Source organism: Pangasianodon hypophthalmus, chromosome 29 (assembly GCF_027358585.1).
Source record: "Pangasianodon hypophthalmus isolate fPanHyp1 chromosome 29, fPanHyp1.pri, whole genome shotgun sequence".
NCBI lineage: Eukaryota > Metazoa > Chordata > Actinopteri > Siluriformes > Pangasiidae > Pangasianodon > Pangasianodon hypophthalmus.
Window position 1 is genome coordinate 4,909,407 of NC_069738.1, and position 72,089 is coordinate 4,981,495.

General features: G+C 38.3%; 5 protein-coding genes and 1 long non-coding RNA gene across 7 annotated transcripts in view; 2 read left to right on the forward strand and 4 right to left on the reverse strand.

Annotated features, from left to right (window-relative positions):
* The first annotated feature begins 2,112 nt into the window (after window positions 1-2,112).
* Window positions 2,113-13,742, forward strand: lrp12 (low density lipoprotein receptor-related protein 12). The gene is made up of 7 exons (XM_026942410.3): window positions 2,113-3,106; window positions 6,652-6,708; window positions 6,844-6,979; window positions 9,037-9,239; window positions 10,426-11,548; window positions 11,696-11,828; window positions 12,055-13,742. Exons 1-7 carry the CDS (start codon window positions 3,031-3,033, stop codon window positions 12,778-12,780), a joined length of 2,454 nt encoding a protein of 817 aa, XP_026798211.1. The 5' UTR covers window positions 2,113-3,030; the 3' UTR covers window positions 12,781-13,742.
* Window positions 13,743-14,625: 883 nt separating this feature from the next.
* On the reverse strand, window positions 14,626-17,334 carry gh1 (growth hormone 1). Its single transcript, XM_026942413.3, has 5 exons — window positions 17,267-17,334; window positions 16,952-17,091; window positions 16,724-16,840; window positions 15,874-16,005; window positions 14,626-15,443 (listed from the first exon to the last, which is right to left on the reverse strand). The coding sequence occupies exons 1-5, from the start codon at window positions 17,274-17,276 to the stop codon at window positions 15,240-15,242; spliced, it is 603 nt and encodes a 200-aa protein (XP_026798214.1). The 5' UTR covers window positions 17,277-17,334; the 3' UTR covers window positions 14,626-15,239.
* A 5,817-nt stretch (window positions 17,335-23,151) lies between these two features.
* On the reverse strand, window positions 23,152-28,928 carry LOC113543882 (immunoglobulin lambda-1 light chain-like). 2 transcript variants are annotated; one of them, XM_026942411.3, is made up of 6 exons: window positions 26,940-28,928; window positions 26,231-26,542; window positions 25,505-25,810; window positions 24,670-24,771; window positions 24,380-24,429; window positions 23,152-24,268 (listed from the first exon to the last, which is right to left on the reverse strand). In XM_026942411.3, exons 1-6 carry the CDS (start codon window positions 27,016-27,018, stop codon window positions 24,212-24,214), a joined length of 906 nt encoding a protein of 301 aa, XP_026798212.3. In that variant the 5' UTR covers window positions 27,019-28,928; the 3' UTR covers window positions 23,152-24,211. The 2 variants fall into 2 exon arrangements, with proteins under 2 accessions (XP_026798212.3, XP_034157611.2); XM_034301720.2 differs by having other exon boundaries at window positions 24,670-24,774.
* On the forward strand, window positions 23,417-29,314 carry LOC128317723 (uncharacterized). The gene is made up of 3 exons (XR_008301278.1): window positions 23,417-23,522; window positions 25,518-25,771; window positions 28,937-29,314. It is a non-coding gene; the product is annotated as an uncharacterized LOC128317723 (long non-coding RNA).
* A 649-nt stretch (window positions 29,315-29,963) lies between these two features.
* thbs3b (thrombospondin 3b) lies at window positions 29,964-51,818 on the reverse strand. The gene is made up of 27 exons (XM_053231586.1): window positions 51,459-51,818; window positions 49,150-49,356; window positions 48,353-48,606; window positions 45,335-45,437; window positions 44,355-44,381; window positions 43,697-43,779; window positions 43,438-43,489; window positions 43,120-43,268; window positions 42,766-42,903; window positions 42,075-42,149; window positions 41,743-41,895; window positions 40,846-40,956; window positions 40,630-40,737; window positions 40,285-40,444; window positions 39,902-40,020; window positions 38,987-39,039; window positions 38,605-38,798; window positions 37,634-37,812; window positions 37,420-37,468; window positions 36,984-37,180; window positions 36,630-36,802; window positions 35,110-35,249; window positions 32,110-34,394; window positions 31,153-31,355; window positions 30,641-30,900; window positions 30,320-30,407; window positions 29,964-30,076 (listed from the first exon to the last, which is right to left on the reverse strand). The coding sequence occupies exons 1-23, from the start codon at window positions 51,544-51,546 to the stop codon at window positions 34,333-34,335; spliced, it is 2,874 nt and encodes a 957-aa protein (XP_053087561.1). The 5' UTR covers window positions 51,547-51,818; the 3' UTR covers window positions 29,964-30,076; window positions 30,320-30,407; window positions 30,641-30,900; window positions 31,153-31,355; window positions 32,110-34,332.
* A 9,970-nt stretch (window positions 51,819-61,788) lies between these two features.
* mtx1b (metaxin 1b) overlaps window positions 61,789-72,089 on the reverse strand; it is an 18,130-nt gene continuing 7,829 nt past the window's right edge. Inside the window, exons 3-8 of the mRNA XM_026942301.3 lie at window positions 68,951-69,030; window positions 67,892-67,984; window positions 65,590-65,772; window positions 63,361-63,437; window positions 63,121-63,278; window positions 61,789-62,201 (exon numbers count right to left, since the gene is read on the reverse strand). Of these exons, the coding sequence (XP_026798102.3) occupies window positions 61,981-62,201; window positions 63,121-63,278; window positions 63,361-63,437; window positions 65,590-65,772; window positions 67,892-67,984; window positions 68,951-69,030 (812 nt within the window). The 3' untranslated portion in view covers window positions 61,789-61,980. The remainder of the gene's footprint in view (window positions 62,202-63,120; window positions 63,279-63,360; window positions 63,438-65,589; window positions 65,773-67,891; window positions 67,985-68,950; window positions 69,031-72,089) is intronic.

The window sequence follows — 72,089 nt, forward strand, 5'->3', positions numbered from 1 at the left end:
GGACTAGAAAGAAATCAGCCCCAGCGTCACTTCTTCATACCATTCTGTATATTTTTCTCACAGACACTGGTGATTATTATGCACTTGATTCCAAAAAAAATCCACTTTAAAATATTTGTTAACAGCAAATAATCTGATATGGATAGCAAAAATTAAATTTAATATTGACTTCTTTTTATCTTATTAGGGTTTGGCCCTGCTAGAACATTTATACCTATGGACACTTGTTTCCGCTACATATAAGTAAATATTACGCAGATTTATCAGGCAATTGCGACTTTTTTAATCTCACAGCTGTGATTTAATAACACACAGTTGTGACTTTTCTTTTTATCTCATAATTGCGAGTTTTTATCTCACAAGTGTGAGTTACTGCGACTTTGTGCTTTTGTTTATTAGTCTATCCCCTTTCCTTCATCAGTTCACACCCACACCGCAGACACGCTGTCCTGTTCAGCCTGAGACATTCTCCCAGAGTTCCCACTCTAAAGAGTACTTTAGGTAGGTCCTGTTGCTTGTTTACACACTGCTGGGTTTTGTTGTGGGTGGATTACTGGAAACAAAATATAGCTAATTGTGTTATTGCGAGATAAAAGAGAGATAAAATCGCAAGATCACAGTTGTGTAATATTTTTTTTAAAAAGTCACAGTCGAATGAAAATACCACGCAATTATGAGAGTAAAAAGACGCACTTGAGTGATGTTAAGTGATAACAATATGTGTAATAATAATAACATTGAGTGAAAGTAATATGTCTCAACTGCAAGATAAAAAAAATTACAATGATGTGATATAGACTTTTCTCAAAACTAGTGTATTGTCATATACGGTAATGAATATTAGCATTCCAGTTGCCACACTGAACACTATTAAAGTACTGAATGCATGAGTGACAGCCAATCCGAACCACCTATGAACGGTATATTCTGAATTAGTTGTGTTACATACTCATGTACTCGAACTCATACGCAAGCCAATATGTGCAACAACGCAGAGAGATCCACAAGGAGCTTTCCCAACCTACACATATAGAAATAGTGTCCATACAAAAATTGTAATGCGACGTATTGTTTCCACACATTGCTGATTGAGATGATATACACAAACATTACCCCAGGCACATCATAATCCAAGTAGAATGCAATTCCCGGAAATAGCAGCCATTTTAAATCTCTGTTCCACTGTCTTTTTCTGGTAGGGTGTAGCTAGCTACATTTTTTCACACAGCTAGCTAGCTAGCTAGAGTGAAAGCTCTAGGGATATTCGCTTGAATTATTTGTGCATTTAGGGACGCTGAAGTGATCGCAAGCTGGATTCGCTGCCATTGTTCATTATCGCACCGGAAGTTGTGCTTCCAACTGGGTAAACAAAGGAGTGTGAAAAAGGTCCATTAATTTGCAATTGCCAGATAAAAAGTCACAACCGTGAGATAAATCTGCTTAATATTTAGGGGAAATGAGCCTCCACTGTATGCATACACTATATGGACAAAAGTTTGTGCCCCCCTGACCATCACACCCATACGTGCTTGTTGAACATCTCATTCCAGATTTATTCCCCCTGTGTTTGCTGTTATAATGAGCTCCACTCTTCTGGGAAGGCTTTCCACTAGATGTTGGAGCGTGGCTGTGGGGATTTGTGTTCATTCAGCTACAAGAGCATTAGTGAGATCAGGCGCTGATGTTGGTGAGGAGGTCTGGGGTTCAGTCGGTGTTCCAGTTCATCCCAAAGGTGTTCAGTGGGGTTGAGGTCAGGGCTCTGTGCAGGACACTCGAGTTCTTCCACTCCAACCTTCACACACCATGTCTTCATGGAGCTCGCTTTGTGCACAGGGGCATCGTCATGCTGGAACAGGTTTGAGCCTCTTTTGTAATGTTACAGCACACAAAGACATTCTAGACAATTGTGCAGAACCACATATAGGTGTGATGGTCAGGTGTCCACAAACTTTTGGCCATAAAAAGTATTAAATACTGACAATTTCATATCGACTTTTCCCTCAGAAACACTCATGAACATGAAGCATTTTGAGTTTTGCTCTCCTAAAAGAAATTTCTGTAATGGCGGCCATGATGTTAGGCGCCATAGTTGCGACAAGAACACGACAGAGTAGGAGTGAACGGATTGGGACGCGTCCAGGGTGAAGTACCCGGATGTAACAACACGCACTGGGGTTTAGCTCGGGCTCGACAATGTCACCGGCTCTTTGTTTGGATCAGAACCACGGATAACGGACTGTCTGGTTTTTTTTTTTTGTTGCTGTTGTTGTTGTTGAATTTTTGTAAAACAGAACGGATTTAATTCTTCTGCTTTAAACAGTTCAGTGTTTTATCCCTGCGCTACTTCTGCTAGCAGCTGAAAGAAAAGGAAACGGGCTAGTTAACGCTAGCTAGTTAGCTAACACCGCCTAAATATAGAATTAAATAACTAGGTTATAATTGTGTTAATATTATTTTTTAAATTTAGAGATATTTCTGGGGTTTTTTTACACGGCTGCGTGGTTTCATTTCTTTTGTTTGTTTTGTATGTAGCTCGGTGGCTAACATAGTTCAAGCTAGCAGCGTTAGCTTATTGCTAAGACAACCAGGATTTTTCACTTCCTGTTTTTGTTTCTTTCTTTAACATTTAAACTGAATTCAGCTTTAATTCATTCATCTAACTCACATCATTTCTGCCTGAAATGTCACGCTAGCCATTTTACTAGTCATTTAGGATAGTTAGAGTTAGCTTTAGGTTACACTATTTATTTATTTATGTATTTATTTATTTATTATTATTGATATTATTAGTATTAATATTATTGTTATTTATTTGTGAGCTTGTGAGCATGCAGCTGTGGTAGTGTACAGCTCTGTCTAACCTCCCAGCAGTTTAAAGTTATTTGATTTAGCAGCATGTCGACTTAAACAGCTTGCTTTAGTGTTGTTACATTTCTGAACCCATCCCTCAAATCAAGGTGTGTTAGATTTCATATGAAATAAACATTAAAAAGCTCAGACAGGTATAAAGGAGAGGGGAAGAGTGATATTATGGCCTGCGCTTGGGGCATGAAGAAGATTTCATCATGGACACAGTCACTCTTCATCCTCAGCGTGGTCTTCCTCAGTGAGTACTGAAGCTTTAAATTATGATCAAGAAGGGTTTCAGTGAGTTTTATTCCTGGACAGATGGTCCTGTGTGTGTGTGTGTGTGTGTGTGTGTGAGAGAGAGAGAGAGAGAGAGAGAGAGAGAGAGTGTTAACACACAGCTGGATGGATTGAAGCTGAAGTCACAGGAACAAAGAGCCTCTATTGTTCACACACACACACACACACACACACACACACACACACTTATTATCTCTACTTTATTTAAACATATAGATTAGATCTCTAAAGATCAACTAGATCATCTGCGTCTTTAACCCTTTCATATGCACGAATGATTTAAATCATATTATTTTTTTAAAATATATTTTTATATACTTTTTTTAATTATCACTTATATTCAAGATCTCCTCGGTGTAAGAATAACATGAGTAAAAAAAAAAGGATTATAAAAAAAACATTATACGAATTTTAAAAAATGTCTCTTGCTTTGTTTAGAAATCAACATTTTTAACATTCAGAACTAAAAAATATTTTATGTTCATAACCAAAATGATCAATATTCTTGTCATGTAGCGCTGAGCAACATTTCAGTAAAATATATCAGGATACTTAAAGACATTTCTCCGATACAAGATACATATCATGACGTTTAGGTTTGTTGCATTAAAAAAAAAAAACTATGAAAAACTTTTATGTTTGCCAAAATAATTTAGTTTAAACTGAAAAGGATAAAAAAAAATAACATGTAATAGATGTGTGTGTTTTTTTTTTTTTAAAACAATATTTTGCAATAATAATTAAAAATGATACAAGATATGTATCACGACGTTGAGGTTTGTTGCATTATCTACCAAAATAATTCATTTAAACTTTTCATTAAACTGAAAAGGATAAAAAAAAATAACTTTTAATGAATGTTTATTTTTTCAAATAATATTTTGCAATAATAATTTTTTTAAAAAAAAGTGCATTCTACAATTTTAAAGGTTAAGTTACAGAATTTTTAACAGCACATCAGCCCATTGCTGTCATTTCATAAATTTGTTTGTGAACGCTGTTTAAATAGAAACGTGAAAGAAAAGCGTGTTGTGACGTCACGTCACTGATGACGTGTACAGAATATACGCCGTTTAGGACGGTCTCGAGATGCAGCTGATTTCAGAAGTAAAAAAAAAAAAAGGTTTTTAAAAGAACTGAGGCTTTCACTGGAGTCTGGCACAAAAATCTTTGTAATTTAATTTTGAAAGTTTGTAAAGATGTTACCAGAGACATGCGGCTCTAGAGAGCAACAGGAATCAGGAGAATGACTGAAGTTTAAGGTTAAAGTGACTCAGAGATGATTATATTTTTCTTTATAAGGCTGTTTGTTTTTTTTTAAACACTTTCCCAGAGTGTGGAAACTGAGCATGAAAGAGTTACATTTTACCCGCAGACGTTATTAATAGATATAGATTTTGTTTTTAGATCCAGATCGTGGTGTCCAACTCCATCTCCATCACGGCCCACATGAGGATTATTCTGTTCCCTGGAAAGATCATAAACCGTCATCGCATTAGTGTTTTAAGTGGAAATGATCTGTAGATCAATAGTCCAGGCTTTTAAAAAATGAACGTAGGAAGAATGTTTTTATGAAAATGAAAAGGGTCAACAAATATTACCTGTGTGTTATTAAGTGATTTAAAAAAAAATTAGAGCAACAAAGTCAACATCTAAGGTTTAGTTTTACAGGAGATGCCTGAAAGCTGCGGTTTTCTTCTTTAGCTAAAACAACGGTAGGAGAAATGCAAAAAAAAACAAAAAAACAATCCACTAAGCTGAAAAGCCAGCTCACCGAAGGGGAAAGGACGAGAAGACATGAAAATAAGCATTTGCTCCTGTTAATGGTTACTTCCACTTTGTGTTGATTTTAGCCGTATTCAGACAGGATTAAATGTCCACGAGGTCCTGGGGTAGTTTCCTGTTTTACAGGCTGTAATTTCCTGCGTGACTTTATTTCTGTCCGGATCGGCCGTGTCAGTGTTCTTCTCCGTCCTCCTCTGAGTAAATTACAGGCCTACTGTTTCTCGCCGCACTCTGATCATTTTATTCCGGATAAACGCGGCCGTGATTATACCCAGATGTCGCCTCACGCTGAGGAGAAATAGATAACTGTTTAAATGCTGCTGCTTGTCGTATTCAGTCTTGTGGCGCGTGTATCGGTGCCCTTCCCCGGATATAAAACACTTCCTGAATCACAGATGCTTCTTGATACTTTGAGATTATGAATTATGTTTTTAAATTGATGCTGGAGCCTTGGTTCTCCCCAAACTGAAATAAGAGCCAGCGTCTCTTCTGTACTTCACAGCAATGCTGTGAATGAAGCGTGATCACATGACCACGTGACGCAAAAATCCGGAAAATACAAAAATACACACTAGAAACTCGCTGCTCCAGTGGTCATTTTATTGCTGTGCGTGTAAAACAGGAGACGTGTAAAACAGACGTCCTGCTGATAAACTAATCCCATCGGAATAGGGCTTTAATCTCGGTGAAATTTGACCTGTGAGTTTGCAATCCTCCGTCTTTGTCAGCCAATAGAAATCTGGATGATGTGACTGTAGTCTCCATGTTCAGTAAAAAAAAAAAAAAAAAGAGAGAGAGAGAGATAGAAGAAGATGCAGGTTATTAAGTCGTGTCACACCGGACTTGTGCCTCACTATTATTTATTTTTGTTTTTATTGATTTGCTTGATGCACATCAGGATTGTTGCTTGATGCACATCAGAAAAAAAGAAGAAAAAAGTCTCATCCCCTGACACACACTTCGGATTTAGTTGCCGTCGGATTTATTTTTTTTTTCCCTGCAAGGATTTTCTCGTCAGTGATGTTAGTATCAAAACTGACCTTTTTTAATCTTGTCAGCTCGTGCCTTTGATCAGATTGTGCACGATTCTTCTGTATAAATCTCGTCAAATGAAACCATTTCTTCAGTGGTTTGTAATCTTTTAAAAATGTACGGTAAAGCCACTTGACGTGATTAAATCTGTACTGAAGGGGTGTGTGAAATGTTTGTAATAGTTTCGCTGCGTTCATGACCAGGTGGGAGTTCGGATGTTTCCGACTTCCCAGTAGGAAAGATCCGTTTGATCGTCTCTTCGACTCATAATTCCTGTTCGGAAAGGCGGAGATTTTCTAGCGCTCCGAGCTGCGATTCTGTAAGTCCACATTCATAAGAGTGAAAATTAAGAAGAAGAAAAACGGCGTGATTTAAGGTTTTTAAGCTGTCAGCGGAATACTGGCGATAGAAGACTGTTATTGAGTATTTGTTTTATTTCCGACTTCAGATGGCTAAGCGCATGTGAACGCCCAAAAAGTGGGAAGTTGTTGGAAATTTCCAAGATCCCCGTTGTTGTGAACGGGTCAAAATTTCCCCATGTGAAAGATTTTATTTTGCCACCACACAAATGTGTTGTTTCAATCTGTAGCGTCTCAGACCTTCACCAGAGCAGCTTTTCTGACTTTCCAGTTCCTGATGTATAATTTTCTCTGATGAAGACTGTTTTTTTTTTATTCTGTTTACCAGATAAAGCAGTCTGCTCACAGCATGGTGATAATGTCTACGTGTCAGGGATCTCTAATGGTGAGTTCTGTAATCTTACTAAGAACGACAAAACCCCAAAAACTAGAATCATTATTTGTGATAAATTGGGAAGTGTTAATAATCTGTGTGTGTGTGTGTGTGTGTGTGTGTGTGTGTGTGTGTGTGTGTGTGTAGCCTGTGGAGATGTGGTGGAGCAGATCAGGGCCTCCAGCGGTGTGATCACCAGTCCTGGGTGGCCTTTTGAATATCCGTCTCGCATCAACTGCAGCTGGAACATCCGAGCAAATCCTGGAGAAATCATCACCATCAGGTACCAAGACACACACACACACACACACACACACACACACTCACACACACACACACACACACTCACACACTCTCTCACTCACACACACTCAAACTCCGTCTCTCTCTTTCTTTATAAAAGCATTAACACTTGTAGTATGTTTCCAAACAGAAATCATCACCCTGAGGTAACACACACACGCACACACACACACACACACACACACACACACACACACACACACACACACACACACACGGAGTAACATCTTACCAAACTCATTAACACACTTGTTGTATGTCACCCTGGTTTATAGACACACCAGACCACACTTTAACACACACACACACACACACACACACACACACACACACACACTCAAACAACTATTTCTTTCTAAAGGCACTAACACAATTGCTTTAAAAACAGAAATCCTCACCCTGAGGTAGAGGCACACCCAAACAGACAGTAACACACACACACACACACACACACACTAACATCTTACCAAAGGCATTAACACACTTGTAGTATGTCACACTGGGTTATAGACACACCAGAATACACTTTAACACACACACACACACACACACACACACACACACACACACACACACACACACACACACAGACTGTCGCATCTTACCATCTGTGTTTCAAACTGAAATTGTCACCCTGAGGTACACACACCTAAAACTAAACACACTTTATACACACACACACACTTCTGTAATACAGTATAGCAGCATCAACACCATATCTATCACAATATGCATCATAACTCATTTCTTTTAACGCATATTTTATCAGTAGTAATTCTCTGTAATATCACACATTAGTATAAAATCATTCAGACATAAAGAGCTTTATGAGTATTATGAGAATCCTAATGATGATGATGATGATGATGACGATAATAACGCCGGGTTTGACATTTCCCGTAATAGTACCTTGTGCCGGTGTTCGCACAGAACACGCTTAATTATTTAGGTTTATAATATAATCAGCGTCTATAACTCTTCTTCCTCCAAACCGTAAAGCACGTGTGTAAAAATAAGCGTCACACGAGTACAGTACATCAGGATACTGACCACATGAAATATTTCATACATTACACAGTGTTGTTTTTGTGTTCGGTCACTTTGAGGCCATCCACATCAGCAGTAGAGATGTTCTGTTGGTATCCATGGTAACCAGCACAGAAATACACACACTCTTCTTTCCCCACAGGGTGTGATTTTGCGGTGCACAGACTATGAACAACTTCAAGAGCCCACGAGCAGAAAAACATTTTTAGTATAGTCTGTTTAGACTGTGAGCAACCGTCAGTATAAAACTAAACGTATATATGTAAGTAACGTGTTTAGATTAGATACATTCACGCCACTGAAGGGGTTGATTAATTTTCCATAACAGCAGCTCTGACAGTAGTGCATTTCCAAATCGCAGGTTCTAATACGTTATTGTTTCTATAGTAACAGCTCGTTCACAGGGACCTGTACAGCAGACGAGCCACATTAACAGATTAAAAACCGTGTCTGTGAGGAGACATTTATTTAGCATTTATGGAAGGAGTCTCCAGTGTCAGTGCTTTGTAACAGTCAGAAAGTCTTCAGGATGAACAACCTTGAGCTTTGCAGTTTCTCTGTAACATAAGCTGTTTTTTTTTTTTTTCCCTTCTTATCAAGTTCAAGAGTGAGAAAAAAAGAGAGGCTGGTGAGGAATGACTGTTTATAGCTGCTATAACATAAGCGAGAACAGGAACATTAAACGTAACTGTAAATGGATAAAAAGTATGATGTATTTATTTAATAAATAAAAATGGTAATCGGTGGCGAGTTGCTGCGGTGTAAGAGGAATAAAACATTTCATGATGCGCTGTTATTGGAAAATAATCAACTTCAGGGTGGTAACAGTAACCCCGCTTCATCACACCACTCTTCCACTATTGTTGATTATTTTCCTATAACAGCACAACACTGAGTGTTTAATTCCTTATGACCAAGTGAGATCCACTGCAGCGGATGTCGACTCGTCAGTTCATCTGATTTCATTTTTATCTTGTTTTTAATGTCCAGTTTTCAGGACTTTGAGATCCAGAGCTCACACCGCTGCGGATTGGACTGGATCTCCATCGGCACTTACAAGAACCTGGACGGATACCGAGCGTGCGGTTCGTCCATCCCGGCTCCGTACATCTCCTCTCAGGACCACGTGTGGATTAAATTCCACTCGGACGACACGCTCACTGGCAAGGGCTTCAGGCTCTCTTACATCACAGGTAGTGCGGAAAATAAACCCTGCTATTTATAACACGCGGATAAAGGAGGCACACGGCAGGCTGTGTTGCGTAATCGTATTGCAAATCCCCGTTACAAATCACCTCTGTTCTGGGTTTAGTCTCTCTCTCTGTCTGTGTTTGCTTTCTCTAAATTACTTTTTTTCCCCCCTTTATGTTGTTAATGTTTTCTTTCTAACAATTTTGGCTACGGTTTACAATTAACATTACATTTTGCTCTGTAGATTATTGTCCAAAACTATTACTTTACCAAAAAAAAAAGTGTTTTGGTTGATAGCTCCCAGTCTGAAAGCACATGTAATGATTTATTCTATTATTAGTGGCAGAGTCAGAGCTTATTAAGTTCATATGGCATTGATTTGTGTGAGTGCTTGGTGGTTTTAAAAGATTTTTCTTCTCAGTGGATGAGCAGGCTTGGATGGTTCTTGGCTCTCAACAGCGGTCGTTCAAATCACTGACTATTCTTCAGGCTATATTTTAATAAACGCACTCAATGCTCTTGAACCGATTAGTCAGATCCAGCTGTCTACTAACAAGGACTCAGCTGATCTTTATTGAAAACTCCTTTATTTCAAGCTAAATCTTTAAAGCTAAATTCAAAGATAAATCCACTTTGGTTGTCTCGATGCTGTGTATTCAGTTGTTCTTTTGACTTTATTCAACAATCACACGGCAACAAAATAATCCTTACAATAAGATAAAATGTTTATACAAATATATGATAAATCATAACACAAAACAAAACTGAGATAAAACAAAAGCACTCTATAACTCTATATTTGAAATTCTTATAATATATGTAGAATTAGTGATTTTTTTTTTTTTTTTTTCTGTATTTCGCAGTGCTTGTTTTGGACGTCTGTAACTGAATACACTTCCTGGTTTGTCAGAATGATGTCTCTAAAAAGGGAAACTTTCTGCACCAATCCGAATTGGTCCTCATTTGCATGTTTCAAACACCGTGCTCATAATACAGTGTTAAGCTGACCTCTGGTAACGATTACAGCAGATGTTAGTGTGATCATCTACACGTTGTGTGCTCTTACTGATTAAGAACACACTGCTGTCTGTTTGATGATTTTAATGTATTAAGAATTGCTTAGTCCTGTTTTTACTTGTTTCTTATGAAGTACTTTTTCTGTTTTTTGTTTTTTTTTTTTTCCCTCAGGAAAGTCAGAGGAGGCGAGCTGCGAGTCGGATCAGTTCCACTGCGTGAACGGAAAGTGCATCCCCCAGTCATGGAGGTGCAACACAATGGACGAGTGTGGAGACAACTCAGACGAGGAGATGTGCATTCATCCCAACCCTCCTTCCTCTTCTTCATCTTTTTTCTCCTTCCAGCCGTGCTCATTCGATCAGTTCCCCTGTGTGTCACGCTACACCCGAGTCCTCACCTGCCTCCCGTCTTCTCTCCGCTGTGACGGCGCCATCGATTGCCAGGATCTGAGTGACGAAATCGACTGCGACACCCCCGCGTGTTCTGAGCTTCGCCTTCAAAACTTTTATGGAACTTTTAACTCTCCGAATTATCCAGATTTCTATCCTCCAGGTAGCGACTGCACGTGGCTAATCGATACAGGCGATCGCCGCCGAGTCGTCCTGCGCTTCCTGGATTTCAAATTGGACGGAACTGGTTACTACGGAGATTTTGTAAAAGTGTATGACGGCTTGGAGGCGGAGCCTAGACGCCTCCTTCGCGTTCTGACCGCCCTCGATTCACGCACTTCTGTCATAACTATAATTTCGTCGTCAGGGCAGCTCCGGGTGCACTTTTATGCAGACAAGATCAACACAGCGCGAGGGTTTAACGCTACATATCAGGTTGAAGGGTTTTGTTTGCCCTGGGAGATGCCATGTGGGGGAAACTGGGGGTGTTACACCGAACAGCAGCGCTGCGATGGATACTGGCACTGCGCTAATGGCAGAGACGAGCTAAACTGCAGCGGATGTGGCGAAGATGAGTTCCCGTGCTCGAGAAACGGTGCGTGCTACCCGAGATCTGACCGCTGCAACTACCAGAACCGCTGCCCCAACGGCTCCGACGAGAAGAACTGCGCTTTCTGCCAGCCCGGGAACTTCCACTGCAGGAACGGGCGCTGCGTGTTCGAGAGCTGGGTGTGCGATGCGCAGGACGACTGCGGCGATGCCAGCGACGAGGACGCGTGCCCCGTCGCCGTGCCAACACGGGTCATCGCTGCCGCGGTTATCGGCAGCCTGGTGTGCGGTCTGCTGCTCGTCATCGCGCTCGGCTGCACCTGCAAACTCTACTCCCTCAGGAGCTTCGAGCGCAGGTCAGTAAAACTAAAACAGAAATATATATTTATTCAGCAGAGCTTTATCAAAGCTTCAGTGTGTTCACTGATTTATGATAAATCGTGTTGATTTTTTTATTTTTATTTTTTCCTAGCTCATTCGTTATTTCCTCTCTTTCTTTTCAGGTCGTTTGAGACACAGTTGTCCAGAGTGGAGGCTGAGTTACTGAGGAGAGAAGCTCCGCCCTCATATGGTCAGCTTATCGCTCAGGGTTTAATTCCCCCTGTGGAGGATTTCCCCGTCTGTTCTGGCAACCAGGTAAAGACCTCTATTTGTTTCTCTTTAGACATTCCAAAAAATAATAATTCCTAAAACTGTCATTCTTTTAAACTTGTGTTTATTTTTAGGCCTGGTATTATATATATATATATATATATATATTTTTAGCCTTCCTAAACTTGTGGAAAGATTTTTTTTTTTGCTTTAGCCTAAACATGCAATGAACTTTTCCTAAACTCCATTATTAATTCTTTGTCTCCCTCAGGCTTCCGTGTTGGAGAATCTCCGGCTGGCCGTTCGCTCTCAGCTCGGATTCACTTCCATCCGCCTCCCTTCCTCTGGTCGCCATGGCAACGTCTGGCGCCGGCTCTTCAACTTCACACGTTCTCGCCATTCCGCCTCCTTAGCACTGGTGTCCTCTGGCGCAGGGGTGGAGTCAGACTCAGGAAGCGGGGCTAACGGTGTTGGAAGCTCCGCCCACATTTCGGAGCGACTGGACTCGGATGATTCGGAGAGTGAACAGCAGGGGGCAGTGGGCGGAGCATCGGCTTCTCTTCTGCCTCACAAAACCCCTCCTGCCGCCACCGTCGTGTCTGTTTCTGCAAGCGCCGCCCCACATGCTGTAGCCGAGAGCGACGATATAGTCACCCCGCCTCCCAGTGGGCGTGGTTCGTTTGTGGCGCGCGGGCTGCGCTGGGTCCGGATGTCCCTCGGATCTCGGTTTGCGCAGCAGAACCGGAGCCCTCTGAGACAGATGCAGAACGGAACAGCAAGCGAAGAAGATGACGACGAAGACGTTGAGCTCCTCGTTCCTTTAACCGACACCTCGGATGCACCCTCCGCCGCTCCCTCGCTTCGAGGCAGGCCAGCGATTCGGGACGGGCCGTGCGACCACTGCGGGATGGTTCACACGGCTCAGATTCCTGACGCCTGCTTAGAGGCCACGGCTAGAACAGAAACCAGCGACGATGATTCTCTTTTGCTTTGTTAATTCTCAGTACAACCCGCTTTGCCTTCGCTTCTTCACTCTCCCTGGCAAGGGAAAGTCTGAATGTTTTTGGACACCTGCCCTTACCCGTGACCTTTCCAAGAGCTTCAGAGCAGTTCTGGTGACGCCGTCTCCCCTCCAATGTGCAGTTTCCTGTATCTGGTTTAGCTTAAGCGGTTAAAGTGGGTGTGCGCTGGTTAACATGACTGGATGGTTTTGATTTCAAATCCCAAGACTGACAGAGGGCCACCGTTGGGCCCCTGAGCGAGACCCTTAACCCCTTAACTGTTCATCTGTAAGCTTGGATTGAATTACGCCTCACTTGTATGACGCGTCGCGTCTGCCAAATAGGTTAATTTTTGACCTTTTCCTGGAGAGGAGAAGGGTTTGGGATACACACTCAGCAGAATGGGAGAGAACGCTGTTTGGGAGAGGTATTAAACGTACACTGGTACTGGGGAAACTAGACGATTCAGATGCTTCGAGAGATTTATTAAGTATTGAATCATTCTGATGTCAGTGGAAAGGCTGCATAATTATCCACACGGTACATTACATATAAGCTGCCGGGGCTCTTAATTCAGATTTAAAGGCGTAGTACGATTTTGCAGTTAGAGCAGATTATTTATAATGCAGTGTGAATTAAGGAGTGACTATTTTTAAGGATGTTACATTCTATAACAGCCACCCATGTTGTGTTGTATTTATTGTTTCTTTACTGCTTAATGTTTTGGTACTGAAAACTCGTGTGAGAGAGAAAGCGTGTGTGGTTTGTGTGTGTGTGTGTGTGTGTGTATTTATTACTGGTTTTAATTTCAGTAGTGGTTACCTGAGAAGCATGTTACATTGTCTTGTGCTTTTTTTTTTGTTGTTTTTTTTTTTTAAGTGATTATTGTGTACGAAAGTAAATGTATATAAATATGCGTAACTGGTTACTGCACTAAAGAATAAAGTATTCCATCCCATATCGGTTTACGCAGCATCATTAAACACAAAACAACATCTGGTGTCTCCTTGTGTGCGTCCTGGTGTGTCTAAGATTTTTATACAGACGTGATGCTAGAAAATAAATATTTAATCACAAACCTCTGATTAGGACAAGACTAGCTGATTCAGGCTCACGTTATTATCCCAGAACTGCTGATCAGTGCAGCCAAACACCATGAAATAATTTTCAAAAACCTGGTCTTAGTGATATTTCTTCTCCAAACACACCGTTTTTCATCCATCCACAGCAATTTGCCAACAATTCGAGGTTATTTATTTATTTATTAAAGAACATTATCTGTTTATAGTTATGCTTGATGTTGTAGGCCAACCACAAAACTAATCAGTTTCTGTTCTCACTTACTATAAACAGTTGTTCCATCACCAGCCTCTTTCTTTTCTCTTTTAAAGTTAATAAGACAAAAAAAAACGTAGCTTGTACCGATACCAAGTAACCGCAAAACGCAAACTCCTCTGTCGTGAAGACTTTACCAGGTTGAAAATGATGATGCTGGAGACTCCTTCCATAAATGTTAAATAAATGATTACAGAAATTATTAAATTACAGAAACCATCAGCGTATCAACAATTGCATTAACCTTTTTAAATAACAAACAGCAATGTCTTTGAATTAATTAATGTTGTTAATTAACAAATGTCTTTTAATTAATTAATGAATGTAAACCTGTGGTTTGCAGCTGCGCTACTCACAGAGCTGCTGTTACAGAATAGTAAACACCTTCTGACCAGTCAGATTTGGCAATTCACCAGTGTCTGTGGTATAAAATTTAAAAAAAAATCTGACCCATAAGCACAATGCAATTTTAAGGCTGCAAGGTCATCTATGGCATTATTTAGTAATAATCTACTGCAGGTTTTTATTGTTCATAAATAAATGGAATCTCATTTTGTTCAGAAGTCTTTCCTAGGCTTGGAAAAAGCATGGAAAAAAACTCACAAATAATCAGATCTTAATGCAGAGATTAGCTTTATTGGAAATCCACAACAACAATGACAGATTTACACACAGAAATAGTCAATGCTGAACAATAAGTATAGACTTTGATATGAAAATATACACTTTGAATATTTAACATTCACTGGCCAGGAGCGAACTCGTCCATTCCAAAGTTAACACGATTGTTAAATCAGATTATCCAATTTGTAGCCAATAAGTTAAAAGAAATAGACCTAGTCATTTTTTTGGTCATTATTTGATATAAAGCTGAATTTGCATAGCACCATTGTGAAATTGGTCCCATTTTACAACCTTTAAGTTGCCGGGACAGAGAAATCTGCTAAAAATGTGAATGGAGGAGTTCTCCTCGGTGAGCAGAATAAATACATAAAGTCAGAAGTGAAACCAGAGAAAGAGGCTGATACATTTAGCCAGGCCTGGACAGATTTTTTTTTTAATTTAAATACAAAATCTGTCTGAGATCGCAGGCTGTGGCTAAATTGTGCTCTCTCGCCCCCTACAGGGTGCAGTTGGAATCCAGGGATCTCCTGCACTTGGCCACGCTGAGATAGGTCTCCACTTTGTGCATGTCCTTCTTGAAGCAGGACAGCAGACGGAAGCTCTTCCTCAGGTTTCCCTCGCTCAAGGTCTGGTAGAAATCCTCGAAGGGCGGAGCCAGAGAGTCGTTCTCATCCAGGCTGGTTTGTCCATCCAAACATCCCTATTGAGCGTGCAGAGTGACTCAAGCGAGTGTTCAAACTTTGCCCCATTTTAGAGGCAGATGTTACTGTACTGCCATGTCAATAAATAAATGCTACACCACACTACACTGAAATGTTCACGAATGTCGTCATATTACACATAACTAACTGCATATCCGTGATCACAGTGCACTAAAACTAGGTTGAAATAGCCTAAGTAAGGAATAAAACTTCACAGAACATTCTGTTATAGGAAAATAATCAACGACGAAGTGTGATGTCATCACCAACACTGTGTTATCAATGTAATATAACCGTCAAGTCACTCAAACAAATCACATCTGATGTAAATAGAATAAAATCTGTGTTAGTAAAATGTATTAAACATTATATTCTATTACACTCTGTTAGCACTCAATGCAGTTACTGATCTTTTGCTCTCCTGCTCACCTCGATAAGCACGCCGATGCCCATTTTCAGGTCAGCCAGCTTCTCTGAGATGTGGTTGGGGTTGCCGAGGTTCTTGCTGGGGAACTCCCATGACTCGATCAGACGGTAGGAGGTGTGCAGCAATTTCAGCACCTTGTAAAAAAACGTACTCATTTAAAGTTTACGGAGAAGAAAAGCAGTATTCTGTCTCACTGACGTGCATGTTTGCTTATAAACGATCTTTAGTGTGAGACTAGAGCATTAATTACAAAGCAAACAAGGAAATATTACTTCCTTATAAATATTACCACACTTCATTATATACTATGTTAAACTTAAAGGAGCGGTTTGTGATTTTTAGCGCAATGAAAACATCAACAAGCCTTCCCCCTTTTTTCCCCCAGTTGAAATGACCTCTTCTGCTAGAAATTCGTTTGCCTCTTAAGTTGCCTTTTACAGAAAAATAGGCAAAGCTGAGCAGCTTGGGTTTGGCTTTGGGTGGAGTTTGTTTCTGGACCAGAAAAATGTAAACAGAAGCTTTAAACAAAGATGCCTCGCATTGCGTGGCTACTCTCAGAGACAAAATCTTAGAGAACGCTTAATGGTTTTTGGTTGCCACTGTTGGGGAACGTTTTAAGTTTCAAGGTTAAAGTAATTTAATTTAAGATTAATGAGTATTGAAGCACTTTTAAATATTACAAATTGCACCTTTAAATCATTTGTTTCATAGCTAATGAGCAATAAATCACCACTTTCCCTATTACATTAATAAACTAGGGATCTGTTTGTCTGTTTTTGTACATTAGTATAATATTATAATAAATGCAATATACTGAAACTGCCTGTTTCCTGAAGCAGCTTTGTGACTTACAGAGCTTTTCTGGGTCTCGTCCTTGCCTGCAGGAGCTTCGATGGAGTCCGAGTTGCAGAAAGACAGGGGGAAAATCTTGCTCAGCTGTTTGCGTTCTTCAGGTAACAGAGCTTCCTCCTTTATATTTGCAACACAACAAGCAAATTTGTTAGTGGATAAAGCAGACTTAAATAAACTAACACAATTTTTAGCTGTAAACCAGGCTTAATTCAAATGAAGTCAACTTACAAAGTCATCCATCATCTTGGCAGCCAGCTGATGAAGGTGTTGCACACGGATGACTGCGTTGTTGAAGAGCCGCTGGTTCTCGAATGTCGCGCCTTGACTAAAGAACAAACTCGCCACCACCACAGAGAGCACCACCAACACTGAAAATAAAGAAAATTAATCATTAATCATGGTAAACGTAATTCTGAAAAAATTCAAGCCCAGTGCAGTCTTTGTCTTAAAAACAGCAATACCTGTAGTTCAGTGACACATTAAGATCGTTATTTCCTCAGTGAAATGCCACAGCTGTAATGTAACACCAGGTCAAAGCCTTACCTCTAGCCATTTTGCCAAATCGCTCTGAAGAAACTTTGTCAGATCTCGCTGAAGTCTCAGTGAATGGCTTTTCCTCTTGCAGTGCTGGCCTGATTTTTATACGTGAACTAAGCATGTTTAATGCATCAACATGAGAAACCTCACACCTTCCGCAATAACATCCAGGCTGATTTCTATGAATTTTTTTATGAATAGTTATTTAATTGGTATACGTTAGTACGCTGTCAGGTGTTTTTGCATGTGACGTTTTTTCCATGACTTCAGGAGGAATGGAACTGCCACGGGTCCAACAGTTTTTGTGTTTGGACACCCAACAGGTCAACCATTAGACCACTGAACCACTCAGGATCACAGTTCAAGCTTCACAGTTTCACAGAAGCATTCATCATTTTTTGTAATCTGGTAACTTTATAAACACACACACAAAATGTATACCATATAAACTCTAATAATCAAATGTTGTAATTACTTTGTAGAGTAATACACTACTGTTTTAAGGGCGTGTTTATCATCCAGCACCTTTCATTCAGGAATTAGAAAACATTATAAATGTTTAAATGTTATTATGTAAAGTGATTGATGTATTAAGTTATTAGATAATGTTATTCCTTGTTATAAATTGGGAAAATCACTATAAATATATTACTGTGGTTAAAACATATAATTTATGATACATTGCTTCAGTAAAAAAAAAAAAAACTAATAAAAAAATGCACTTGTTTTAATGCGTTATCATTTCTACAGCAACATTGTGTTGTTTTCTGTGATGACACTTTTATTTAACATTTATGGAAGGAGTCTCCGGTGTCAGCACTTTGTAGCAGTCAGAGGTAAAGCTGTAACTTTTTCTGACACGAGAATGACTGTTTATAGTTGCTATAATGAAAATATCACTTCTATAGAGAAAAAATCACTGCTATAGAGATAAAATCACTGCTATAGAGTTAAAATCACTGCTATAGAGTTAAAATCACTACTATAGAGATAAAATCACTGCTATAGAGTTAAAATCACTGCTATAGAGTTAAAATCACTGCTATAGAGATAAAATCACTGCTATAGAGTTAAAATCACTGCTATAGAGATAAAATCACTGCTATAGAGTTAAAATCACTGCTATAGAGTTAAAATCACTACTATAGAGATCAAATCACTGCTACAGAGTTAAAATCACTACTATAGAGTTAAAATCACTGCTATAGAGATAAAATCACTGCGATAAAGATAAAATCACTACTATAGCGTTAAAATCACTGCTATAGAGTTAAAATCACCACCATAACGTATAAATCACTGCTATAACATATAAAATCACCACTATAACTTATAAATCACTGCTATAGCATTTAAATCATGGCTATAATGTAAAAAGGCTGACAAATGCCATAAACGTAAAAAATGGTTCACTTTGTTAATCCAAAGGTTTTACTGTAACATGTCTCTTTGCCAGAAAAGAATCAGAAGATACTTTCAATTCAATTTTATTTGTATAGCTCCTTTAACAATATTCATTGTCACAAAGCAGCTTTACAGAAATTCCATAGATTTGGATCCCTAATGAACAAACCAGAGGTCACCATAGATCATTAGAGTATGTAGGTGTAGAAGAGTAAAGACAAACAGTACTGAGTGTGTTTACAGGATGTTCAGTATAAGCAGATTGTGAGTAAGAGTCATTGCATGAGCACAGGACAGTCTTTATGATTACAGCAGAAGTTTTATATCTACTGGATCCAGGTGAGATTATCTACTGAAGCAAGAGTGAGAGCTGGGCTTAAACTGGTTTAAAGGAAATGGAAATCTTTACAGTATCCATGTAAGACCAAGCCCTGCAGCAGAAAGGACGTCACAATGTGAGCTTAATATTTTAATATTATTCTGATGACAAACAAGGACGTGTGATAGAAGTAGAGCAGCATTTGCAGTAGCAGTAGAGAGCCTTAAGTACCAGTTTAACTACTGGTAAAGTGTGCATGAGTAATGTAAATTAATATTGAGGAAAAAAACTCTGGTCTCATCAGACCAGAAGATATTTTTCTACATAGTCTCCACAATGCCTTTCAGCAAACTCCAAACGGGATTTCATATGGCTTTTTCTCAGTGATGCCTTTCTTCTCATCACTCTTCCATAAAGCCCGGCTTTGTATTCTGTCCAGGTTATGGTTGTCCAGTGAACATCCGCCGCTCCAGCACCTTCAGAGTTACCCTTAGCATCTTGGTTGCTTCTCTGAGACCACCAACTCCACAGTGAAGCCTGGTGTTCTAGCATCATGTTGAGAGTTACCCTTGGCCTCTTGGTTGCTTCTGACTTTTGGTGGATGGCGTCCTCTAGGCAGAGTCACACTGTGCCATATTCTTTCCATTTATTAATAAAGGACATAGTGTCACTCTGCAGAATGTACAAATTTGGGGATTTTTTTTAAAATAACCAAAATCTGATTAGAATAGATTTGTTTTGATAGCTCATTGGTCTTCATGATGCTGATCCTGTAAAACTCTGGGGTCTTACAGAAACAGGTTTATTTATATCGAGATCACATAACACTTGATTACACACACACACACACGTCAACTCCATTCAACTAATTATGTGTCTTTATTTGTTAATAATTTTGCATACTTTATTGTTTTCCCCCCACTTCAACTTTATAGGAATGTAAATAGTTTGAGTAGCTTCATGACATAAAATCCTCATTAAATCCAGTTCAGTTCTAGTTCATAACACTACAAGATGTGGAAAAGTTCAAGGGGTGTGTGTGTGTGTGTGTGTGTGTGTGTGTGAATACTTATGCAAGGTGCTGTAGCAGCAAATAAATGTAGCAACCTGTACTAAATGCATGTATGTAGGTGTTTTCAGCTTGAGCCATGAAAACAGTGTTCGTCACACTCAGTGAAATGGTGTCACTGAAAGGTTAGTTGATGAATAATAATGATGGCACATCGGGACATATACATACACACACGCACGAGACCGTGGTGGAACAAGAAGGATTTCCTATTCGAGGTGTGATGGCAGTTCATGTGTAATATTCAGTGTTTTGCGAGGCAGTAAAAAGGCAGCATGACATTATGGGATTAATCCTTCACAGAGGAAAAACAAAATCTGATCTGCTTGCCTGATTCAGTTACATTACACTGTGTGCAGTACTGAGTCACTTGCTTTGGATATGAGTTATACAACACTGATCTGAGACCAGCTCTCCTTTCTAATACACGATACACAAAAACCTGTTTTTTAAAATAATAAAGCTCTAGATTATAATAAAATGGAAGCATTATAACACAGGGATTTACAATACACAATTCTGTCTCCTTGTGCAACAGTTGATTTAAACTAAACCCTTGCTGTTCATGCAACACTTAATGAATGAAGCATTATCAAAGTTAAGACTAAAATACTTAACTAGTGATTTATACTTGTTACCAGTCTCTGTGGAATTGAATGAATTGATTGGTTGGATCAGGACTTGGGTCGAGAATGGTTTCCAACACCTTAAAAAATGTAATAAAGTAATAAATAAAATTTCTTAGTTTTGTTGTTGTTGTTGTTAACGACTTTAAACTAAAGGATTGAATAGGATTATACAATTGTGATATATTCACTGATTAATTTACACTATATGGCCAAAAGTATGTGAACACCTGACCATCACATCCATATGTATCCATTCCAAAACCACTATTAATATCGAGTTTGCTGTTATAATAAGCTCCACTCTTCTGGGAAGCTTTCCACTAGATGTTGGAGCGTGGCTGTGGGGATTTGTGATCATTCAGCTACAAGAGCATTAGTGAGATCAGGCGCTGATGTTGGTGAGGAGGTCTGGGGTTCAGTCGGTGTTCCAGTTCATCCCAAAGGTGTTCAGTGGGGTTGAGGTCAGGGCTCTGTGCAGGACACTCGAGTTCTTCCACTCCAACCTTCACACACCATGTCTTCATGGAGCTCGCTTTGTGCACAGGGGCATCGTCATGCTGGAACAGGTTTGAGCCTCTTAGTTCCAGTGAAGAGAAATTGTAAAGCTACAGCGTACAGAGACGTTCTATACAATTGTGTGCTTCCACCTTTGTGGGAAAAGTTTGGGGAAGAACTACATACGAGTGTGATGGTCAGAGGTGCACATATATTTGGAAATATAGTGTACTTACACATGCTTTGCAGTAATAAAGAAACAGTTCATTAAATTTATTTGTGCTATTAGTTATCACCTCTTTGTGGAAAAATCTATTTCATGACATTCTTTCTCACTTTGGACAGATTGTTAGAGCCGGCTGTTTAGTGGCTTTTAAATAATAAGAAACGGTTCTAATAAATCCTTTACATCATGTTTACTGATTCGTCGCCACTGGCTTGCTCATTAGGGATAAATTCACAGTGATAAATTTAAATATTTACAATATATTTTTGTGAATCCATTTATTTCTGTAAAGCTGCTTTGTGACAATGTCCATTGTTAAAAGCGCTATACAAATAAAATTGAATTGAATTGAATTGAATTGAATTTAACTCATGAAACAATTTTTAAAAGGTGAAAAATTTGAAGCTTTTAAAACTTTCTGGTAATTATAAAATGATGCACACTTGGAAAGAAAAAAAAATGCATCACTTTTTCTGCAGACTTGAGCCTGTTAAACAAAAAAACAAAAAAAGAAAGTCAATGAAAAAGGTTCACTCCTCAAGCTGATTAAATATCATATTACACTGACTACAATATGATGATATTAGTGTACTAACAAATTAATTTATGGAGCAATAAAGTAAGTAAATACACCCTCAGTGAATGAAGTTGGTGTAGGAATGATGATTGTCCAACAGAGGGCAGGACAGAGCTGCTGTGCAATACTGCACAATTAAGTGTGTTATTGCTCCTTAACTATTGAACTATTTACACACTGACCATAGAGCTTGTAATGTCACCATGAAGGTGGGAAGAGGGTGAGTAGAATGTTCACAGATAGGAAAAACAGTTTTAAAAAGTTTTTCAAAATCCTGAACTGTGTTAAACACAAAAGACACAGCAACATGAAGGCAAAGGAAATGCAGGAATGATCACATCAACCACGTAAAGACTGGGATTTTGAGTACAGATGTTGGAAATATTGTGATTTCAATGGCATGATTTTATCCCCAAATTAATCGTTGCCTCACTAATAAGCACCTTTGAACCTTTGAACACTAAGAAAAGCCTAAACCAAACTAAATGTATTTCAAAATATATTACTGTTAAATTTCCAGAAACACTGAAAAGCTCCTGCATGAAGCTGAATTTCAGTGGGCCTCATTTATCATGCTGGATAAAAAAAGATTAAAATCATTCGTACCAGCATTTACACAAGAAATTTGGTATTCATGAAAATCCTGTAATTTCCGAAAAATGTTCGTATTCTAATCGTGCTCCTGAGTGTGTAAGTTTATGGGTGAGAAGACTACACTTTTATATACAGATTACTCTGTCAAGTTTAAATAGCTTAGGTATTTTTAGATACACAAATGTAATGAAACTTTTGTCAAACCCAGTCATTTCATATTAATGGCATTAATTAAAGAAATATTAAATATAAAAAAATAAAGAAAGCAAGTCAACATAAATCCATAAATGAAGAAATACAAGATCAGTCATTCAGTTATGAATGTCACTCTATAAAAGGAGGATGTGCTCAAGTCAGTACATTTGCTTTTTTTTTGCCAGCATTAAGGCTAGTCAGTATTTTAAAAAGTACAAGAGAATAACACACATTATTTTGAAAACTTCTTGTAGCTTTTCTCATTTCCATTGTGAATTCACTGAGCATTTCTTTAATGCATGTAAATATGAAAACACAGATACACAGATTTTATACAGAGACTAAAATGGCTTTTCCATTTATTTATTTTTCAGTTTAAGCACTTAAAGTGGTTTATGAATGTCTTAATGACCAGAAATATTCATTTATTACAGAACTAGAAGAAGCAGCCTTTATTTACATGCTGGGGCTTGAACCCTGACCTTCTGATCAGTAACCCAGAGCCTTAACCACTGAATCACCACTACTCTTACCATTACTACAAAACCTAATAGAAAAATTATAGGAAAAAAAAACAAAACATTTGGCAATGAATTATATCGATTAGTTGGACTGTGTTATGAAGCACACTGTGGCTAAATCATTGACAGAAAATGGCGGCACACGTTATCACAGAGACAACAGTCCTTTAAAGTGTGGACACTCTTTACATTACGCTACACCGCTGGCCTCATGACATTACTTGTGTTTTCATGTGAGTAATATTTCGATGTCCCTGGTTGAATTATGCTAACCACAGTTATCCAGTTTTCTAGCTCTATCACACATTTATAGTCATACTTATTTAACTTAACTATTGACGTCAAACACATAGTGAGTTGATTCACTGATTCCAGGCACTGAACACTAAGAGTCGACCCCAAAGCTTTGGAGTCTACACATCGAAATGATTCATCTCACACACACACACACACACACACACACACACACACACACACACACAGACACACACACACACACACACACAAATGTTCTGATTTTCCACTGATCTGGCTTTTACCCATAACCTGATTGTATGATAATTATTTGAAAAAAAAAAAAAAAATCCCAAATTATATAAATTACAATCTGTTTGGTAGCATACTGTTTCAGATTATTTATAATGAGTGTAATTATTTTTGTTTTTAATTTATTTAGCATGTTCATTTGACTAGATTCTTATCTGTTATTCAAATACACATGAAGGAATATAGACATATAATGCACATGACTGAGAATCATTAATTTACACACTTTTACACAATTTACACAAATTATTAAAGATTATTATTTAGGTGTTGCAGTCCTACTCTGATATTAATAACCAAAAAAAGCTTTTAATAATCAGGTTACAGACTTATTACAGCTTCTTACTTCCTGCTTTATTGTTTTAGCTAACTATTGCTAATCTACTAGTAGCTGATTAACGCTGTCGGGGTTCCAACAGGAATATTCAACTTCCTGTAAGAAAACAAAAAGATGAGAAGCACATATTAGTAACTTCAGCTTGCTGTTTAAAGGAAGTGAATGTTTAAAGGAAGTGTGAGAAACGTATGGGCTTGATGCTCTAACCGTTCTGGTAGAAGGTTTCTCTGCAATCATCCCGTGTGTGTTTTGTTTCTCTGTGGAAACACACATGTACAGGTGAGAACTATGATCAGTGTGTTTCTGCTCTCACACACCTGCTAATGTCCTAAAGATGAGTCACATCAGAAAATAATAAAACTAAAGGAAAATAATGACTGAACTGCTTAAGACTTCACACATACAGGACCACACTTGTGTAACCTATAGCCTCAAAATTCTTTATGCATTTGATTTGAAAAGAAGTGCTGAATAGTAAAGACGTGATTTTTATTCACCTTTACGTAAACACAGAACCGTGGTGAGCATCACTGCGATGGTGAAGACAACGACACCGCAGCCTCCATACAGCAGCCACGTACACGTAGAGTCTGAATGACCTGCTAGTGACATTAATGACTTAATGCCATTGATTATCAACAGGAAGTTATTATATACACTCTGTAATGTGTTGTTTTTTTATACTTTGAAGATATTTCCTAATAAGTGTCTCAAATCACACACTATTTAGCACATATTGAATGAGATTATACAGATGACATGAGGCACTGGCAGGCCGTCTATAACGTTAACTCAATCCTGAGAAGGTGTTTTTATGAATCATATTGTGATTGGTTTATATGTATATGACACATAGTGCTAAAGTGCATGTTTGTAAAGAGAGACGTAGGAGGAGTTTTGAAAAAGTGAACTTGATAGTGAGTAAGAATTACTACCAAACAACGAAAATCTCATCAGTAAAAGTTAAACATTTCAAAAGTGTATATATTTAAGTACAAATTATTAAAAATATCCCATAACTAATGGAATACCTGTTAGTCTTTTATTCTCCATCCCTAATAAAGTTATAGGTGATATGAGATAGATAAAAGCATGTATACAAGATGAAATATCCAGGATTGGAAAAAGTACTGAGAAATGATACTTAAGTGAAAGTATAGATAACATGTCAAAATCGTACTCTTAATCTTATTTATTTATTTATTTATAAATTATCCTATGTTGAAATGTTGAAATGTTCTGCTTCTTCAGGCACCCAAGCTACGGATTACCATTTGATTCCCCATTCAGTTTTAATCAGGTTTATAATTAAACTCATTAAAGTTTGCTTACTTTGGCGTTGCAGAGTTTGGGACATGGTCTGGTTTTCATACATCACGACACACTCGATGATGTGAGCCGCTTCCTTCCATTCGTCTGCAGGAATCGTGATTTGAGCTCGAGTGAATTCTGAGGCTGAATCGTCGTGTCCTGTCCAGCCTGATTCTGTCCATCCTGTGCGCTCGTCTCCATCAATTAACCACAAAACTCTGATCTGAGAGGGAACGACATCCATCACCACACACTGCAGGAGAACAGAGGGAGTGTCCACCTCCATCGGTGTGTACAGAACGATAGAAGGCTTTAACAGACGAGTATCTACAACACACACACACACACACACTCACTGAATAAAGGTACAAAATCTTTTATAATTTGCATAGTTTCTCTAATGAATATGTTGATTACATAAGTTAAAACTTGAGCTTAACAGGGGGATAAACTGATTAACAAACAAACAAACAAACATAAATAAATAATAAAGTTGACCCTGTTATTATTTTATTATTTTTATTTGTAATCATTTTCACCCTAACAGGGGGACTAAAATGATTAAAAATTAAAAAAAAAAATTAATTAAAAGATAAAAATAGCAAAACTGATCCCTAATATATCTTTTTTTTCTAATATGTCAAGTTTAGGTTATCTTTAAATATTAATCTGGCAATGCTAAAGTGTCTCTAAGTGAATTTAATCCAGCAGGGCAGTTTATGATTTAATGACGTTTAATAAACTCACCTGTAATGACGACTCTTGTGCCAGTTCCAATAAAAAAAAATTTATCATGTAAAGATGTGCAGTAGTAAATGCCTGAGTCTTGAACTTGAGCATTAACGATTGTCCTGGTACACGTTTGTTTATCATCTTCCAGCTTGTCCTCGCTTTTTCTGACTTCACCCAGTTTTCCAGTTCTAGGGTTCACTTTATACCAGGATGTAGAGCTGTGACAATATGCAATCGGCAGGTCATGAGTGCATTTTAATGTAAAAGAGTCACCGATGGATGCACTAATGAACTCAGGGGACTGAAACACCAAAGACGAGAGAGATGCTGAAAGAAAAGAAACATTAGGTTCTTTGTACTTAGTGTCTTTAAACACTTTTTTTTATTTTTTTTATTTTATTGCAAGAGTTACTGTTCATGAAGAAGCTAATTTTTAATAGATAGACAATGTTAAAGAAATTAATATTCAAATGTAAACATTGCTATAATTTTACAGGCCAGGATTTAAATATACACACACACATATGTATATATATATATATATATATATATATATATATATATATATATATATATATATATATATATATATATATATATATATATATATATAAAGATTAGGGTTAGGGTTAGCTTTCTTCACTCATTTATTTTATTCATTATTACATCATGAAGGATTTCTAAAAGTTTAAAATGGAGGGAACAGAAAAGACGTAACACTTACTTCTCAGAGTGCACACACAGCAGAGGAGCAGCAGTCGAGCCGCCATGCTGAAGCGTTCAGTCTCTCTTATCTCAAACATCTCGAGATGAAAAATGTGAGGCCTCAGCTGCTTTTATGTAAAAGACTGCAGAAGTCGTCCTGCCCCTTATGAGGAAAACAAGACGTGTAGAGTGACTTTTCATTCAATAAATATTAGAAAACACTGATTAAAAAAGGCTTTGCTGTGAGCTAAGCGGGTTTATTCATGAATTAAGTGTGATTAGATAAACATATTCTAGGTCCAAGTTTACTACTTTTGTATGTTTTAATTACTAGTACAATAGAGGTTGCATGTCTATTAATATTTACTAGTCGAACAGTAAAAAGGAGTCAACTAGTCATCTTTTCATAGTTAAAGCAAGAAATGATTCAGGACAACTATTTTTAGGCTGTTTTATTTGTGCAGCAAAGTTTAATTAACAGCTGTACATAAGCTACACATTACATTTCTAAGCTTCGATGCTTTTTTAAGCTACACAGTTAACAATGAAAATAAATACGTCAGTGCCATAAATGTGCAAAATTTATATTAAATTAATATCTCTGTGTCATTACACTATTTAAGAATTCTTAAAATGCTCTCGTGTGGACATGCAGCAACCAAGCTCATGTCCGCCAACAGAGACTTCCTTACATGGTGTTTGCTATGCTTTAAAGGATGACAAAAAAAACTACAGGAAAATTCCATTGGAAGTGGGTGAGAGTGAGATTAAAAAATAGTGTCAAAAATATCAAAAATGAAAATTATTGTTCTTAGTTTGAAATATTTAATTTGATTTGCATTACTACTCTAAATATTAAAAAATCCTGGGTAAATGCTAATAAATACACAATAGTAGCTTTCTTCCTGCATCTTCCAAACATAAAATAATTCAAATGTAGATCCTTTTAAAGCATTTGAGCATTAAATGTTTGGCAGTGTTGAGAGGAAATTAAACTAAATACAGCTGAGATTACATGAGTACTAAATTTTAAACACTGTTGATGTTCATTGTTAAACACATGTATTTATATAATATCAGCGATTTAATTATAAACCTAATAATAAAATCAATGAAAACGTTATATGGTACAAAAAACATAATACACAACAATCAGGATGTACAGTTTGACTCAGTTGGAATTAAAAAAATAAAAATAATTGAGATTCCCAGCAGTTCAAAACATTAAACATCAGGTCAGATCACAGCCTACGAGATATTGAGACAGGTGTTTAAGCCAATAAGAGTTTAAAAACAATAAAATTACTGTGAAGTGACATGGCGATTAATATAGTGACACCAAAAACATGTAGAAATGCTGTAGACATGCCATGAGAAATGTAATGGAACTATGAGGCCCACCATTGGCAAAGATCAGACACCAATCATACTGTATCTAGTCTTCTCAACTTTATTTCTGGCTTAAAGTGAACATTGTATACTTTTTTTTTTTTTAAAACTAAACTAGCTCATAACTCATATTCCACAGAGGCCAACATCTGACGCAAGACAACATCAGTGTCGTGAGCTGAAAACACATTAGGTGCACACAGTTGTGTGTTAAGAGCTCATTTTGTTTACCGGACCTTCAGCTCTGGTGCTGTGTTTTGCAGCTTTGTTCTAACCACATAGGAATCAGGCCTTCATACACCTCTTACTTCAGCTCACTGTGGTTTCTTTGACCATCTGACCACATTGTAGAAAAGCACAACGCTCGCCTTGCATGCTTTTGAGAAATCAGCACTTAATCATCTATAACAAGAGGGTTTTTAACAGTCAGATATAAAACACTTTATTTTACACTGGAGACTCCTTCCATAAATGTTAAATAACTGACTCCTGAAAAAAAAACACCTCACCATATGAATTATACTGTTTTCTCTTTTAAATAACGTGTTTTAATCCATTTATCATCTGGCATAGATTATGTAGATTAATCTAAACTGCATTAATATAACCGTGTGGTTTGTCTTGCAGCTAGAACTACTGGCACAGCTGCAGCAGTAGAAAACTAATCATCACCTTCTGACCAATCAGAATTGAGAATTCAATAACTGTGGTAGGAATGTGAATCTACACTGAGTGCCATGTTTGTTATACTGATCTAGTATCTAATAAATAAAAGTCAATAGGGTGAAATCAGAACAAAGCTTTAAGCTTTGTGCTCTTCAGTACTAGCGTGTTCTTCAAAATAAATAACATAAAAATAAACTGAGGCCATTTATTAAACCCTGCTTAAATACTGATTACAGAATATGATCGTGTATCTGATATCCTGCTTTGATTCTGCAGCTTTGCTTTGTTCCTACACTGTAAGGATCTTTGAATCTTCGGTGCTTTGGATGATGAATGGTACATGTAATGCATGTGAAAGATTTTTTTTTTTTTTTTTTTTTTTTTTTTTTAAGTAATTCATTATTTAGTTTAGTTTCTCACTTATTTGTTGCTCAACTTCCTTTCGATCAAGTCAAGGTCATGTGCACGCAGTTGTCTGTTACCAGCTCGTTCTCACTATCTGACATTCTGCTTTGATGCTTTGTTTTGCAGCTCACTTTGTTCTAACCACACGGCCTCAGGTGAGCATAGCTGGAGTTTGCAGGGGCTTTAACTCGTTGTGTTAAATCTGTGTCATGTCTCTCTAGCGTGCAAGTCCAGCAAAGGAAATGGCTTTTTTTTTTATTGCACAGTTGTCATTGCCCATGCTTGTATGCTTTAAAAGTGGGAAATATACTAATATTTACTAATATTACAGCCTGACACTCAAGTGCTAGGTAGAGTGAAAAAGAGAGCAGATCAATCATAAATGTATAAATAACATGTTTGGTAACATTATGTATGTATATATATATATATATATATATATACACGTTTTGTAATTGCATAGCAGTGCTTTGGAGGTGGTGTTATAAACACTAATAATTTTATAATCTGTCAGACAAGTGCCACTTTTCATGTGTTTTTTTTTTTTATTTTATTTTATTAAGTTTGTAATTACATAAGCTTCTTGGACATTTTACAAACAAATAATAAGCAAGAAAAACTTTAACGATTCTGGTTTAAAGTGGTGCTTCCATGTTCACCAACGCAGATCATGTCCAATCTTATATATTGCGCTTCCTATAAACAAGAAAACGCAATCAAAATCATGTCTCTTTATAGATATTATATGAAATAGCAGGATATGGAGATCAGCATATCATTATCACTCTGCTGTCTGTGTCTTCCAATTGCCTACTGAGAGTATAAACATGCATCCGTTCATTAACCCGTGCAGTAACTGGGTTTATTCCACTTTAAACTGTAACAGAGGCACACCCTGAACTACAGCACACATCATGGCTATATCTGTAAATCTCTTACCCAGAAACAGCAGTAACGATCACAGTAATGAAGGCCAAGACCACAACAGAGCCCAAATACAGCAACCATGAACACACCTGACTGGAGCCTGTACAGAGAAATGAACGATATAAACAAACGAATCGCAAAATAAAATATTACACATGCATAATTATGCAGAAACATCCAGTTTGAGTGCGGAATCAACACCTCAAGATTAGCAGTATTAAAGTAACTCATAAGATTACATAAGTAACTCAAAAAATTTCATTATTGCTAACACTACTAGGATGATTTGTAATCGCCTTGCTTAAGAGATTTAGAGACACGTCTGCCGTCCACCTCGACCACACACTCCACATTCTGAGCCTCCATCCAGTTCTCTGAGGGAATGCTGATATGAGCGCGTGTGTATTCTACAGCCGAGTCGTTGGTGTGTGTCCAGCCCGACTCCGTCCACCCGGTCATCTCTGATTCACCTATGACCCAGGAAACACTCACTTCAGATGGGACGACCCCCATCACCACACACTGCAGAGAGACGGAGGGTCCGACACTCACATCCGGGACGTAGGGAGTTATGATGGGACGAGGATGGCGCTCTGCAAAAGAGTGATGGAGCAAAAACAGCATGATTTACTCACTGAGTGTGTTAAGCATCTATAAAGGATTTTATTACATTACATTACACAATACACACATAACAGTAATACAACTTACTACTGTACACAACAGAGTCACTAGAATGAACTACACTGTACAGTATAATTGTCTGTTGATTGTGGAAATTTGGACCCAACTGATTTGTGTATACAAACATTAACAATTTTCTTTTACCTGAACACCCACTCTACCTGTAATGATGACGGTGGAGCCGTTGCCCATGTAGGAGATCACACTGTGTTTTACAGAGCAGTAGTAAATCCCCGAATCAGCCGTGCTCGTGTTATAGATGAATCCTGTACACGGTCTCTGTCCCAGATCAGTGTGAACGGCGGTGGTCACGTTCATCTCTCTGGTTCGTGGCTGCACTTTAAACCAGGAGATTGAATCACATCTGGAGAGGAGTTTTTTAACATGACAGAAGAATTTGTCATTTGCATTTTCTGTGTAACATCACAAGCTCTGTCTTTTTGTATTTTTTCCTCTCTCAAAGAGCCAGACAGTCAGAGAGAGAGAAAATGATTGTTTATAGCTACTCTGACAGAAACTAGCTTCATTTGGTGGACGTTCAACATCAGATGTAATTATTGTAACAGGGACGTCACCCCATGCAGGTTTGAACCCTAGTCTCTAAGGATCAGAAGCAAGAACTCACCCCAGGGAGCCACCCACAGAGACTGGGAGGAAATTAAATGCAGAACAAGCCAAAAGGTCTGATGGATTGAGAAGTATTTTTCTTCTTAAAAAAAAAAAAGATGTAAGCAGGCACAAATTTGGAGAAGAGGAATTCTTTTTATTGAAGCTTCATGTGCATACACAGGCCCAAAAAAAAAAAACAAAAAAATAAAAAAACCAAAGAGCCTTTTCTCAAAACATCATACCTATGTTTCTAACCCACAGTCAGCACAAAGATAAAACTGTCTCTCGGGCCCTGGAAACACACTCCTGTACACACTACATGTCCAGTGAACATGCTCCAGTCAGCCTGAAAATTCAATTCCATACTCTAAATGATAACATCTAATGGTAAGAAACTCTATAATGAAAACCCTTAATTAATCTTCAAGGTCCAAGGACTTACTAAAAGTTCAGACTCACTAAAACTCTGACCTGAGAATAATATTTTATTCATATATATGTACACATACTTAGACTGAGAGCTATAGGGAGCTCAAAAGTGGGCTAGAGAAGCCAGAGAAATGACAAAGCTCTACCCAGGACATTACCGGCTGAGACTTGAGCCACCAGCACATAGCAAGGCCAACTCAAGACTTACGCACGGGTGAGTGAAGAGCTCTCCTTAAATCCACCCAGCCACAGGTGGAGCTGATTGCCAATGATTATAATTAAGACTGAGTTCTCTGCCTCCCTCTGACTGCTGAAGCTGGTCTAATGTTTCTGGCGGCTCTCTGTCTCCCTCTGGTGATAGCACAAGGCAGAGCCGGCTGTATTCTTACAACCATTAATAGGAAAAAAAATCATTCTTTAATAAATAATATATCGTAATGGCAAATTGCTGTAGTATAAGAGGAATAAAACACTTCGGGACATGTTGTTTTCTTTTGCTTTGAGCTGAATCATGCCACTCCATCGTTGATTATTTTCCTATAATAGAATGACCCCCCCAGTGTTTTATTCCTTACACATCTCACACTATGAACTTAGTCAAGCCTGAAATAGGATTTTTTTACTTTTATTTATAAACAGTGTTGTTAATTACAGTTGAACAAATCCATGACACGAGTGTATGCTGTGTTAGTTACAGTGTTACATACAGTACAGATATCTCTCTCTCGCGCACACACACACACACACACACACACACACACACACACACTGAGGAGGAAGTGGACTTAGCACCATAATAATAAGCAAACACTGGAGTGTAAAGTCGAATGAATCAATACGTTTCTGTTAAAAATCCAGCTGTAACAGTGAAATAGCTCTAGACTGTATTATACTCAAGCACTGACACTGGCCCTGCACCTTATTTAACATTTTTAATTCAATTATAAAACATATTTATTTAGTTCAGGGAAACTTGAGGACTAGTCAAATAGCCCCAAAAAACAGAAAGAAGAAAAAAAGAAAAATTTTTGCTCATTTGAGTATTATGTGACAGACAGGATTTATTGTGTTATAAAATGTAAAACCCTATCATATTTTAATATGCAAATCCTGCTCTTTCATTGGTTTAGCAGGGGAAGAGGGTGGGGCACGTAGAGCTGAGGGCATTTCTAGTTTGCAAATTCTCTAAAATTCTCTAATACAGATACGTAGTAATAGACAATCATTTGTTTAGAAAAAAAAAAAAAAAAAAAAGGAAAACACTGTCCAGACGCACAGAGACATGCACGTTCACACACACACATACACACACACACACACAGCACTAGCATGCACACACACACACACACGCACACAGCACTAGCACACACACACACATGGCACTAGCACTCACACATACACACACACACAGGGCACTAGCACACACACATACACACACAGCACTAACACGCACACAGCACTAGCATGCACACACATGCACACACAGCACTAGCACACACATGGCACTAGCACTCACACATACACACACACACACAGGGCACTAGCACACACACATACACACACAGCACTAGCATGCACACACATGCACACACAGCACTAGCACACACACACATGGCACTAGCACTCACACATACACACACACACACAGGGCACTAGCACACACACATACACACACACACAGGGCACTAGCACACACACATACACACACAGCACTAACACGCACACAGCACTAGCATGCACACACACGCACACAGCACTAGCACACACACACATGGCACTAGCACTCACACATACACACACACACACAGGGCACTAGCACACACACATACACACACAGCACTAACACGCACACAGCACTAGCATGCACACACATGCACACACAGCACTAGCACACACACACATGGCACTAGCACTCACACATACACACACACACACAGGGCACTAGCACACACACATACACACACAGCACTAACACGCACACAGCACTAGCATGCACACACATGCACACACAGCACTAGCACACACACACATGGCACTAGCACTCACACATACACACACACACATGGCACTAGCACTCACACATACACACACAGCACTAACACGCACACAGCACTAGCATGCACACACACGCACACAGCACTAGCACACACACACATGGCACTAGCACTCACACATACACACACACACACATGGCACTAGCACACACACATATACACACACAGCACTAGCACACACACACGCACACTGCAGACTGTGGTAACTTCAGGTTGTATGATGCAGTGATTAAAGACGTGGGCGCTCGTCTACGCTCCCGTGCTGAGGTTCATCTGTTTGTGGTGGAGGTAAAAATCATCTGGGATTGTATCTGATGAGAACACACACACACACACACACACACACGACATGTTCACTGACAAGCATCTCACCGACCCACTGGCCAGTCCATGACTTTGGATTTTATGGCAACAACTCAAACTCGAACATTTTTATTAAAATTTCAGATTTCACATCAAGTCATGTTTATTAATACAAATGTTTCATATTATATAGAGTATTTCAGTGAAAAGAAATTTCGGCCTGAATATTATACAGCTTTCTAGCTTTGCTATAATCCTTAGTCTTGTTAATCCTCAGCTAACATTTTTTTCTTACTAAAATATATGCGATTCTCACGTTTGAGACGAGTGGTCAGTGAGTTCCCTATTAACTACATTCACCTCATAGGTTCAGCACAACTTTCACACACAATTTGACCACAAAAAAACACTGGTATGAAGTGACACCAAAGTGTGTGCTGAGGAAGAAAAGTAAATCAGCTTGGAGATGAAGCTATGACTGTTTTTAGCTCTGTGACATCCTTTGTTCCATTTTTATAGATCATACAGAAACATCAACAAATCTGTTTGTGACACGTTTACGGCTCTATAAAGGTGTATGAGGTGTATGGGTTTATAAGCTTCCTTGTTAACTACATTAGTAGCTCCAGCTCACACTAAGCTACACTGTAGTTATCCATTAAACAAAAATGTTCGCTATATTTATGCGACTTATACAACGCAGCTTCAGAATGAGGAACTCACCGTTACAGCGGTAGCCCAGATTAGACCAGATAATGTTCTCCTGTGAGAAGCAGAAAACACCCAGGCGTCCTCCTTTCATCAAGGTGTCAATCACCACGCCGGAGTCAGCGACCAGAGCAGTGCCTTCATACAGACGCACTCTGAGAACACACACACACACACACACACACACATGCACTAAATCCCACAAACTCTACCTGATCTAATAAAGTGACAAAGGCACGTTAGCAGTAGTGTGCCTGGATCTTACTAACACAGTTTGATGAAAAACAACACTGCTGGATCAAACTAACTTGTAAAAACAGCTGGATTATATAAAGACAGCTTGATCTTACTTGGAGGAATAAATAAAAATCCACCTGACTGCATGAAGTTCAAGCCCCTGCATAAGACGAGTCTGAACATGAGTAACTTTCCCAGCGTTAACACTGCTGTAACGTTTAAACTGAAGTTACCGACTTGCTGCCTCTGAATACCAGGACATGTAAAAAATCGTGACAAATTTTGAAAGCATCAGGCATTTATCAGTGTATTTTCCCCTACGGTTTCTTTGTCTTTTTGTCATAAAGGGGAGCACGTTAGACCATCAGGCAAAAACACCCGGTCACCCACAGAACAGGATTCATCACAACATAAAAACTCTCTCACAATCCCCAAACCATCACAGATCAGAGAAGAAACTGGACTCATCACATCTCACTGGACATGTTTACTGGATTTGTTTATTTGATTTGTTTATTTGATTTGTTTATTGGAGTTGCTTATTGATTAGTTTATTCAATTTGTTTGTTGGTCTTCTTTATTTAATTTCTTTATTGGATGTTTATTGATTTGTTTATTTAATTTGTTTATTGGAGTTGCTTATTGATTAGTTTATTTAATTTGTTTGTTGGACTTGTTTATTTGATTTGTTTGTTGGACTTGTTTATTTAATTGGTTTGTTGGGCTTGTTTATTTTATTTGTTTGTTGGACTTGTTTATTGATTTGTTTGTTGGACTTGTTTATTTAATTTGTTTGTTGGGCTTGTTTATTTTATTTGTTTATTTTATTTGTTTGTTGTATGTTTTTATTTGATTTGTTTATTTGATTTGTTTATTCGATTTGTTTATTTGAATTGCATATTGGAGTTGCTTATTGATTAGTTTATTTAATTTGTTTGTTGGACTTCTTTATTTAATTTCTTTTTTTTTGTTTGTTGGACGTTTTTATTTGATTTGTTTATTGGGCTTGTTTATTTGATTTATCTGTTGAACTTGTTAGTTGGGTTTGTTTATTTGATTTGTTTATTTAGGTTTGTTTGTTGGAGTTGCTTATTGATGACTTGTTTATTTGACTTGTTTATTTGATTTGTTTATACAATGTGTTTGTTGGACTTGCTTATCGGCTTGACTCACACTACATATGTAGATTGTTTAACTTGTTTAAAAACCATTATCTTTCTGGAGTGAGAAGAATAAAGATCAACTCATTCACTCTCACACATTTAGAAATCAGAGAATTCTAGAGAATTGATTCCTACCTGATGTAGCCGACCTGTGGCCGATGGCTGAGGCTCCAGCGGTACGACGTTTTATCCTTCCATCCCACATTCCTGGGATCCTTCCAGAGCAGCGTCACCTCTCCGTTTGTGCTGCCGGTGTGCCACAGTGCGTTACGCAGATACTCACCCGGACCTGTGCGAGACTTCACTGCCTGGGTGACAGACCCGGGGAGAGATATTAAAAATACGCTTAACATTTAACATTATCTTTTCAGTATATAGTGTCCCCCGGGGTGACTTACTTCCTGGAAAATATTAGATATGCTTCTTGTATATGCTTTCAGATTAGTGGTGCCATCCTTAGTAATAACCGACTGCTGTTTAAATAATCACCTTTAGCTGCAGACCAGGTTCAGCCAGTGCTGTGAAGGGCAGGTTTTGCCAGTACGTCTGCTCCGTCTGCTTCCACATCACCACGTAGAAGCTGGACGAGTCCTGGTAGGCGAAGATGAAGCCCACGTAGTCATCATCGGACATCGTGTTCACGTGGAATGTGCCCTCAAAATCAACGCCATTGAACGCTGTGTAGCCTGGAGGAAGATGAGGAGATGGTGATGAAGAATCGATCAGTGCGATCAGTCGACCTGAGCTATAATAAAGGAACTACTTATTATCCAGCCATGTTGGTATAAACTGTAAAGAGAAGCCATGAGGTCAAACGGGACACAACAATGCAAAGTGGTGAACAGAACATCATATTTAATGCGTAGACAAATACCGTATAATCATATATATATATAAAGTAAAAAAGAGTGGAGAGGAGACTTACCCACAGCCAAACCAGGGTCACTGTTCATGGTCTGTATGATCTCCATCCCCTACAGTCACATAAACATGAACACTTTTCTGTAGTTAAACAGATTAACACTAGATCAATCAGGAAGTATATAACAAGCAAACTTACCCAAAAACAAGCTGACTGGCTTTTCACCTCCGTACTTTCTTTCTATAAAGCATTCACTGTGGTCTAGCCATGAGCTCACCTGGTTGAGCACCACCCAGTTGGGGTCGATCTGGGAAGCCCCGTGCGGGTCCAGGATGACCGTCTGGAAGGCTCGGAAGTCCGTCATGGTGATGTCAGCGTTTTCAGGACAGGCGTCCATCTCGTCACTCACTTTATCATTATCAAAGTCACTCTCACACACATCACCCACTCCGTCAGCTGAGGAGAGGAAGAGAGGAGGAAAAAAGAATGCAGGATATTTAGCTCAATTTACTGAGGAAAAACATAATAACATTGACGTTGTTCTTTCTTTCTTTCTTTCTTGTTTGACTTTCTTCTTTCTTTCTTTAATTGTCTTTTTTTCTTTCTTTCATATATTTCTTTCATGTATGTGTGTGTTGTGAGTGTGCGTGCTGTGAGATGTGTGTGTGTTGTGAGATGTGTGTGTATGTGTGCTGTAAGTTGTGTGTGTGTGCTTTGAGATGTGTGTGTGTGTATGTTGTGAGATGTGTGTGTGAGTGTGTGTCTGTGTCGTGAGATGTGTGCATGTGTGCTGTGAGATGTGTGTGTGTGTTGTGAGGTGTGTGTGTGTGTGCTGTGAGATGTGTATGTGCAAGTGTGTGTGTTGTGGGATGTGTGTGTATATGTGTGTTGTGAGATGTGTGTGTGTGTGTGTGTTGTGAGATGTGTGTGTGTGAGTGTGTGTTGTGAGATGTGTGTGTGTTTTGTGTGCTGTTAGATGTGTGTGTGCTGTGAGATGTGTGTGTGTTGTGTGTGTGTGTTGTGAGATGTGTGTATATGTGTGTTGTAAGTTGTGTGTGTTTTTTTTTTGTGTAGTGAGATGTGTGCGTGTGTGCTGTGAGATGTGGATGTGCAAGTGTGTATGTTGTGAGATGTGTGTATATGTGTGTGTGTTTTGTGTGCTGTTAGATGTGTGTGTGTGTGTGTGTGCTGTGAGATGTGTGTGTGTGAGTGTGTGTGTTGTGAGATGTGTGTGTGTGTTGTGCGTACCATCTGAATCTTTCTGGTTAGGATTTGGGATGAGTCTGCAGTTATCAGGACCGGGATAAGAAACGTCTGGAACTCCATCGTTGTCATCGTCGTCGTCACAATCATCTCCGATGCCGTCGTTATCTGAGTCCACCTGAGAGCTGTTGGGGATTTCAGGACAGTTGTCCCTCGTGTCCTGGAGACCGTCGCCATCTCTACACACACATTACGCATTGTGTTATACGGTTACATGCATTACACTTAAGCACATCAACTGTTGGAGCTAACTACGCACTTGTCCTAGTTTCAGTGATGGAATATTTCACTAGTTACCGCATCACATACTTTAAAAAGAACTTAAAATAAACATGGACTTTAAGTCGTGAAAGAGCAGGAAACTCACGTGTCCTGGTTCGTATCGCAGACGTCTCCCACCAAGTCGTTATCAATATCCGACTACAAACAGACAAAGTGTCACAGACTGGTTTTTTCTTCTCCTGACATCCATGAATTATTGAAGAGAAAATTACACAATATGTATATTTTATAAGAAATAAAACACTTGGAGGCATGCTGTTATAGGAAAATAATCAACAATGACATGGTGTGATGAAGCGGAGTTACTGTTACCACCCCTAAGTGATTCATTTCCAATAACAGCACATCCCGAAGTCTTTATTCCTCTTATACCGAAATCCGCCAACAATTTGTTTATATGTTGTGGAACGTCCGTGATGGACTTGTTGACCAGTTAATAAGAAAAACAACACAACTTGTTATGTTACTGAGGACTCGGAAACTCATCTGTCCTGAAGAATTTCCCGCGTCGGAAAACGTACTGACTGTTACAAAGTGCTGACAGCGGAGACTCCTTTCATAAATATTAAATAAACATCTTCTTTCAGAAAGCATGTGTATGTTATTCTTTGTTAAATAACAACACTTTTATTAATCCTTAGGTTATCTTAGCGTCCGCTATACAAGTCCCTGTGTAAGTTGTTGCCATAGAAACAGTAACGTATTAGAACGGGTGCATTAATATAAACCTGTGATCATATAAACCAGCTGCACTACTGTCAGAGCTGCTGTTATAGGAAATGAATCGACATCTTCTGACCAATCAGAATCCAGAATTCAACAGCACTACAAAGCGTCTCTTTTATAATGCAGCTACATTTTAATTTAATTTACTGAAATCAGTTGTTTGGATTTGTTATATGTCTATTTAATGGTGTTTTTATGGTGGGACCGGTGCTACAGTTTTTTGATTTCTGGAGTATATATGAGTTTATATGAGTTTATATGAGTAGACACACACCTGAGTGGGGTCGTTGACCTCAGGACAGCTGTCACATGCGTCTCCCACTCCGTCTCCATCCCGGTCTGTCTGCATGGCATTGGGGATTTTCGGGCAGTTATCCAGCATGTTGGGGATTCCTGCAGAAAAATCACAAGGATGATAAAAGAGCTTTGTAAAGACGAACCACACACCCAATAAGATGGTTCTTTAGAAATAAAGGGTACTAAATAAAGGGTGTAAATACTATGCAGGCATCTGTACTCGCTGTAAAGGGGAAGGTGACAAGGGTTCGATGGGAACAGTATTAGAATACGGTACTGCTATTTCCAAGCAGCTTTCATAAGCGTTATGGCATAACAGCTAGTCATGCTGGTCAGTGTGTCACGGGGTGTGATGCATACCGTCTCCATCGATGTCGCTATCACAGCTGTCTCCCACACCGTTACCGTCCGTGTCCAGCTGATCTCCATTAGGGACGTTTGGACAGTTATCACACGCATCGCCGTATGAGTCTGTGTCTGAGTTCTGCTGGTCTTTATTGGGCACTAGACGGCAATTATCCTGCAAAAATACAGTTCAAGTCAGTAATAATTAAAACTTTGATTTCTACGACATTATATCAGCTTCAATTACACCACAGCACTGTTGATCTTTTTTTTTAGAACTGAGACAAATGCATTTTATGATGTAAAAATACTTATTAGCAACATTAACCCTGCAACTCTGTTTAACATTTATAAAATGACCTCCACGTTCTTTATTCCATCTCCATCTGCGTCTTCATCACACTGATCTCCGACACCATCACCATCCGTGTCCTCCTGACCAGAGTTCGGCGTGGAGCCACAGTTATCCTGTAAGAGTGCGTTCATAAACCAGAAACACAGAAATAGATTTCAAAAGGAAATAAGAAATAAACACAAGGTGAAAAAAAATCTGAAGATGAACAAACATGGACGAACCACTCTGCAGTGTTTATCGTTATCAATGCAGGGAAGTGCTTCATCTGGATAGCCATCGAGGTCAGAGTCGACGCCACAGATGTTCCCGTTCCCTGCAAATCCCACGTTACACTGAGGGAGAAATAAAGTACAGTTTGTGTATAAGATATAATAAACAGAAAGATGAAAATAAACTGTTGAGTTTAAAAATGTATTTTTATTTATAAAAATAAACTGTTTATAAAAAATAAATAAATCTAAATATTGCTAACAGAATATCTTGACTGAAGTAAATATTTCCCAGACTTTTTAATTTTGCAATCTTTCCTCAAAATGTAATGACTGACATTAAACATGCGGATGGAGAAAATATTCAATTAACAAGTAAAATTATCCTTGTATCATGTTTTACCTTCCGTTCCATCCACACACAGATATCACTGAATGAAAACACTGAGATCCACTCCATCATATTGCAGAAGAAATATATGTTAAGCTTTCATTCTGGTTATAAAAAAAAATATACCACAGAGCACCATTACAGTGAAACATGGTGGTGGGAGCATCATGTGGAGAGTTGCCTGTGGTCTCTTGGTTGCTTCTCTGACTAATGCCCTCTTTACCCGGTTGCTGACTTTTTTCCATTTTTTATAATGGATTTTAAGAATGGATTTTTACTGATTATTACTTTTCCAGAACTTCATCCCAGACTTGCTTCCAGGAACAGGTGTATTTACACTGTGATATACTTATGCTTATGAACACAACTGTACACCCACCATGAAACTTGTAGTCAGTATTCAGTATATAATATAAAAAGTAATACTGCAGTAAACAGATTTTAAGCAGCGTTTTTAAGCACAGTGTACACAGATGTGTTGAGGTTAGCAGTGTCTGACATGTGATACGAGTTCTCACCACACAGGAGAAGTCACTGCTGCGCTCCATCACACAGTGAGCATTGACGTCGCATGGATCGTAGCCGAGCAGAGCGCACGTTCTCCTGAGAAAACAGCCTGATGTCTGATTCCCCACAAAACCCGCTTTACACTGACCGCACTGAAACGAACCCTGAGAGAGACAAAAACAGAGATCTGAGTTTAGCACTGAAAAAAAAAACTGCATCATCATCATCACCCACTCCTCCAACAGCAGCTCAGGGTCTTATGACATGCTGTTATGTATAAAAATGTGCAAAAGGATGTCACAGAGCTAAAGACAGTTGTGGTATCTTATAAGCATGAGCTCACCGCTGTGTTGATGCAGATGGAGTTGGGGACGCAGGCGCCGGTCTGAGCCGCACACTCGTCTATGTCCACACACTCCTGTAACACACACACATGATCATGATCAGGGGATTGGCCACATGGCTGCTACAGGCTGGTAGCTGCAAGCTTTGAAATAAGGCTAATAACCATCAAGGTCAGAGTAAACGCAAGAGATAGTGCCATTATTCCCAATCTCACAAAACACTGAGAGAGAGAGAGAGAGAGAGAGAGAAAGAGAGAGAGATGGAGTAAGGTAGACAGTGAGAGAAAAGAGTGATGGAAGACAATGAGAGAGACAGACACAGACAGAGAGACAAACAGAGAGTGATAGACAAAGAAAAAAGAAAGAAAGAAAAAAATATATATATATATTAGCTAAACATAAAAGAGACAGACATATATAATATGTAAATATAGCGAGATGGAGTGAGAGAAGTATAGAGAGAAACAGAGATGGAGAGAGAATGAGAGAGGCACGTCTGACCCCACCACTGATGTCCCCTCTGACCTCACCTGTGACCTCACCTGCGACCTCACCTCTGCCCTCCCCTCTGACCTCACCGGTGACCTCACCTCTGACCTCATCTCTGATCTCCCCTCTGATCTCAATTTCCTGGTCATGATGAACTGACTTCTCTCTTCTCACATTAAAGGAGAGACAGAAAGGTCAGACCTGTCTGTGGTTCTGGGCGAACTCCATGCCGACTCCGCTCAGCTCGGGCCCGGAGAACCCCGGAGGACACGGCTCACAGCGGAACCCCTTAACACTGTTCACACACATGTGAGGAGAGAAACACGGCTGTGCTGCACACTGAGGAAGAGAGAGAGAGAGAGAGAGAGAGAGAGAGAGAGAGACATGGAGAGAGAGACATGGAGAGAGAGACATGGAGAGAGTCAGAGAGAGAGAGAGAGAAAAAACTGAAATGCACAATAATGCTCTAAAAGCTCAAGATTTAAAACTGAATATTTAATGTGTGTTTGTGTGTGTGTGTGTGTGTGTGTGTGTGTGTGTGTGGGTTAGGAGAACCTCGTTGATGTCCTGGCAGTGTGTGCCGTTGCCTGTTGTGCCTGCGGGACACGAGCCGCACCGATACCCCGGAAACTCCAACACATCCACACACGCAACCCCGTCATAACACGGGTTAGACTGACAACCAGACTGAGGCTCATGGAAACCTGAGAGAGAGAGAGAGAGAGAGAGGGAGAGAGAGAGAGAGAGAGGTTACACATGTTCTAGTTACACTGATTTCCTGAGTTGATTTAAAGTGTCATTACTGTTCCCCTTATATTAAAATAAATCCTTTCTATGCTTTGTAGGTGATAGCGGTAGGTCTCCAGCACTCACCACACACTTGGCACTCCAGGATGGTGTTCCTGATTAAAGACATCTCCTTGGTCTGAAATAAAAAGCAACGAAGCACAACATTGTTACACAATTATTACATCTGAAATTATTTCACTGAACAACTGAGAAAAGAAAACAAATATTTAAAAATATTTAAGATTTTCAAGAAAACATTTTTAATATTCCATTTTTTCTGATTATTCATCGGTCTTGCTTTCCTGCCCGTGTGTGTGTGTGTGTGTGTGTGTTTTGAGCTCACCATCTCCCTGATGTCCTCTCTCAGGTTGCCCATAATCTGATTAAATATAATCAGCTGACCAATCAGAGCCTTAGTGTGATCACCTGAGGAGAGACAACAGAGAAGAGGAGAGAGGAGAAGTGAGGAGAAGAGGAGAGAAAAAAAGAGAAGAGTAGAGGAGAGAAAAGAAAAAGAGAAGAAGAAAAGAAGAAAGTGAAAGAGAAAAGACAATAAAATAAATAAAAGAAGAGATGAGAGGAGAAATGAATAACAGTTGTAATAACAGGCGTAATAACAGCTGTAATAACAGGTACATTAACAGCTGTAATAACAGCTGTAATAACAGCTGTAATAACAGGTACATTAACAGCTGTAATAACAGGTGTAATAACACGTGTAATAACATGTAATAACAGGTGTAATAACAGGTGTAATAACATGTGTAATAACATGTAATAACAGGTGTAATAACATGTGTAATAACAGTTGTAATAACAGGTGTAATAACATGTACTAACAGCTGTAATAACAGTTGTATATTAAGCGGTGTAATAAGAGATGTAATAACAGGTGTAATAAGAGGTCTAACAACAAGTGAAATAACAGGTGTAATAAGAGATGTAATAACAGGTGTAATAACAGGGGTTATAAGAGGTGTAATAACAGTGTTGTCACTCACCCAGCATGGCGTTAACGTCACTGCCCACTGCAACACACAACCATCACTAAATCAGACTTTTTACTTCAGAGTTATTACACCACACGCTGAAGACGAACTTGAACTGAACTTAACAAGCGAAGGAAAAGCAATAGTGATGATGTGGATGAAATGAAATGAAAGTCATTTACATTACATGGTTAAAGTGGTCCAAATCTGTGAAGTGGTGAAGCACCAGTAATAAAATCAACAACAGTATAAACTCTGTGTCCTTCTCAGCACTGAGTTTCTCTAAAGCAATGAAGCACATCAGTAAATGGTAGAGCAAAGCATCACACTGTATACAAACACACACACTCTCTCTCTCTCTCTCTCTCTCTCCCCAAGTGAAGATCATCTGAACTATCCAGTGATTTGGGGAAACTGGGCCCTGATGATGAACAGTCATCTCTAATGACGTAAGCGTGAACAGATGAAGCAGAAGGATCAGATCTGTGAAAATCATCAGAACTGAGCAGTAAGTAAGTGAGTAGTGAATCAGCAGTCGGGGAGTTTAGGACCTCGTGTCTCTCAGCCGTAAGTCACTTTGGATAAAAGCATTTGCCAAATGAATAAATAAACATAAATAAGGCTTGTAATGTGAATGTGAATGTAGCTTCAAGTCCATGGCTGCATTACTGGGGATGACCAGAAGATGGCAGCATCAACAAATCAGTACAGCATCAACAAATCAGTACATACACCTACAGGATATTCACTCGTTCAGCTTCAGTAAGGGAAGCTTACCCCCCCCCCCCCCCCCCCCCCCCCACACACACACACACTCTCACACACACACACACACACACGATCAGTTTAGCACAGCCATTTCACCTACTGCCATGTTTTTGCACTGTGTGAGGAAGACGGAGAACCCACATGAACATGGCTGTGTGTTGATTAGTGTTGTGCATGTGTGTGAACTGTTGTGTGTTTGTGCAGCATTATATATGTGTGTGTACCTGTGTTGTGTAGTGTTGAGTCTCCCTGCAGTGAGCAGTCAGTGAGGAGTCCAGCTTTAGGAAGAGAACCACCGAGAGCCAGCTTTAGAGACTCCACTGAACCCTACACACACACACACACACACAAGACCGTCAGCATGGTTATTAGCTAGCTGTGATACAGCATGAATGAAGGAGAACATATATAGAATTATTTTCCTGCCAAAAGTTCCGACAGTAATGAGTTTTTATAAATACCAAATCATGAATCAGATTTATGACCCACTTTCTCTGAATATAATCTGGATTTTTATAATTAGAAATCATAAAAACAGTGTGTGATTGTATCTGTAAGGAGACGTTTCTTTAACATACAGTTTATGGAAGGAGTCTCCAGTGTCAGCACTGTAGAAGGAGAGCTGTAACATCTTCAGGACAGAGGAGTTTACTCTTCATGGTTTTTCAGTAACATGAGAAGCTGCGTTTATCATATTAACTTCAAGAGAGAGAAAGAATCAGACGCTGGTGAGGGAACGACTCTTTATAGCTGCTATAACGTAAGTGAGAACAGGCACTAACTTGCTTCTCAGACATTCCACAACATTAAGTGTAACTATCAATGGATAAAAAAATGATGTGTCATTCATTAGTTAATAAAAACTGTAATAATAAATTCAGGATGGTACCAGCAACTCTGCTTCATCACACCACCCTGTCGTTGATGATTTTCCTATAACAGCACACCTCCAAGTGTTTTATTCCTTACTTATTTAGTAGGGACTATATGCGTCCCTACTACTAGAACACTGCACCTTATTTTGTCCTCATTAGTTTAGACTGAAATATCTCACTATTGTAAAGGTTCGAGGTGGGCGGGGTCAGGTGGATGGATGCATCGAGAGTGCCAAGGATGCAGAGGGAGGGGTATAAAAAACATCACTTCTGTTAAATTACAGGTGTAGTACAATGTTACAGTATGTTATAAACCCAGAAGGTGAGATTTTGTTGTTTCATGTACATTCTTAAAATAAACAGAATGCACTATATTAAGAAAAATCTGACAAAAAAACGAATACATTTGGGTCTTAAAAACTGATCGGTACAGCAGCAGGCACTCAAACTCCAGATTCAGGACATTTGTAAATTACTATAAATCATTACGTCTTCGTATTACGTATTCATGGAATAATACGTATTACGTATTCATGGAATAATGCAATTAATAATAATAATAATAATAATAATAATAATAATATGTACTTTACCTGAATATATCAACAAAAATACTCCTCAAAAGAGTTTCAGTGTAACAAAGCAATTTCAGAAACATGTCAATGAGCAGCGTTTATGTTTTTCCTTTCTGAAACTACAATCACACACACACACACACACACACACTACTGAATTTGGAAGATACCAATCAGCCTATGGCGCATGTCTTTGGACTGGAGGAAGCCCTGGAAGCACGGGAAGAACATGTAAACTCCACACACACACAGCAGAGGCAGGAACTGAATCCCCAAGCCTGGAGGTGCGAGGCAAGCAGGCTAACCACTAAGCCACCGTGCCACCCCGTGAACATAATAAATATAATAATCTAGAAAGTATAAATATAATAAAATCATTCCAAATAAAAAAAAAACCAGTCAAGTCTCTTTATATGTAAATATTCCCAGTAACAAAAATACATTTCTTTTCCAAATCCAATTCCAGTCTTTACCACTGGTTACAGGATCTGATATCTGATATGCCTTCTCTGTCATCTGATCCACCATTTCTTTAGCTTGTATAACGTTCAGAAAGGTCGTTTAGTAGCACAGTGGTGTTTGAACTGTTAAAAGGGGTCTCAAGTCTCCTAAACAGGTTATAAGGCCATTGTGCATCTGTGCTATCTGATCTGATTTCAATATAAACCAGAGAGGAAGATCAACAGACGGAGAGAGATAAGAGAACAAAGACCACACTGTGTCCATTCACTTCTTATCTCAGTCCTCTGTGTCTTCAGTCCCATCCGAGCAGGACGACATTTCCCACTGTCTCTACAGCCATGCTGTTCTCAATGCTCTGAGTCACTTTTAAGGGGAAAAAGAAAGAAAACAGTACTGAACCTTTTCCTCAGAAATGATAAATTAAAACAGAAACAGCTGCAGATAAGCCTATACAATTATCTCTTAACGTTTGTAAGAGTTTAATAAATAGCTACTCAGAGTTCAGAGTAAAAATATATAAACTTGTGTGTAGGCTGTGTGTAGGAAAATAATTAACGACAGGAGTGGAGTAACTGTTACCACCTAAACACTGACTATTTTCCAGTAACAATATTTTCCTGAAGTGTTTTATTCCTTTTATACCACAGCAATTACAATTTTTTATTTAATTAAAGAATGGCATGTTGTATGTTTTATCCATTTGTTGTTACATTTGATGCTGTGGAACATCAAAAAAAAAAAAAAAACAAGCTCGTTCCTGTAGGTCCTGACCTCACTTACATTATAAACAGTCTTTCCCTCCTGCTGCTCTTTTTTCACTCTATATATAAGTTAATAATACAAAAAAAAAAAAAAAGAAGCTTGCCATGGTCCTTTAAAAAAATAAACAAAGCAATAACTTCTGTTAAAATTACAGCTTTACCTCTGACTATTACAACCTGGACATTAGAGACTCCTTCCATAAACACTAAATAAACGTCACTTTACAGAAAACGTCACTGTATCAACGATTACACATGTTTAAAAGCGGTTTATGTGACGCGTCTGCCGTAAAGTACCCCGTGTGATGATAACGTATATGAACAAGCACATTAATATAAACCTGTGATGTGCATCCACACTACTGTCAGAGCTGCTGTTATAGAAAATTAATCAACACCTTCTGACCAATCAGAATCCAGAATTCAGCAGCACTGTGGTATAAACTGCACTATTCAGTTGGGGCACTCTGTTCCAATCTGTGCCTGATTCATATAATGTCACATGATCAAAATGCTGACCAATGAGAACAGGCAAATTTAAAGGCAATTTCTCAGTTTCAGACTCACACCTGCATTCTGGCGAAGTTCCTTTCTCCACTACGAACCTCCACAGACTCCACCTTTGAAGGCAGCTTGGCCAATGAGGGCAGCCCGTGGGCGGAGTCAGTCAGACGGCAGTTAATGTAGAGCTCAAAGCTGATGTGGCGCTTTCTGAGTCCGCCCACTCTGAGAATGAGTGACTGGCTCCGTCCATCAGAGAGGGCGGGGTTATGCAGATTGACTGAGTGGAGCTTCCCATCAGAGCGCAAATATTTTACTAACACTACAGAGGGAAGACAGACAGATGGACACAGTGAGACAAATATACAGACAGAAAGACAGACAGAAAGACAAAGGGACAGAGAGAGAAAGACAGACAGAGGACCATGCAGAGAGACAGACAGGCAGACAGAAGGACAGAATGAGAGACAGACAGAGGAACAGAGAGACAGGCAGACACAGACAGACAGACAGAAGGACACAGAGAGACAGACAGACATACAGACAGACAGATGGAGGGACACAAAAAGACAGAGAGACAGAAATAGGAACAGAAAGACACAGACAAACAGAAAGACAGAGGGACAGAGACAAACCAAGAGAGATAAACAGGCAAAGGGAGACAGAGAGAGAGAGACAGAAGGACACAGAGAGCAGAGAGACAAAGAAAGACAGACAGACAGAGGGACAGACAGTGACAGAGAGAGACAGACAGATAGATGTTCGTTCAGGTGTATGTAGATATGAAATAAAAGCGAGCAGGATGAGCTCAGCGTGAGTGTGTGTGTGTGTGTGTGTAAGACACTTTCAGGGAGACTCTCAGTACCTTTAGTGATCTTGCCGATGACGGTGATCTCCAGGTATTTCTTGCCGTCGTCTCTGCTGTAGATTCCGAACAGCACGCCGCCCATTTTAGGAGGGAGACGGAATGTAGAGGTCATGTACACTTCCTGCATTTTCTCCAAACCTCCCATCAAATCCTCCACCGCCGCCGCCATCCGAGCTCCGCCACTCAGCGCCAACGCATCAATCACTGCGGCCGAGAGGTGGAGCGAAACACCATCAGTACACTTACACCGTAATGTTCACAGCATTTCTACTGTAATCCTGTACATACACTGCCGTACAATAATAGCATACTGGACTGTATTTACTGCTTTACTACTCCAGATTTCTCTGCGTATGACGTTCAATGTGACGTTGCTAGATAAAGGCAAGAAAAGTAGCTCTTTTGATGCTAACACTGAAAAACCTGACCTGTGACAGCCGCTAACTTCTCACAGGAATAAGGAAAATACAGCACCAACCAAAAACCTAGCATCAGAATCATCACAAATATTACAATATACACATATTTAACGTGTTCGAGGGTGGAGTTTTCCTTTAATCCCTTTAATCATGGACCCTGGAGCTGCGAGACAGCAACATTACCTGCTCTTTAAGAGAGAGTTTTTCATCGTTATACTGAGTATCGGCAGCTAACTGGGCTTTTTTAATGTTTTAGAAGCATTTCGATGAGGCTTTTAACTTGCATGCTCAAATTTTTGGCTTTCCATACTGCTAAAGAAGAGAGGACAAAGTGCTAGGTGATTCAGTTTATTCTAGGATAAACTTAATGCCATTTCTACAACAGCAGAAAACAAAATGGCTGAAACAGGACAAGATACCTGATGTGAAGCAAGCATAAGGCTGGATTTTAGGTTTTATAAATCCATGCAAAACGTGGCAAGCTTTGAAAGACATGGGATTAGAAAGTAGCGTTAATAATGATCAAAGAATTGTTACACATTTAAGTTAAACATCAGTTCGTATTTATTATTTGTGACTCAGACAGATGCTAAAGCTTCTCACAGAAAAAGAGTTAGGGCTAGCCTACTCCCTCTTACACAGTGTCATCTTGTGTGATAGCAACAGCAAACACTGCACATTTAACTTAATCTTATTGCTTTGAATGATCACTTTCGTGCAGCGTTAAGCCAATAGTCTTTGTATAGGTCTATCTACATTCTGTAACACTGTATAAAACTAACTCAAAAATGGCACAGTCAAGTCAAGCCAAGTGTATTTATTATTTTGCACAATAGGTCTACATAAGTCTTAGTCACATGCAAAGAAATGCTGTGAAGCAAAGTAGCCTTAAAAATAATAAAATTAAATGTTTATACATACAAAAAAATACTATAAAGTGCAGTAAGCAGTAACAAACTAAACAAAGTCAATATTTGGTGTGACGACTCTTTGCTTTTTTAAAAAGAATCAGTAGTCTCAGGTACAGTGTGTGCCGTTTTATAAGGAAATGAGCTGTAAGTGTTACTGAGCATCTTAAAGGAGACTTTCGCCATCACATTTTTGCAGGAAAACTCATTTTCATTATATTTTTTTGTTTGAAAAATGATCGGTTATGTAATATGTTGCTTCCTTTCCTGATGTACAAACATTTTTCTGTAACACTTCTTCGTATTTTGTTGGAAAAGTGATGTTTGGACATCTAAAATGTTTTTGTACTGACACGATAATTCCTAAAATAAACATTTATAATAGGATTTGTACTTTAAAAAAAAAACACTTTTGCACAGTACTGTGTATAAAACGTGTAGGAGATATCCAAAACACACTCACACACTCCCAACACCTGAGCTTAAAGAAATGATCAAATATAGAACGTATAATAAGAATATATATTAAAAAAAACAGAGTAATATACAATATACAGTAAGGGGAATGAGACAGAATTAGTGTACACTAGACAAAATCAAGCATTAAAGTAAAGTGTAAAGTGATTAAGTGGCAAACAAAAAGATATTAAATGTTAATTAAATGTTGTTTTGATTTAATTTGGCACTATCTGCCTTGTAAGAGTTCACCAGACACCAGAGTTCATTCTACACTGTAAATCATTCATTAAGCATGAGATGATTAAATGCTATGAATTATTTTATAAATTATTTCTGCCACATGCCACAGATGTGTTAATTCAACATTATAAGACTATAATGCAACACTACAGGTGTTACTTCAACACCACTGCTTCCTCACTGTAACTGACCCAATTCAGCTGTACAGATGTGATGTAAAATGTGTGTAAAGGTGTGTGTAGTGAGTGCAGTAAGAGCAGCAGTGTGGAAATAAACCTACCTTTCATTTCAGATGAGTGTGTGTGAGGAAAAAACAGAGTCACGTGCAGAAAAAGCAGCACTTTAGAAAGTAAACTCACTCCCTCCATCCTCCTGCAGAACAGAAGTGTTTAATCAGTGAAGAAGCACTTTTAATCCTCGTTTCTTCAGGGCTTGCTGAGGTTTGAGAGTTTGAGCAGCACAGCTCAGTTTGCACCCAACAGCAATGTGGAAGGCCATAGGGGCCAAAAACACGGCAGATTCACACACCGCCAACTTTCCGCTTACTGTGAGTCTTCTGCAGAGAAATTAAGAAATGCACTAGTGAGTAGAGTGCTGTTAAGGGCTGGATGATGTGTTTCAGAATTTTTTTCACTCAACAGTCTCTCTCTCTCTCACACGCACCCACACACATCCTGTGTTACATAAAGGAGGGGGAGGAGTTTCAAAAGTCATTGCTGTATGAATCTCCGGGAGTCTCATGATTCATCAGAGTGTGATCACAAATCAGTAATTTATGCAGTATGACAGTATGAGGAGTGTGGCCTGCGATGGACTGCCACCCCGTCCAGATCATCCCCCGCCTTGTGCCCCAAGTCCCCTGGGATAGGCTCCAGGCTCCCCGTGACCCTGTGTAGGATAAGTGATACGGAAAATGGATGGATGGATGGATGGATGGATGCAGTATGACAGCCGGTGTGATCCCCTGGTTGGAATCAGGAGAATCAGCACGCATGCGAGATTTTTTCCATTCATGCTTATCATGGTAATCTTTTCAGCGTGACCATAAACACTTAAAACTTTAAAAGAAAGAAAGACTTCCCACACAAGAGCTCTAATCTAATCACAAGAGCTAATCATTTTGATTTGACAGCTTTACATTTAAAAATGGCACAACCGGAAATGTTTTAGGAACATGCGCACTAAAGTCGTCATTATTTTTCTCAGGGAAACAGTCTATAATATACATTACACTGTTGACATTTTTAATTAAACACACTTAGACACATAACCAGGATGAAGATGAGGAGTCTTGGATAGATGAACCACACGGCCAGGCTATTCACGGATTTTTTAAAATTCAGATTATTATGTCATTTCATATCAACACTGAAACATGCCACGTGCAGGTTGTTTTGTAGTCTGTGTTTTTACTTAATTCATTTTATTCGCTTATATTTTATTTATATGATCTAAGGCTTTATTTTTTTTAAATTTTCTTTTAAAAAAACGGGCTATAAATAGAGTTTACATAACCATCTGCTGGTAAATGCTTTAAAAAGCTTTTTTTTTTTTAAAAAAAAAAAAACACTTTTCTAATTCTATTGCATCTAAATTGTAAGTATGTGAGGATAAATTGGAGTGTGTCACATACATATGACACACTGACACTGGAGACTCCTTACAAAAATTCAAAATAAACCTCTCCTCACAGAAAACTTCACCATATCAGCAATTACACACGATTTTTTTATCCGTTTGTGCAGACTCCACCATATGAGTCCATGTGTAAGCTGTTACTATAGAAACAATAACGAGCGCATTAATATAAACCTGTGATTGCACTATGAGCTGCTGTTATAGAAAATTAATCAACGTCTTCTGAATCAGAAATGAGAATTCAACAGCGCTCAAAATAAACTACCAAGTGACTAAAAACAGTGGCGCATACACAAGATAAAAACTCAAGCAGCATACACAACACACGAAACTTGTCAAATTACTGAATATAACACTGCAGATTTGCTATATTTAACACATTATCCCCAAATATATTACCTAATATTTGCCACATGTGATAAATTACTGAATATAACACTGCAGATTTGCTATATTTAACACATTATCCCCAAATATATTACCTAATATTTGCCACATGTGATAAATTACTGAATATAACACTGCAGATTTGCTATATTTAACACATTATCCCCAAATATATTACCTAATATTTGCCACATGTGATAAATTACTGAATATAACACTGCAGATTTGCTATATTTAACACATTATCCCCAAATATATTACCTAATATTTGCCACATGTGATAAATTACTGAATATAACACTGCGGATTCACCAAATCGGCGCAGTGTTTGCTGTTCTGGGTGTAAATGGTCACTTTCCTCCCCTAAATGAGAAACAGGAGCTGAGCCTGAGGCGATGTTTAATGGTGTCCAGACGCTGAGACGACAAGTGCTGTCAATCAAAGCCTAAGCTTTTACCACTGGTTTTACTCTCACAGAGCAAATAAACATGTTCTATCATTTGGGCTAGTTCTCAAGATTTCAACCTTGTTCTCAAGATTTGGGTTGAAAATAAAAAAAGACTCGGTGACAACCACTACTACTGTATTGGTGCGTGTTGTAATGTCTGGTGCGATATTTAAACTGGAATATAAATGCATTAAAAACATTTCCTTACATGGCTTTTTGTATATTTGTACAGCCTAAAGAACCTTAAAAAAAAAAAACACTTCTCATTCAGAAAAGGCTAATCCTTTGGCTAATCCATTCAGTAACTCTACAAACATGTTTGCTCACTCACTGACATGCCTCCATGCCTTCATATTTAATATTTGTAAATGTTACCACACGCTGTTGAATTCACAATTCTGATTGGTCAGAAGGTGTTAGATAGGTGTGAGGCAATTCACAGGTTTATATTAATGTGCTCGTTCTAATACATTATTATTTGTATAGTAACTCATTCACAAGGACCTGTAAGGCAGATGCTCGGGTGAATAAAATGTGTGTAAAATGACAAGTTTTCTGTGCAGAGATGTTTATTTAACATTTATGGAAGGAGTCTCCAGTGTCAGCGCTGTGCAACGGTCAGAGGTAAAGCTCCAAGTTCTGCAACACAGATGGAGAAGTTTATTCTTTGCCATTTCTCTGTGAAGGTAAGCTGCGTTTTTTTTTTTTATTCATTTCAAGAGAGAAAAAGAGAGTAATAAATGTGATTGCTGTGGGATAAAAGGCAAATCGCTGAGGTATAAAAGGAATAGAACACTTTGAGACATGCTGTTATATGAAAATAAGCAGCTACGGGCTAGTAACAGTAACTCTGCTTCACGTCTTTGTTGATTATTTTCCTATAACTGCACACGCCATTGTGTTTTAATCTCTACTTGCTGTATAAATCAGTGACTGGAAAAAACATACAGAAGCAAGCAACATCCATTAAAGGTGTTTTAAGAGTATTCTAAAAATGACTAGCTTCATCAAATATTAAAAATACGATCATCTCAATCTTTCATTGATTTTTTCATATGGACTATTTTCTGGGTATTAGCCAGGAAATCATTGTAATGACATTGCTGAAATTTAATTAAATTATTGCTAATTTAATGTTTTTCTGCAGGATGATTTTGCTTCTCAGTTGTTTTGTGATTTTGATCAATGGTTATAATTCTACCTTAACCCTAAACCTACTAGTTAATAAATGTTAGTGAAAGTATGTTCAAGTTTTAACAGAAAAAAGAGAAAAACCATCAACAGTATAAACCAGAAAAGATGTTATTACACTGTTTGTCATTCTGAAAGCCAGGCCCCTTAGCTAATCCCTAGAGTAACTGTATAAACACACACACACACACACACACACACACACACACACTTCCCTCATGACATATAGCATGAAATAACGAGTGTAACATTCTGGAAAACTGTTGAAAGTAACTTAGCTTAACTTGAAAATAAGGCATTATTATTATTATTATTATTATTATTATTATTATTATTAAGACTTTGTTCTTCTGTGGTGTTTTTAAAAAGCAAAATCTAAAAATACTTGCATTTTGTATTTGATCTATTTTAAGGTGTTTTATGTTATATTGTATATTTGGAGTGTGTTTTATATCTGAATGTACTTTAATTAAGTATATTTAATGTGTTGCTGAGGCCAGACATGCTGATCACATGACAAATCCCTTTCTTTCACTGGTTAGAGGACACTGTCCAACAGTAAGCCATGCAAACTAATCCACAGCAGCAGCTAAGAAAGATATCCAACAGAGTGTCTGAGACATTCATGCTTCAGTAAGAGCGTTATCCTTGTCAGGGCCGCAGTGGATCCGGAGTCTATCGAGGAACACTGGGCATGAGGTGCGAATACACCCTGCATGAGACGCCAGTCCAGTACAGGGCACAACATGCATGCTTTCACACCTGGGGCAATTCCTCAGACCAGCATGCTTTTGGACAGTGGGAGGAAACCCACATGGATACAAACTCCACACAGACAATAACCCGAGCTCATGATCAAACCGGTGACCCTGGAGCTGTGAGGCGGCAACGCTACCCGCTGTGCCACCGTGTGCGAGACATGAACCTGTAAATCTCACACACCCCGGGAGTGTCTAGACCAGCTGGAATGATAATTGGTCTTCATACTGAAGAGACAGCTGAGGAAGTCCTTCAGGCTGTCTGACCTACATGAGTAAAAGTGTCCTCTGAAAAAAAACGTCAGATTTCAGCAGTGCACATTATACATGGCAATGCGTAGAATATCACTTTTGGCACTTTTTCTTGTTCACTTCTTATCTCACTTAGCTCTCACTTATTTTGTATATCCAATCTGTTTAAAAGAATTAATGATCCACTTACATGAGGAAACTTTGGCCTGAGGCTCTTGAGTCTAAGAATCTGTCAGTGAGCTCATGTATACAATGTGCTCTCTGTTAGCATCTTTTCCAAGACAGTGACATTAAGCAGGCAGAAACTTGAGAAGATGCTGTGCTGACATGGTGAGGTTTTCTGAGGAGATGTTTATTTTACATTTATGGAAGGAGTCTCCAGTGTCAGCGCTTTGTAACAGTCAGAGGTGTAACTTACTGGTTTCTCAGTAACATGACAAGCTACATTCTTGTCTTTAAAAGAGAGAAAAAAAGAGAGAGTCTGGTGAGGGAACAAATGTTTATAGCTGCTGTAACATAAGTGACGAGAGGAACTTGCTTCATGGATGTTCTACAATATTAAATGTGACTAGAACCTGATAAAAACTATTTTGTTAATTAAAAAAAATAGCAGTTTTGGCAAGGAGTAGAAGACTCTGAGTGTGGATTTTATAGGAAAATAATCAACTTCAGGGTGGTAGGCAGGGCTCGCGAACCAAGAGAGCAGAAATGGCCGTGTTCTCTGGGTGGGAGGGGCATGCTCTCTCCCCCCTGTCAATCATATCAAGACTAGCCAATCACCAGCATCTGTGAGCTCATGTATGCAGAAGAGGGCATATAGCTCGTTTCTCTGTGCGTTATGCTGCCTTGTGACGCAGCATGAGCAGTGGCTTCACGTGTCACGGAGGAAGCACGTGTTACCGCCTCCCTACCGCCTCCCTGGTTGGTAGCACGTCTCCCCATCGTGGATTATTTCCCTATCGCAGCATGTCTTGTTGTGTATTATTCCATATTTATGTCATTCAGTGAAAATTAAAAGCTACTAAAAAGATTTTGGACTGGAAACTTCTCATCACACTAATTTATAATATCACTGTAGTCATGATTGGACTAAAAGACTTGTGTGCACTTCTAGAAAGTTCTGTGTAGGTCATGGTTTTCCGGTAAGTTCATACGCTTTGCTAGGCATTACGGCATGATGAAATGTTTAGTCTGTACGTCATCATGTCAAGTACAGCACCGTTTCTATCTATTAACCACCTGTTGACCTGGAACGAGTTCATGGGAAGAACTGGAGAATAACCTCTACTGTACTGTAAGACTGAAAGTGTTAGGACTGGATAAATATTTATATTAATCACTTCTTGGATAAATGTTGGATAGTATGTTACACTTTTGTAGCACTCAGGAGAAAACCTGATGATGAAATGTTGATATTAACTGCCGAGTCTTTTCATTTACAGGAACTGTATTTGTTTAATGATGGCGAGGATGTGTATGAGGGACTAACAGGAATTATAGTGACAATAAAGATGTTTTTTGGTAAGATTTTAACATAAAACTGACATAACCATTTCATAAACATGTCACAGCAGAGGTCATATGGTGACATGTGACTGTTGATGTTCAAGTATATGATGTTACCATTAGCTACCATAATGTTTAATGTCACATGCTAGGTTGCTAAGCATGCTCTTGTTAGCGTAGGTTTTTATTTTAGATGTTGTTAAACATTACAAATTTTATGCCAACATTATAATACCTCTCAAATGAAATTTGTATTTTCAGCATGGGAAGGTTGTTGTTCAAGTGGTTAAAGTTGTGAGAACACACCTGCTAGGAAGCTGGGAAATATAGAAACCGTTAACTAGCAACTGACTAAGGCTAACAATTTAGCTATCTAATACTAATGTAAGGAAGGAATGACAGTGGAAATGAGAAAAAACTATCAGTTATGTCAATATTTTTCTGAGATGTGTAGGTAAATTACTAAGAAATGGTTCTAGGACTAAAATTACATGTCACGTGTAGCTACGTGTAGACATATTTACATGTTGCATCAACCTCAAACAGAACTTCAATGGGTTCTGCTATATTATCCACACAAGACAGCGATTATAGATTTGTGCTAGTGTTGTTTAGCACAGAATGTCAATGAGAAGAGACTGGTTGGTCTTGGGATGATTCTCCTATCAAATGTATCAAATGTCAGTGATCATATATCAGTGGCTGATTGCTGCCAAAGAAAATGGGCCATACTGGCAAATTGATGTTGGCTAGTTAGCAAGAGTGTTAGCTAGTCCCACTGGGGAAAAAACAAGCATCTCCATCACTCTTTCTGAGAATTGAGAAAAAAATTACTTTGTAATTGTTAAAAATTTTTGTGTATAACTGGGTCTCCTGTATTAAGGCGCTTTTTCACACACACACACTGTAACAATAACAACACCGGTCCTAGCTAGTGTCTGCTACACTAACTAACTAGCCTACAGTAGCTTGCTAATAAACATCTAAGTAGTGTAGCTTTCTCTCGAGGTTAGATTTATTATCATCAGTAATGAAGGTGAAATACAGACTGGTGTCACTGTGGTGATGAGGATGTTGTTTGTCTTTGCTTTATCTGTAGCTTTTTTTTTTCTGAGGCAGAAAATCAGGAGAATCTGATCTGCTTATGTGACTTGACTGTATGCAGCTACAGTTTATGTGGGACGCCTGTTTTGGGGATGCCCGTGTTCAGCATTGTATTTATTTGTGATGTGACACTCCACAGTTGTGGTTAATATGAAAGCAGACACTCTGGGCTTTAAGAATTTGCATTTTTTTAATAAGTATTTCCCTCACTTTTTTTTTACGCTACTACACTTAAATATTATAATTTCATTGTGGCAGTTGTATACAGTGTTTTACTATCAAAAAAGCTTTAGTTGTGCTGTCTGTTTTATCTCTGAGCCAGTGTTATTGTGGAGAGGTGTGAATTGTTGCCCAGCAAGGGACTCGCACCCCTCCCCTTTCCCATCACCCTGCTCACCAGCAGCTAACCACAGAGTCACGATACTCTACACACAGAAACCCAACAGTGTCCTGACTAATCTTGTCCTGACATATTTCATTTGTTTATACCGATTGAAAATGTCTGATGTCAATTTCCATTCTGCTCGTGAAATGGAACACCAGTGTACAGTGTGAGAAAGGGTTAAAATGGCTGAATGTCCCAAAATTAGACAAAGATGACCCAGAGGTTGGAATATTGGCAATAAAATATTTCCCATTCCACATGTTGTAAATCTCCTCATATTTGCTAACAAGCCTATTTATTCCACCACTACTTCATCCTCCAGGGTTGTTTTTCTCACTTTATATCACTCTATGCTGTTCTTAACTGAAAACCTAACTTTTTCAACTTTGGAAGCTCCTCTGTCACCAAAATACCATTGACAGCAACACTTCCAATGGAATTACATGTGAAACTTCCACTGGTGTTTAAGAGAAAAGTGTGAGAGCAGCATTTGTGGATCATTTCCTGCCTGAATTTTAATGGTTACAAACATGTTGATAGACATTTTGCAATGAATATAATTGAATGACCTAACATTATAGGCAGTAAAGTTTGCTGAAAATTAAAAAAAAAAGATATGCACAAAAGATATGCACAAAATGTACACACTTTAGTAAAAAATAGTGTCAGTATTGTATATATGCCTGTATGATGAGTATGGTTCGTCTGCTAATGAACAGCTGTGTTCATGGAAAATAAGTCTTTATCATCCTCACTCAGATTAAATATTTATCCATCAGCTCTGCTCATTCTGTCTGTAATCAGCAGATGAATCATGACAACATAATGGGTTTTGGAACATGACCTCCAGTTTCTGAATATGGAACATGTCCTGGATGAGTCCAGCTAGAGAGCTTTTCATTGTTTGGAAATGAAAAGGAAGTGAGGTAATGTGTAAGTTACTTAGCTCAATGCAACCATGGGAAAATTTTCTGTTAACCATAAATTTAACAGAACAGAAAAGAAAACGTTCTATGCAAGTCTTACATTTGCAAACATACATACATATTTCTCAGACAGAATCATCACTGTTTTAAATACCATGGGCAAAATTATGGGACTGCTCTCACCACGACAAGTCACCCTGGCCCTTTTCCAAAACAGTGTTTAACACAGCCTCGGGTACTTCCCCCTGACATTTTCACTTGGTTGAATCCCCAGTTCCCTCTTAAATGCCTTTCCATTCCTTTATTGGATTTAGCTCAAGTAAAGGTGGTTAGATGAGTGTTAGATTATAGATTGAGTCAATATTACTGTAGTAGCACTGCTTACCCAGAAGGCATTGCATTCTGATGCAAGTTCCCTTTTGAAGCTGCTCTCAGCATGAGTTCAAATGATATAAAAAAAAAAAATTAATGAAACTAAAAGACCTGTGATTAAGTAAGCATTTACCAGCGGTAGTCACTATCTGCATTTTAATTATAAATACAAACTACAAGAATTCTGATTTTCTGCCTGATCAGAACTCTATGTGTGAGTGTGTGTGATATTGTATATAACTGACCAGGCACTATCCTCAGCAATGTAAGCAACTTGTGACGTGCTAGTGCTAGGACGCTGTAATGCTAGAAAAGAGTGTAGGAACTGACAGTGATGTTTCCACAGCACTTTTGTTTTTTTTTTTGTATTTTGTACTTATTTTCTTATTTCGTTCCCTTTGTGCCTTTTTGGAGCCAGGCCAAAATTATAGGCATTAACGTTACTTAGCATTACTGTTACGTTACATAACGTTAGCCTAGAATTAAAGGTATTTATCTTGAGACTTGTCGAGAGAACGGGAACAGGTGAGCGTCATGTAGTGCCCCCTGGGTAATGTAGTTTATAGGGTAATTATGAATATGGAGAGAGCAGAAAAGAGTACTGGCAGCATGTGAAAAGTGCCGGTACGCAAGAAAAAGTCACGGTACCCCAAAGAGTAAAATGTAGAAGAGCCGGAACTGCGTACCGGTGAGTACTGGCCCACCTCGAGCACTGATTTAAATCCAGCTTGCCTACCTGTTTACTGTACTACATGCAGATCACGATTATCTCTATCACTCTACTAATCAGCATTCATTTCACCATCCAAAAAAACCCAAAAACGTGAGGTAGAACTACACACCATTATCACACAAATTACTACACAAAAACAGTGTATATACAGTGAAACAGTAAAAATTCTAAGTAGTTTTGCTCACACTCCGGCACAAAGAGTCTGAGAGAGCAGGAAAGAAGTCACTTTAGTTTCTGCGACTGGGGTAAAAGAGCAGCTGATGTAAGCAGATGGTTAATTTCGCCCACTTTAAAGCAGCCAGAAGAGAAAACGGAAACTCCAAAATGGAAATTCAGAAGTCTATTAACTAAAAAAACAAAAACCGAATAATGTTCTTTCTTCCACAGTTAGCAGCAAATCCTTCACAGAAGATAACAGGAAGAAGCTAATTATGAAAATGAACAGAAATTTAAAACCAGCACATAGTGGGCAAAGACATTTGTATTTTAAACTGTTAGAATTTTATATCTTTATTCTGCTAGCTAGTTAGCAAGACTAGTTGCGAAACTAGATAGCATGCTAGTGAGCAGGAAAGCCAGCTAGTTAATATGGTAGCTACATTACATTTGCTAATTGGGAAGACATGAAATAACATGGATTTGGTTCACTGCTAATGCATGTTGTTTATGTTCTTCTACATTTTCACAGCTTTTTAGATAAGTTAGAACATTTAATCAGACATAACATACCAATTTTTAAAAAATTTGTTCATCAGTTCAAAAAAAATCCATCAGCTTTAATGAGACCTGAAAAATATATAATAATATTAATATTATTCACTCCAAAAAAAGAAGCATTTGCAATTAGATATCAGACCTAAAGCTCTGCTGCGATGATGCCATGACTACAGGGACAACGCAATCCTGTAAATAATAATTCTAATATTTTTTTATTCTTAAAAGATTTATGATTAACTTTACAAAACAAGAAAAAAAAAAACACCAATATGAGCACCAGCGTGTGGCTTGCTTAATAAACAAGCTCATAAATACTTTAATAGTGGAACTCGGGGAGGTTAATTTACAATCTACAGTTTTCATTTAGTGTTTTTTTTTTTTTAGATCACTCTTCTTCTGCTTCTTCAACCTCGTCTTCGTCGTCATGGCGACGCTCGTCGAGCTGCGATCGTGAGCTTTGGATGGTGACGATGCCGCTGAGGAAGGCGTAACCCAACATGGCCGCCACGGCGAACAGCACGGACAGGATCTGGTTACGCCGTTTGTGCGGCTCGTTATCAAAGTCACTGCCGTCAGAGTGAACGGCAGATTTTCTGCTTGGAGCTTCTGGGAGGGGGAAAAAAAAAAGAAGAAAAAAACGATGAAAAAAGGGTGAAAGACAAATTGGACACATTTGTAGACAATAATAATAATAATAATAACATAACCTTTTTAACTCTTTTCTACAGCAATGTCTTTATCTTTAACTTATGCCTTTTATAATAAGTAAGAATAATAAAAAAAGAAGAAGAAGAAGAAGAAGAGAAAAATAATCAACAGGAGGCTGCTCTGATGAAGCGGAGCTACTGTTACAACCCCAAAGTTGATTAATTTCCTATAACAGCATGTCCGGAAGTGCTTTATTCCTCTTATACTACAGCATTTTTATACCATGCTAGCAATTTGTATTTATTATATAACAATACATCATTTTTTTTTATCCATATATTGTTACATTTAATGTTGTAAAATGTCCACAAAAGTTATAACTGTCCATTATTTTAAATATATATTTCATCATACATGTGCTATTATTTTATATGTATGTTACACTACCATTCTAGCAGTCATTCCATCACCAGCCTTTCTTAACGTTAATAAGAGAAAAAAATTCAGCTTGTCATGTTACAGAGTAACCACAAAATCCTGAAGATGTCGGAAAACGTAAAGTTACAACTTTGACTGTTACTGGAGACTCCTTCCATAAATATTTTAATATAAATGTCTCCTCAAACGAAAACACCATAACACCATAACAACAATTACACTTTTTTTTAAAAAAAAATCTGTTTGTGTGTTCAAGTCTCTTTGTAAGTTGTTACTATAGAAACGATAACGTATTAGAACGAGCGCATTAATATAAACCCGTGATTTGCCTTGTAGCCGGAACTACTGTCAGATCTGCTGTTATAGAAAATTCATCAACAATCAGATTGAAGAATTCGGCAGCGCTGTGGTGTAACACAGTGAAGAAGAAAACGCGAACCTCGGCTGTCTGAGGGAAAATAAAGCAGCAGGATGTTGGTGCAGAACTGCTGCAGGTTCTCTAACGAGTTCAGGTGCTGCTGGAGTTTTGCGTTGGGGAGTTTAATCTTCAGCAGCGGCGCGAGGTGACCAAACACATACGCATCCAGTGAGGAGGGGCTGCGGAGATCAACAACACACTCATGACACACACAACAGATCAAATACACACACATTACAAATTAAAACACGTAAAACTTACGAGTCTCCGAAGAAGAACTTGTGTGAGCCGAGTCTCTGTGAGAGGAGAGTCATGCACTCCAGCGCATCCTGGTAAAGCTGAGGATTGGGGGGAAAAAAAAAAAAAAACGGAGTTGTGCAAAAGTCACCCTTAAGATACCCTTAAAACAAAATCGTTTATTTTACACCAGCAAGATATTCAGTGTTGGGTTTCGTAGATATTCATTCATTAAAAGAAGTAACAAAATGATTAAATAGTGTGTATTAAGATACTAATGATTGAAAAAACAAAATATATCAGTTCAAGTTTGTATCTTAAATCTGTTAAATTTCTGTTGCCTTTGTTGTGTTGTTGGAAAATCCAATCTTTTAACTGGAAATCGAATTTTTTTGTTTGTGAAAGTCGTATGTGAATGACATACAGCACGTTCCTTTTTTCCATTCAAATACCATGGGGGGTACAAACTTTTGCACCAACTGTACTTATACCACAAAGCAACTTATATAATTTAAATACATTAAAATTTGTTATACCTATATATTGTATATTATTATTACATTATTACATAAATTACAATTATTTATAATTTTACATTAGACATGCTACTCCAGCAATTACGGTAATTATCTTCCATGCAAAAATAAACAAACATTACTGTTAGCTTAGCCTCTCAAAGCACACTTCTCGCTTTTGTCATTAAAAATAAGCTAAGACCCACCTACTTTAACAGAAGGATATTTGCCTGACATTAAAATCGACCAATCACAGACCTTTCCTGTAACATGTCAGCAAAAAGGAAATCTCAACAAAAAGAAATTTTAAAGAAGGGATGCTGTGAACTTATTTCAGTCATAGTGATTATATCTTGTGTCACAGCATCTAAAAGATCTTTTCCATTGGAAATTGGTTTATACATTGAAGAACAGAGAGCCAATCAGATTGCAACTCAAGATCCTGAAGCTTGTGGCCAGAAATGTGTACAAAATCTAGCAGACCCCCTGCGGCCTGTGAGTGAAGCACCGGAGGCTGAGATTACGGTTTGCTTGGTGATAACAACATGGACAATACCACAGACCGTGCTAGTCGAAGGTAGCATTATCTTAGCGGGAGTGATTGGACAAATAAAAGGTTTCAGCAGTAGATATTATTATTTCTGTGTATTGACCTTCATCAGGATGATCTTACAGACATATTGTTCAGGCAGACTGTGAGATTTACATCAGGAGAGCAACAGTAACGGGACAAAAACTAAACTAGACTACACAAAGTCAGGAAAAAAGCAAAAACATATAAAAACATGTGGTACATTTATGTGACTTGTTTAATGCTTCCTCTGTCTCCTAGCATGTATCATGTAGAGCTAGCTGCTCAGATCTCATCAGAGATCTCCTCCTCCTCCTCCTCCTCTTTCTCCTCACAACTCTTCCGCCTCCTCCTCTTTCTCCCCTCACCTCTTCCTCCTTTCATCTCTTCCTCCTCCTCCCCTTCCTCACACCACTTCCTCCTCTTCCTCTCACCTCTTCCTCATCCTCTTTCTCCCCTCACCTCTTCCACCTCCTCCTCTTTCTCCCCTCACCTCTTCCTCCCCTCACCTCTTCCTCCTCCTCCCCTTCCTCACACCACTTCCTCCTCTTCCTCTCACCTCTTCCTCCTCCTCTTTCTCCCCTCACCTCTTCCGCCTTCTCCTCTTTCTCCCCTCACCTCTTCCTCCTTTCATCTCTTCCTCCTCCTCCCCTTCCTCACACCACTTCCTCCTCTTCCTCTCACCTCTTCCTCATCCTCTTTCTCCCCTCACCTCTTCCACCTCCTCCTCTTTCTCCCCTCACCTCTTCCTCCTTTCATCTCTTCCTCCTCCTCCCCTTCCTCACACCACTTCCTCCTCTTCCTCTCACCTCTTCCTCATCCTCTTTCTCCCCTCACCTCTTCCACCTCCTCCTCTTTCTCCCCTCACCTCTTCCTCCCCTCACCTCTTCCTCCTCCTCCCCTTCCTCACACCACTTCCTCCTCTTCCTCTCACCTCTTCCTCCTCCTCTTTCTCCCCTCGCCTCTTTCTCCTCCTTTCACCTCTTCCTCCTCCTCCTCCTCTTTCTCCTCTCATCTCTTCCTCCTCCTCTTCTTTCTCCCCTCACCTCTTCCTCCTTTCACCTCTTCCTCCTCCTCCCGTTCCTCACACCACTTCCTCCTCCTCCTCTTTCTCCTCTCATCTCTTCTGCCTCCTCCTCTTCCTCTTCCTACTCTTCCTCCTCTCACCTCTTTCTCCAGCTGCTCCTCAGGCTCCAGTATGGCGTCTCCCCTGATCAGCCTCAGCCTCTCTATCTGCCTCGAGTGTATGCGGTTGGGCAGCAGGAAGTTCAGTGGGAACGGGGTGTGTTCAGCGTACCAGCGCCGCGTCACGTCTACGTAATTTTTAGCGTCGACCCACTGTGTGTAAATCTGGGGAGGGAGAGAGAGAGAGAGGGAGAGAGATTACGCTCTTTCTTTATCACTCTGTCATTACTAGTGTTTCTTTTTGACTGTACTGTTGAATGTATGTACATTTGTTTCTATTTATTTATTTCGGGAGTTATTTTCTAATTTGTTCCCAAAGTCTGTATCCAAGCTTTAGCAACACAAAAGTTAATATCTACTATGCCAATAAAGCAACCTTTTGATCTTTGACCTTGAGAAGGAGAGAAAAGGATGTTCATGTGAGAGGAAAATCTGAGGAAATCAAATAAACCAGCAGATGAATCACTTTTGTAAAAATAAAACATAATTTAAAACAACAATAACTGACAAATAATGACCTAAAAATTTTACATTTAATTATTAATATGTTTAATAATAACTTTATTTAATATACATATGGCTTACTTATTTTTTCATTCAGCAACTTTATTGTGTTTCTACAGTAGGTATTCTAGCATAATAATAATAATAATAATAATAATAATAATAATAATACATTTTCATATTTCTGTAATTTAATTTTACCATTTTGTTTTTATCATTATCCAGTTTTACTGCAGCAGGTAGCATAATAATAATAATAATAATAATAAATAACATTATTTATATATTTAATAATATCTACTCATGTTTTTGTTGTTGTATTTATTTTCATCATTAAGCAATTTTATTGTGTTTCAGTAGCAGGTATGTCAGCACGTGTCAGCACGAGTGCTGGACATCACACACACACACACACACAACCAGACACACACAGACACACACACTTAAAGACATGTTTTAACTAGTGAATCTTCTTTAAAGACGAGTGTGTATGTGGTTTCCACTCATAACTCAGTTTATGAGACTTTGATGTGAGCTGCTGTTCCTGTCATTATCCAGAGTTAAACACAGGACAACCGGATCACTCGGGGGACTTTGGACAGTTGACATGAGGCATGCACACACACACAAACACACACACAAACACACACACACCTCTTCACTCAAACGCTGTTTCTGTCCCAGAATCTGGAGAATAACGGGTCTTTATTACATTGTTATAAACATAACCAGGACGTGATCAGGACATCGCCAGCTTCCGTTATTATTTATAAATACTTCATTCTTTCCATATTTTTCAAAGTAAAGCTGCTTGAACACGCAGAGTCAAACATACAGAAAAAGGTCAGAAGGATCACACACTCTCTTCTCTGCAAGTTATAGATCATTAGTTTAACTAACACAGTTCACTTCCCACATTACATTACACATTTATTTACGCAAACCTACTATTCAGTTCATCACCACAATTATTATAATATTATGAGATTATAATGAGCAGCAGGTAGATGTATAGGTGATTATAGAGAAGCATTTGATAAAAAAAAAAAAAGATCAGTTAAACAGTAATCAAAGATTCATTGCTAAATACTCTGAAAATGCATTTACAAATTTTAGAAAGTGGATTAAATTAGGATTTGTTTTGAATTTATTCAAATGTAATACACATTTGCAAAGTTTTAAAAGTCAGTGTTGATCCACTGAAAGTTGTGATTTATTAAGTACAAAAATAGTGTGACTTAAATCTACTGTAAACCCTGATATACCATATCAAAAATAAAGCAGAGAAAAAAACAATGAGATTCACAAAATTAAAACCCAAACCACACAAGTGAAAATATCTGTAATATAAAATATATCAAATAGAGCTCGCATTTCCTATTACAACATTACAATAAACAAAATGTATGATTATTAAACCTATTTCTACACACTTTTACTAAGTTCAAGCTGGAAATTCTATTTGCAGACAATTTTTCTAATTTTAGGAAAAATTATTAGGCAATATAACAAAAAAATTGAATCTTGAAATGATTAGAAACATGTAAAAACAGGCTGAATAATATTATATTTAATTTATTGACAATAATTCATAATAAGAACTAGTAGATAAATTTGCCTGTATTCCAGATATTTCACTTTTTTAGCAGTGCACAAAAACTAAAACTCACTGACTAGCTGATGTCTCTGAATGATTCTAATCGCTGACATTACCAGCACTGTAAAGTTTTAACACACTGCAGTGAATGTGAAGAGTTAATAATAATCTCTCGGAGCTCACCAGAGCAGGCAGCAGCTTCTCCTCCAGTAAGGAGACGAAGGCGAGCGTGTCCGCGCCCTCTTTAGCCGAAAGATCGTAATCAGCGTTATATTTCTGAAACACAACCGAGAGTCGGGTTAACATTCTAAATCTCACACAGCACATCTGCAGCTTTTACGCTCTGCCGCGTATAGATACTACAGAACTAATACCAAAGCTAGCTTCCTGATAGAAATGCTGATACTTTTAACCCTTTAAACCCCTCACATCACCTTCCTATTAAATGCACTGGAGTTATTAAGGATTTAAAGTGCTGTTCTCTTCAATAATACGTTCTAATAATTGACCATTTCCATGGAACAAAAATAAAATGTTGTTAAACAACAAAGAAAACTGTTCAAATGGTGACGTTTTCTGCCATCAATGAGACATTTATTTAACATTTATGGAAGGAGTCTCCAGTAACAGTATTTTTTCTGACACAGGACAAAGGAGTTTACGCTTTCTGGTTTCTCGGTAACAAGACTTATTAACTTAGAGAGAAAGAAAAAAAAGACAGGGCTGGTGAGGGAATGCTATAATGCAAGTGATGTACTGCAACTTTAAATGCAACTATAAATGGATAAAAATGTATGATGTCTTGTTGTTTTAAATTAAAAAATGTAATTGCAGACAATTTTTTGTAGTATACGAAGGAATAAACCACTACAAGACGTGCTGTTATCAGAAAATAACCAACTTCGGGAGGGTAAACGTTACTCTGATTCATCACACCACTCCGTTGTTGATTATTTTCCTATAACAGCACAACAGCAAGTGCTGTATTCATTACATATAATACACTTTCTCAGCAGATGCTTTAATCCATTAAGTATATAATCACTGACTGTAGCTCATTTGCAACACTTTACTGAAGTTAGGAGGTAAAGAGAATTCGAGTTCAACTTGAATGGACTCCTGTGACCTTGACGTCCACCTGTTGTCTCTCTCTCTCTCTCTCTCTCTGTGTGTGTGTGTGTGTGTGTGTGAGCTGTTAAACCGTTCAGAAACAGGGTCAGGGGTCAGTAACAGGTCACTCACCTGCTTCCTGAGCTGGATGATGATCTTACTCGGCTGTGATAAACTGCCCTCTTCTCTGGTCTTCAATGCAGGCAGCGTACCTGTTAGAGAATAAAAAATATTATATTTATAAAATATAAATATTTTTTAAAAATACACAATATGAAGACAGCATGTCATGATTCCCTGTAATTAACAAAAATGATGAGTTTTTAATTACTAAAAAGTTGAGCAAAAGGATTTGTGCAACATCCAAATAATGAACTCTGACATTGTTGAGCCCAAAACACTACATCAGATTAAATGTTCTGTAGTAAAATAGTAAAACTTATTGTGATAGATAACTAGCTATTTATGTAAAATAATAAAACGGCATTATATATAATTATTCAGATAGTCACATTAGTCATTTACTGCACTATTGATATTTGTATCTTAATTAACAGAACAAAACTCCCTATATATTCACATAGGTCAAGGTAACGTCAACTGCCTCTTTCCCCCTTTCATCACTGAGTTGCAGTCACGTCACACTGAAATGCAATCACTGTCCACTCTCAGGCCTGAGTCCTACTCAGGGGCGTGGCTGTGAACGGAGAGAAGATCCTGAAAGTGTTGAACTTCCATATTAACCCTTTCACACACAGGGTCCACACTTAGGGACCAGTAATTAAACGCTTTTTTATGTTTTAGGAAAATATAAGATGTAAATCACCTCCAAATCACTTGAGAGCATTAATGTACATTAACATAAACTTCTGGAGCTCTCTAGACTATCTGTCTTTCTCAATCTTTATCAACTTTCGACATAAAACTTAAAAAATAAGAGAAAAATTAAAGTACAAAATGTCTTTTTTGTGCAGAATCCATTGATCGCCTTGGATTTACAAAATAAAAAAATTAAAAATAAAATAAAAAAAGAGGATGTTTTGAAATGAGTGTTGTTGCATCATGCAATAGTCCTGTACAAACTATGTACATTTTGTATATTCAGGAATAATATTTTCTAACATTTCTGTCTTCAAAATTACATATTTCAAGACCTGAATATTAAACATTTTGGAAATTGCCAGATTTATTTATTTATTTCATTATTATTTCAGGTATATTGTTTTAGCCTTTTTTACTCATGGACAATCCATTTACTTTTTAATAAAGTAATCAGATTCATACATCAGGCAATTTTAAGTAGGAAAAAAGAGAATATGAGAGAATCTAGATGTGCTTATAAATAATTTATGTGTGAAAGGGTTAAAGAAGTGCCCTTTATAGTTTCTCATTAGTGACTGGTGAACATTTAATCATCAAGCTTTTCACAATTACTACTAAAATATGATGAAAGTGTTAATATGGCATGTAGCTCACTGCAGGAGCTAGGAATCATGTTATCAAGCTTCTTAGACTTATTTTCAGCTTGGAGAAGAATCAGTATTTTTCACTAAAACACACTGATGTGTTACAATCAGTTCAGACTGAAGTCTGTATTTAATTCTTAAAAAAGAAGCAATCCCCTGCTGATTGTTTTTCACTGAAGAGATAAAGCAACACTACCATAATGCCAAGTTTTGCTTTTCAGCATGTAACATTTTCTACATGTCACTAATGAACAGTAACACAGTTTGTGTATAGTGTTTTATGCTATTGCTTTCCTGTATGGCGTGCAATCTTCTCCATAACAGCTGGACAACTTAAACAACTTTATAACTCACTTAAACAATCATGGAGACACTTAAGACATTTAATTACTGTCTAGAGTCTGTGAGAGACAGTACAAAAGAGTGACGTTTGGAAAGAATTCACTGTAATCATTTTAATATTGATGAATGGAAGCGTTTTCAGCATGTAAGAAACCTTCTGTTTAATAAAATGTCCTAAAAACGAAAGCAACTCCTTTTTAAAAATATATAATGACAAATAAATGCACATTTCATGAAGTGCTGTGAAACATCTTACGCTTTTGTACAAATGTGTATAGCAGTAAGTATTTATACGGCAGAATAAACATTCTCTGTGATGTTAGATAAATGTTAATAATTTGACAAAAATCCACACTTGTTAAAAGATTCAACACATAAACAAAATATCTTTTGTTTTTTATAATTACTAAAAGAATCATCAGAGAGAGCTGCAAAGCTTTAAATCTCAAGAGGCTTTGGAAGAACTTCCTGCTAAGCGTTTACCGGCTCCAGCCCCAGGAGTGCAAGATAAATACACAGCGTAAAGCATTAACAGAGACAGGAAATGCTTGACCCTTTGATCCCTCGACCCGTAAGCGATTGAGCATGCAGGACACGTTCCTCTCTGTCGGCTCGTATATTACACCTCCATTACCGCATTCTTTACACGTGAACGCACCAAATCTTTACCAACTTCATGTAAAGAGCATCAGATAACCAGTGACCTGAAACGGGGGGTGATGTGGACGCGGGTCATTTTTACGTCCTCCATTTTGTTTGTGTAAAATGGCGGCTTCACGCTCAGACGAGAACGACAAAGCTTATCCACAGCATAGTGGAAATAAGAATAAGATTTAAAAAAATACAGCGTAAATGATGTTAATGTAACAAAAACAACATTTTTAATCACCAAATTCACAACTTTTTCCATCATCTTTCCTTTAATTTATAAATATTTGTTAGCTCAAATGTTAGCCACGACTATTATATGTTAATAGTACTTAAAGGGTAGAAATGGTAAATTATGGATGACAAAAATGATGATAAATAAATGTATTTTATAAAATACCTGCACATTAATAATCAAATAATTTGTAAAACAAATGACTTGTATATTGTCTTCCATCACATACACTAGGATCGAGTCGACAGAAGCACAATTTACCTCAACGGTGTATTTTTTTTTTCCCCCCAAATACCAAACTTATTCAGTATTCAGGAGTACTAAAAGTACTTAAGAATTTCCAAAAACTATATAACATTTGATTTCTTTCAACTCCTCCAACTTTAAATGATAGCTGATTAGCTTTATTGGTTTATCCTGCTAGCTGATTAGCAAAGCAGGGATGTAGTATGTTAGCAAGTCGGCAAGCTAGCCAGCTACGAGGAGGTTGAATGTTTTCTCTCATACTGTGTTTTCTGACATAAAACCTTGAAATGATTTGGGATAAAACTAAGAGGTGTAGAGTTAGCAGGGTGTTAGC

Bases quoted from the DNA above. Each gene is read 5' to 3' on its own strand.
- LOC113543882 (XM_034301720.2), bottom strand. From the start codon at position 27,018: ATGTTTGAGATAAGAGAGACTGAACGCTTCAGCATGGCGGCTCGACTG. The intron at 25,811-26,230 runs GTGAGTTTATTA...TGTGTGTTGTAG, and splicing joins CACAAGAGTCGTCATTACAG to ATACTCGTCTGTTAAAGCCT. The intron at 24,430-24,669 runs GTGAATAAAAAT...GTGTTTCCACAG, and splicing joins GGTTCTGTGTTTACGTAAAG to AGAAACAAAACACACACGGG.
- thbs3b (XM_053231586.1), bottom strand. From the start codon at position 51,546: ATGGAGGGAGTGAGTTTACTTTCTAAAGTGCTGCTTTTTCTGCACGTG. The intron at 40,957-41,742 runs GTGAGAACTCGT...TTTCTCCCTCAG, and splicing joins GCAGTGACTTCTCCTGTGTG to TGTAACGTGGGATTTGCAGG. The intron at 35,250-36,629 runs GTAGGAATCAAT...GTGTGTTCTCAG, and splicing joins CCACAGGTCGGCTACATCAG to AGTGCGTCTGTATGAAGGCA.
- gh1 (XM_026942413.3), bottom strand. The intron at 16,841-16,951 runs GTAAGTTGACTT...GCAAATATAAAG, and splicing joins CCAAGATGATGGATGACTTT to GAGGAAGCTCTGTTACCTGA. The intron at 15,444-15,873 runs GTGAGCAGGAGA...CACGCTCAATAG, and splicing joins GCATCGGCGTGCTTATCGAG to GGATGTTTGGATGGACAAAC.
- lrp12 (XM_026942410.3), top strand. From the start codon at position 3,031: ATGGCCTGCGCTTGGGGCATGAAGAAGATTTCATCATGGACACAGTCA. The intron at 3,107-6,651 runs GTGAGTACTGAA...TCTGTTTACCAG, and splicing joins CCTCAGCGTGGTCTTCCTCA to ATAAAGCAGTCTGCTCACAG. The intron at 9,240-10,425 runs GTAGTGCGGAAA...TTTTTCCCTCAG, and splicing joins CAGGCTCTCTTACATCACAG to GAAAGTCAGAGGAGGCGAGC.